This window comes from Molossus molossus, unplaced genomic scaffold (genome assembly GCF_014108415.1).
Source record: "Molossus molossus isolate mMolMol1 unplaced genomic scaffold, mMolMol1.p scaffold_m16_p_12, whole genome shotgun sequence".
Lineage (NCBI taxonomy): Eukaryota > Metazoa > Chordata > Mammalia > Chiroptera > Molossidae > Molossus > Molossus molossus.
The window spans coordinates 11847310-11919398 of NW_023425347.1; the positions used below are offsets into that span (position 1 = coordinate 11847310).

Below are 72089 nucleotides of genomic sequence, written 5' to 3' on the forward strand. Positions count from 1 at the left end.
ACTCTTAAAATTCAGTAATAGGATAGCAACCCGAGTTAAAAATGGGACAACGAGCTAAACAAACATCTCATCAAAGAAGATATACAAATGGAAAATAGGCAAATGAAAAGGTACTCAACATCTTGTGTCATTAAGAAAATTCAAATTAAAACCATGAGATACCACTACATACCTATTTAAAGAGTTAAAGTTCAAAATACTGATAACATAAATGCTGATGAAGATCATTGGCAATAAGAACTCTCATTCACTGATGGTGGGAATGAAAAATGCTACAGCCACTTTGGGAGACGGGCTGTTTCTCACAAGACTAAATATACTCTTTCCATATGGTCCAGCTATTGCACTCCTTGGTATTTACTCAAATTAGTCAAAATGTATGTCCACACAAAACCCTGCATGTGAATGTTTATAGCAGTATTATTCATAATTACCAAAACTTGGAAAGCAAACAAGACGTCCTTCCCTAGGCGAATGGATAAACAAACTGTGGTAAATCCAGACAATATCAAACTATTCCTTATTAAAAACTAATGAGCTAAACTATTCTACTTCTGGGAAAATATCTGAAGAAACCCAAAACACTAATTCAAAACAGTATATGCACTCCTATGTTCATTGCAACATTATTTACAGTAGCCAAGATCTAGAAGCAGCCCAAGTGCCCATCAGTAGATGAGTGGATAAGAAAGCTGTGGTACATCTACAATGGAATACTACTCAGCCATAAAAAAGAAGGAAATCATACCTTTTGCAACAGCATGGATGGACCTAGAGAGAATTATGCTAAGTGAAATAATCCAGTTAGAGAAAGACAAGTACAATATGATTTCACTTATATGTAGAATCTAATAAATAAAATAAATGAACAAATTAAATGGAGAAAGACTCATGGATACAGAGAACAGACTGACAGCTGTCAAAGGGGAGAGGAGTTGGGGTAGTGGCTGAAAAAGGTGAAGGGATTAAGCAAAAGGAAAAAACCTCATAGACACAGACAATAGTATGATGACTACCCAGGAAAAGGGGGGTGGGGGAGGTAGAAGAGGGTAAAGGGGGGATAGACAGTAATGGAAGGAGACTTGACTTGGAATGGTGAACACAATACAATATACAGATGCGGCATTATAGAACTATACATCTGAAACCTATATACTTTTATTAACTAATGTCATCCCAATAAATTCAATAAAAAAAGAACTCTCAAGCTACCAAATGCTTATTACTAAATAAAAGAAGCCAATCTGAAAAGGTTACATACTGTGGGATTCCAATTATGAAACATACTGGAAAAGGCAAACTATGGAGACAGTAAAAAGGCCAGTGGTGCCCTGGCTGGTTTTGCTCAGTGGTTAAAGCGTCGGCCTGCGGACCAGAGCATCCTGGGTTCAGTTCCTGCTAAGGGCACGTACCTTGGTTGCAGTTTGTCCCCCGCCCTGGTTGGGGTCGTGCAGGTGGCAACCAGTTGATGTGTCTCTCTCACATTGATGTTTCTCTCTCTCTCTCTTCCTCTCTCTCTCTCTCTCTCTCTCTCTCTCTCTCTCTCTTCCTCCCTCTCTCCTTCCTGCTCTAAGGATGAATGCAAAAAAAAAAAATGTCCTTGGGTGAGGATAAAAAAAAAAAAGGTCAGTGGTTGGAGGAAGGGAGGTGTGAATTGGCAGAGCAGAGGATTTTAGGGCAGGGAAATTACTCCATATGATGGTTGATACATATCATTTGTCCGAACCCACAGAATATACAACACCAGTAATGAACTCTAATGTAAACTATGGACTTTGGTGATTAGGTAGGTTCATCAACTACGACAAGTGTGTGTGAGACCTCGGTGGGGGATGTCGCTGGTGAGGGAGGTGGGGAGGGGCATACCCAGTACAGAGCAACTCTGTGCTTTCTGCTCAGTTTGGCTGTGAACCTAAGACTGCTCACCTGCCCGACTATTCTCACAGCGCCTCCGCTGTGCCAGCAACATCCTGCACAGAACGGTACACGTGTTACCATCGGTGGACCTACATTGATATGTCGGAATCACCCAAAGTCCATTTTTCCAGCGTGTAGGTTCCAGGAGTAAAGATGTCCCAAAAGGCCTCTCTCTAGATGAAACACAAGGGGTGTTTGGTGTGTGAGGAGGCCGGGGGCAGGTGGAAAGGGAGAGGACAAGGACCCAGTGGCTCATGCCAGACCCTCAGCTCCCTCGCCCCCGGCCCTTTACCTCCCCGCCTCACAGTCTTGATCCCCCCTCGCCTTCCACACTCTGCCTTCCCACATCCTGAGGGCACTGATGGGGAAGCTCTGGACCGCCGGTGCGGTGCCACGAACACCGTGAATACACCACTAACCTTGGCCAGGCAAGCCAAGGGAGGAAACCTCCCGTCCCTGCTCAGCTCCCTCTTGGTCCCCACAACAACTAACCCTCAGATTTTCTCATCAAGCGCCCTCACACCCTTGTCTGTCCCCATAATAGGTGGCCTTGCTGCCTACGGAACGAGGAAGTAGGGCTGCCAGTCACACAAGCTCCCTGGACTTCCTGCTCCAGGCTCAGAGAGGAGCCTGGTCCCCTCCAGCTCTCCCCGTTCACGTGCACTGACCTCACTCTGCCCTCCCTCCCTCAGGATCCCCTCTGTTTTCCCATCCTTCCCCTCTCCCCCGTCCTGCATCTCGACATCAAGACTCTCTCCACTCTCCCACCCAAGATGTTCTCCTGGGCCTTTTGTGGGCTCCTAACCTTCCTCCAGACACACCTCTATGGAAAAAGATTAGTTCCTAAAACAAACCACTTGGTTGCCTACCAATAGGGCTTGTCTTTTTCTTCCTTGTAATAGGAAGCAAAAGCAAAGTAAATCCATCACCCCACCCCACCCCCACCCAAAGCCAAATAAAACAGAAACCAGTGGCCGCGCCCTCTCTCACCCATGCACTCCCTCTGCTCCTGTCTCTGTCTTTCTTCTTTGCCAAACTGTCCTCACTCGATGCCTCGGCTATCTGGCTTTGCCACCTCCTGCAGGTTGGCCTCTGGCCCACCACTCCCTCATTGACCAGCTTGATTCAAGCCACCTTTTAGCTCTGAGCGTCCAAATTCAGTGGGCACTTTCCTTCTCATCTTGGTAACTGTGTGCAGGGTGTTGACGAATCACTCTTCCTTCGCTACCTTTGCTTCTCCCGGGGCGTCCAGACCCGCTCTTCTCCAGTTCTCCCCGCCCCCCGACAGCCACCTCGGCTCGGCACCTGCTTCGCCGTCTCCGATCCTGCGGAGGCTGCTGCCGGTCGGTTCTCCCGAGCTCCGAGCCGGTCTCTTGGCGTCTCAGCCTAGCACTCCCGTGAGCAATCTGACCTTCTACATGCTTCCACATAGCCCACGTACCTTCGTGCCTCCCGAATTCACACTTTATTTCAGCCATCTGCAGTAAGGCTCCCCAAAGGGGTGAGATCTGAAGCTCCAGTCCTGGAAGTGATCCAGGTGCCAGCAGTGGCCAAGTGCTCAGGGACAGTGGGAAGGGCCCTGTGGCCCGCAGATGTGGGCTTCCTGTGTTTCTTTCCAGGAGCCTTCTGTGAGCTTCGTGGCTTCACGGTTGGGGGCGCGGAGGGGGGGTGAATGCAGAGGGAGGACTCACAGAGAGAGAGAGTCCCAAACAGAGAAGGGCTGGTCTCAGGCTCTCCTGGATAAAAAATCAAATCTCCCCGGGCCTCCCTCTCCTGGCCAGGGGCTCCACACTTGACCACAGCAAACACCCCCAGCTGTTCTGTGCATGTGTTCGGGCTTCAGCCACACATGCACTGTTTTTAGCTCTACAGTACAAGCGGGCATCTGCTTTAAGCCTTATGGGGGGGGGGGTGGTTGAGTCCTTTTATATGAAGAATATACAGAACTGAACATTTTTACTATTTAATGGGAACAAATATAAACCACAGTTGCTGTGAAGATCAGAAACTGCAGGGAGCAAAGCATGAGCAGAGGCTCTGCAGCCTGCGTCCCTGTGGCCCGCCGGCTGGCATCCTGGCCGTCAGCTGCTTAGACACACACCCAGAAGCTATCAGAACTTGGCCATTTGAAAGGTACTAGAAACTATGGTAGCGCTTCGAACAAATGGATTGAATGAAAAGCAAATCATTTCTGTTTAGTGACTAATAATAAAGTAATAAGGGTATGCCCACTGTAAAAATGTCAGCAAGCTGGGAGAATGTTAGGAGAGTAGAAAATGCGAGCCAGATGAAGCACAAAGACAGAAATGGAGAATCTGGGAAGAACGCTGCTGCTCCAGGAGCAGGGCGGTGGGAGTTGGTGCCACGTTGGCACTCGGTCCGCGGCAGGCAGCGACCAGGGCAGCCCACGGAGAGACTGTGGAGCCGCTCGTGGGCTCAGCAGGAGAGATGAAGGACGCCAGCCCCAGGCGGCTGCAGGAGGACCGGGCTGGTGCGTTTGCATCCACCACCTAAGGCCCCCTGCCTAGCAGACACCTATGCAGAGTTCAGACGGCGACGGCAACGATGGTGTTGATAGCACCGGCCACGCGGCCTGAGAGCTGCGTCTGCACTTTCAGTTGTCATCTCTAATACGAATCTCAAGTTTGTATTCCAGCCTTGACCTCTCTTCATGTCTCCAGACCATATATCCAGCTGTCTCTGAAACATCCATAATGGAGTGCGAGGCGCCGCCACCGCCGGAGTGGCAGGAGCCGCGGTACCCAAAGGAGGGAGGACAGGAGGCCACAAAGGCCGGGCACAGCAGTACACGAGCCCCCAGGAGATCAGTGCGCAGCTCCAGGCTGAAAAGCAGGCCAGGGAAGAAGAGGAACAGGAAGAAGGTGAAGATGGGGCTGCAGGTGACCCCAAAAAGGAGAGGAAATCACTAGACTCAGATGAATGAGGATGAAGAAGACAATTACCAGCAAAAGCGCAAAGGTGTGGAAGGCCTTATCGACATTGAGAACCCCAGCTGGGTGGCACAGACAACCAAAAAAGCCACACAGGTGGACTTGGACGGGCCCAAGGAGCTTTCAAGGAGAGAAGGAGAGGAAATCGAGAAGCAGAAAGCAAACGAGCGTTACATGAAAATGCATTTAGCTGGGAAGACAGAGCAAGCCAAGGCTGGCCTCGCCCGCCTGGCCATCGTCCGAGAGCAGCGGAGGAGGCCTCCAGGAAGAAAGAAGAAGAGAGGAAAGCGAAAGATGACGGGACTTTGTCAGGAGAACGAATGCAGGCGCACTCCCCGAATAAGCAGCTAGGCCTGTGGGAAGAGATACCGGGGAACTGGGCCATGTGGCCAGGACCCCTGCTGTGTCTCGCCCACCCTGTGCCCTGTCACCGCTGCGGCAGCCCCTCAAGACAAGGAGTCCCCCATGGCCTGGGGCCTCCTTTTCATCTTGGCCAGGAAATTGTTTGGGGGATGGTGGATGGGGGCTCGGGGGAGGGGGCAGCTGCTATCTTTGAGACAGAAAGATGCAGAACAGCACGTCATTTGTAACCATTCACATGTTTTTGCTGTTTTTAGAATTCAGAACCTTTATTGTGGGTGCCTGGGAGGTGGGGTAAGAAGAGCATCCATTTGTCCAGAAGCTTGCACAGCAGGGGGCAGTTGTGCTGGGCGGGGGCTGCTGTTGGTGAGTCTGCGACACCCAGCCCATCTGTGTTGCCTGGGTGCTCACTCAGGGCCTGTCATCTGGGAGCCTGTACCCCTGGGTCCCTGAGGGTCATGCTTCTTCCATGACCTTCCCTGTGCCCTTCTCTGCCCCATTCCCACCCTTCTGGCCAAGAAACCCCTGTTTACTGTGCAGCACCCAGGCAAAACATGCTCCACAAATCCAACTTGTGTATTTGGCAGATTAAACTTGACATTATCATAAAAATAAATAAAACATCCATTATGTCTATACGTATTTCCAGTCCAACGTGTCCAAAACCTAAGTCTTAATCTCCTCGACACATGATCCTCCGCCAGGCCTCCCTGTTAAAATGGCACCGTTGTCCACTCAGCTGCTCACACCAGAAGTCTGAGAGGCTCGTTGATTCTTCCCCCTGTCCCACCATCATGGAGTCTGTTCGTCATTGTCCATGCTCATGTCTTCCACCCTGTCCAAGCTGCCACCGCTGCCTGGACTTCTGTGACCCTGAGTTGTCTCCTCGCTTTCATTGTTGCCCCACCGCCGTCGTTCTGTCTTCACACCGCGGACAGATGCTTCCTAAAGCCTGTCGGACGGCTCCCGTGGCTCTCAGAATAAATCCCAGCTGCCAGAGGACGGACCACCCTTCTCCTGTGGCCACTGACACCTCTGCTTATGTGAGTTCCGCCCCCTCAGAGTTCTTGTGCATCTGCCAATACTTTCCAAAGAGAAATCGAGTTCCCTTTTAGGCTAAAATGCAAAATAGAATTGATGTATCTCCTAAAAACACCAAACTCCAAGCCAGTCTTGTAAAATCTTTTGCCCTCTTTAAAGTTCTTGAAAAGCAATCGCTGGTTCCCCGCCAGGCTCTCTGCCCCTGTGTTCCCCACCCCTGCCTCTCCAGCACCATCCACCGCCTCTGGTCAGCGGTACAGCTGGGGTCTGCCTCTCCAGGAGCTGAGGGTTGGGGTGGTGGATTCATGGTGCAAGGTTACGTGGTGCGTAAATCTGGGCCTTGGGAATCAAGGACTGTGACATTTTTACAGCCTCTTCTTCCAAGCCCCTGCATGGATATGAGGCAACTGGCGGGTGAACATCTGGTTTCACTTTTTATATTCACTACTACAGCTCCCATCTGACAAAACCCTCGATCTTGCCAGGGTTCTGGTCACTGGTTGAATGAATGGGCAGTGAGGCAGCTCTCTGCTAGAGATCTTGCTTCTCCTGTCTCATCATGGTGTAAAGAAACCTCCAGAAATGAGGTCACCACTATGGCATCAAAACAAAGCAATTGCCTGAGTCAAGGCCTGGGAGGCAACCTGCCAGCTGGCTGGAAGGTAAGGAGGGGGCATTTCTGGAGAGGGCCAGGGGCCTCTTTATTAACAGGGGTGGTGGCCAGGACTGAAGTGCAATGAATGCTGGGACTTGTAGTCTCTGTGGGCAAGAAGGCCATGGTGCAGGGCATGTAAGCTCCTTCTCTCCACAACCTGTAATCTTGGACAGGACTTACCAGAGTTATAATGACCATTGCAGCTAAAGGTCACATTGGAAGAATGCATTGCAAAGATAAGAGGCCGCTCTGATCAGGTGTGTCTTTCTAGGCATGAGTTATCTCTTGTGCTACATGGTTTCAACAGAGCTCCACCTCATGACAAGGGACCTTCCTTTCATCTGGTGGAGAGCACAGTACTGGAGCTAGGTTATAAAAATGTGCCCTCCTTGCCGATCAGGGTAGTATACCAACAGGAATGATCAGAACAAACAGAAGCAGGCCCCTGAAGAATGTCCCCTTCACTGAGCAGAGTGTTGGACCTCCCTGTCCCTGACTGTTCTGCACAGCTCATCAGACCCAGTGACAGGGGCTCTAATGCTTCATCATCTGCTCTTCAAACTAGGCATGGCCCCACTGTGCCAGGAAAGAGACAGCAAAACGAAGTCTGAGCGAACAGCACACCGCAGCCCCACGAGGACAGCCAGAGCAGCTGGATCTGCCTGCAGCTCTCCAGTCACCTCTCTCCAGGACCCCAAAAGCAGGCACTATGTCACCCCAGCTTGGAATCCCTCCAAAGTTCTCATGCCTATTAAACAAGCTTCTCTCCACAAATAGGCTTGTACAGCTCTGTCCCACCACTCTCCCACCCACAACCTCCATGCTAGTCAAGAGATGGTATTTACTGATACTACCAGTAACCATTTATTGAGCACTTATTATGTGCTATGAGCTGTGCTAGGTGTTTATACCCATTATCTCCCTTATTCCTACATCAGTCCTATAAAGACTATTATGTCCATTTTTCAGATGTTGAAAGAAAAGCACAAAAATTAAGATCTTCTACCACCTACTGTCATCAAACCTGAAGCCAGGCGGGTAGCTGCTGGAGGAAACCACACAGCCAGGCAGTCACCGCACGAGATGCACAGTCGCCTGCCTCTAACAGGCCTCGTGTCGTCTGGCAGCCCTGCCAGGCGGCTCACGCTGTACTCCCACGGTTGGAGCGGTGGCCACGCCACCCCTGTCCCCTCCCAGGTCCCCTCCAGCGATGACCCTCCTCGTTCCTGGCTGCACTCGGCCTTGTGTGGAGAACTTCAAACTGTACTGATGCCTGGGTTCCAACCCAGAGATTCTGTACAGTGAGTCTGAGAGGCGACCCTGGGCAGACAGGGGGTTTAAAAGCTCCCCCACGGGATTCTAACATGGAACCACAGATGAGTACTGCTAACCTAGACTTACAATTCATGAGAAAACAGAAGGCACCTGAGGGAAATCCCAAATCTACAGACCCCCATCATGAGCACCCAACCCCACCTCCTCCCTTCTGTTAGGGGAGAAAGCACCCAACTAAGAGCAAAGGCAGGTGACTCCCTCGCTGAACTGGCTGACTCTTGTCTCCCCACCACTGCACCCTCCCCTGGGTGTGACAACGACCTTTACAAGGTCTGTTTGTGGCCATCCTCTGACAACCTTCTTAAAGGGCTGTCAACCAGTCTGTGTCTACTTTCTTTCCTTCCAAATATTCCCTCCTTAGCCCAATTCACCCTGCTCCCCTCACTCCACCGAAGCGCTTGGCCTCCGGACCACCACGCGCCATCTCGCCAGACCGTCCAGCTGCGTCATTTTAGGACCCCTCTCCGCCTGGCTCTCCCGAGGCCAGTCTCTGGAGTTCTCCCTCCCTCTCCCCATGCTTAGTCTCCTTCTCCAGATCACCTCCTCTACACGAATCCAAGTGACGGGGGTTCCCAGCGCTCTGCCCTGAGCCCTGTGCTCCCCTTATTTCATGTCCCTCGCCCAGGTGATCTCATCTACACCCACAGTTTTCATCCTCGGGACCCCAGATGAAGGCCACAGACCACGTGTGGCATCTGCCTGAAGCACCCGCTCGCGTCACAGAGCCGTCTCACCGTCAGATGTCCTGACTCACTCTTCCTCCTCCACATCACTTCCCTTTCGCTGTCCCAGCTCAGCCTGCAGTCAGCCTCCCAGTCCTGTCCCTCCACCACTTTGCTGTCTCAGCTCGGTGCCCCCTTCTGCCTGCGTTAGGGCTGGATGACAGCCCCCTTCCTTTCTCACCCCGGTGGGGTAACTCTTCTTCCAAAAACATCAAAGGGATATTTCAATTATGTCCACAGGTCCTTCGACATGCCTTCCTTCTAAAGGTGGGGTCTCATTCCCTTTCCTTCGAATGTGGGCTCGACTCAGTGACCTTTTCTTAGAAAATAGAATGTGATGAAGTGACGGTAGTGGGTCAGGTCGCAAAAGGCATCGCCACTGCTCGGTGGGCTCAGCTGCTGTCACAGGACGCCGCAGACTGGTGGCCTGAACAGCAAACCTCTGATTCTCGTGGTTCTGAAGGCTGAGAGCCCAAGGTCAAAGTGCCAGAAAACTGGGTGTTTAGTGAGAGCTGCCCCTGCCCCGGCTTGTCGACAGCTACCCTCCCTCCCACTGTGCGCTCCCAGGGCAGAGAGAGAAAGCGCCCCGGTCCCTTCCTCTTCTGATAAGGGCTCCAGCCTGAAAAAATCAGGGCCTCACCCCATAATCTCATTTAACCTTAAGTACCTTCCAGAGTCCTCAGCTCCAAATAACATACATTTGGGGTTAGGGTTTCAACTTATGAATTTGGGGGGAGGGGCAAAAATATTCATTTCATAACAGCCGCTTTGCCTGGCTCCCCTAGGTCCCCCGCCCTGGGGTCACCCGCAACCATGTCACAGGGACACTCACGCAGGCCGCGGCACGGTTGGCAGGAAGAGGAACGTATGATCCACCGACGACAGCACGGACTTGGCAGCCATGGAGGCGGCCCCTTAGCCCTCTAACGCCTGTGGCTTCAGCGTCCTCGTGGCCACCGCATGGAGACTCCGGGCTAGAACCTCCCGCCCGCAGCTCCGGGGATGCCGGCCCAGGGGGCAGGCGCAGTGGTCACGGCCATTGTGCTTTGATGTCATTTATTGTTCGGCAATGATAACTAAACCCTTCAGCCCTCTTCCCCCGATCACAGCCAGAGTCCCGTTTTCAACACGTGTGCTCCTTACAGTTATTTAATGGCTCTCAAAGCCTGCAGACCGACAGTCGAACTGTGACAGTTCATCTAACGTTCTTCAGGGCCCAGCCCAGGCCTTAACCTCAAGAGCTCACATCAGGTTGGGGGAGGGGCAAGCGTTCCTCTCTCCTCAAGGTGTTCGGGGCTGATTTGATAATCACATAGATGTGAGACAGATGAACAAGAGTTAATCCACACGCATGTACGGGAACCCTGCGTACATGACAGAGACCCCAGCCGCAGGAGAGGCCCAGAGACAGACAGGGGACGTGGGTGTGTAAGACACTCTGAGCTAGGGGCCCGCTGCGTGCCCTGGGGCCTCAAAGGGTCAGTGCAGGATGACAAGGGCAGGCCTTTAGCAAGCAGACGTTTGCCCTGCCCTGTAGAGGTTTTCTCTGATCACCGTTTATTATGGGTAAGGCCCCTAATTCAAGTTCTTGTATTAAGGGAGAGCAGTTAAGGGAGGGCAGAAGTTTCTCTTGAGTCTGTGCCTAAGTTGACTTTAGCTCCGAACAATCTACACACCACAGAGTGCACATGTTGGGATGGCTCATTCAGAACCCCCACAACCCCTTCCTGGGTCAGGCCAGATGAGGGCACATCTGATGCCCCTGCGCCAGAGTCCTCCTTGCAGCACGCTGCAGAGCTGTGCCTGCCTTTTTCGTCATGTTACCAGCTGGGGTCTGGGCCGGGACAGGTGTGCCTGCGGCCTGCCGGTAGCATGTGGGCTCTTGACTTTGTGTGGGAAAGATTTCACAGGACAGCCCAGGTGGTTCTGAGAGTATGTTTATTAAAGCTGGGGACAGGGAGACAAAGGAAGGGCTTAAGGCAGAAGACGCAACAGGCGAGAAAACCAGAGAAAAGGGGGGCCTTGGGGAGAGTTTCAGGGGTTAACCCGGGACAAGCCGCTGCTGCCCGCTGCTCCCCTGGTTGCAAGTCTCGTGGGATCCCTTAGAATTTAGGAGAAAAACAGCAAAAATACAAGACGTGAATGTGCTCTAGCAAGAGTGTCCTGTGGCCCCTGTGTCCTCCGGCTTTTCCTCTCTTTGGCCTGCTGATATCCTAGGGGAGGTCTCAGGGCGGGGTCTTACCAGAATATTCATTAGCTTTTCAGGTGTGTACTTCAGTACATTGATTCAACATGTGTGTATAGAAGATTCAGGGTTTATTTTCTGGTTGGTTTCATTTTTATTTTTATTTTTTATTTTTTTATCCTCACCCAAGGACTTTTTTCCGTTTTTTATTCAGATAAAGTGGGAGGGAGGGAGAGAGAGAGAGAGAAACATCGATGTGAAAGGGACACATCGAGTGGCTGCCACCCGCACGACCAACCAGGGTCGGAGACAAACTGCAACCGAGGTACGTGCCCTTAGTGGGAACTGAACCCGGGTCTCTCTGGACCGCAGGCCAACGCTCTAACTGCTGAGCCAAACCGGCCAGGGCTGGTTGGTTTCATTTTTAAAGAACACCATCACGAACATCATTGGAGAGCGACAGGGATGAAGTCAGTCTGCCCCAGGACAGCCTGGAATGTGTAAACCGTTTGCTCCTAAGTGTCCTTGGTTAGGAAAGATAAAACCTTGTGATTCATAAGGTGGCCGCAAATCGCTCAGATTGTTTGATTTCATTTAATTCTACCGTCTCAGTCTCCCTTAGTCTACCTGTCAGGGAATGTCCCAGCTTCTTACTGTCCTGCCTCAGGCACACTCACCTCTAGCAGTGCACCACCGGCCTCGGCCCAGGACAAGAAGGAACGGAGTGCCCGGGGCATTCAGGAAGGAATTCTCATGGAAGAGAGGCTAACATGGACAGAAAAATACCACCTAAAACTGTTTACTCCAGTAGCAAGCACTGACTGAATCGGAGTACAATCGGTCAGTCTCTGTCAACTCATCTACATAAAAGCAGCCACTTTGGGAGACTCTCGGTCCATTTCTGGAGGCTGGGAGCCTTGGGAGCAAACTCTGTTTGGCATTTCCCTCCAGCCCAGGGAGAACAGCGGCGTGATGGAGCTGTGCTCCTGGCCCACCCCCGCCCCGCGCCCCACCCCCGTCCTTCCCCTCGGGGAGACCTGGCAGCTGGGTGACGTTCAGAGCACCGAGACTGCTAGGTCAGTGTTGGTTTCGGGGGTTGCCGCGCAAGGCAAGGACGACGGGCCTGAAGGAAGGCCATCCTTGTGTGTACTTCAGCCACACGATGCACTGGGACAGGACAACCAGCACAGACCCTGACACTGTTTAGCTGTAGAAGCGATTTACAGAGGAGGAACAGTGAGTGGTACCTGGTACTACTCATCTGAATGATCCATTTTTCATTTATATTAGGAAATACCAGTTTCAGCCACCCTTGTGAAGAAAATCATCGCGTCTCAGGATGCCCGGAGGGCGTCCCGTACGTCAGACTGGTGGTTGCCTCACCAAGATGAAAGACCTGAGGGGTTCACCCTTAGAAGACATCTGAACTCCTCTCTCGGGCCTACAAGGACCCACGTGGCAACTCCAGTGGCTCCAGCCCCTCCCCTGCTCACCCACCTGCTCCCACCCATCGTTTGGGGTGGTCACCTGGGCTTCCAGCCAGTCCTCCAGTGCTGGGGACCCTTAGGTCTCCTCCTCCTCTAAGGTTTTGCGCATCTGCTTCCTCCCAGCTCCTCACTGCACAGTGTCCCCTCCTCAGGGGCTTACCCGCTGCATCATCCCTGCCAGGGGCCCCTTCCTCTGCCTCAGGCTGGAGCAGGGACCTGCCTGCAAACAGGACTGCTGATAACGAGAGGTGTGCAGGCGTGAGGGGCTCCCCACGGAAGCTGTGTCCACCGGGCACTGGCAGTGGGGGGGGGGTCCTCCCTTTTGCTTTCAGCTCTTTCTCTGAAATGAGTGTTTTCAGAGTCTGCTCCACAAAGGAAACAGAAGGAGAAAAATCTAACATGTCTGGTTTCACTATAAAGTTAATGGTTTATGTTACCCTCAAGTATGTGCCTGATGGCCTTTCGTTAGGAGAAACTGAAAGAAGCAAATGGCTTGGACGCGAGCAGCCTGTAACTCTCACCCAGCGTCTCACCTGGAGGCGGGGTGGCTTTTGTACCCCACGGGGAAAGGGAGGAGGGCTAACTGAGCGGGCCTCCTTCAGTCAAGGGCGACCTCCAGACAAGGTTGTAGGAGAAAGTTCTCTGCTGACTAGTCGAGGCAGCAGGGGACAGGTGCCCTTGTTGGAAGGAGGTGCGGGGCCAGGTGCACCACGCTCGCCTCCCACACCGCGGCGGCTGTAGTCTTACCGCGTGAGTCTCTGCTGTATTGTGGACTAGTTCAAACTCTCACCGTAGGCCTCTCTTCTTGTCCCGTTATGAACACTGATTTCTTGATAAAATGTATAGCTAAAAAGGAAAAGAAGAAAAAGGTGAAGTAATCAGCTATCGCACCTCCCACGCTGCGGCATTGACTCGGAGCTGGCTCAGGGGCATGCTGGTTACCTGGCTCCACCAGGGAAGGGGGAAGGCTCTGCCGTTGCATCTGCCGAGTCCTCTGGTGAAAACGTACCTGCCGTGGCTGACCAGTCAGCAGAATGTCTGGTTATTTAGAAATCAGCTCTCAGGAGTCCACACAGCACACCACTGCCAGCGCCTCACCGCTGAGCCACCTGTGGGCGCCATGATCACAGCTCCCACCACGGCCCTAATGGAAGAAAGTGAAGACCAGCGCCGCCTCAGAGGCTGCCGGGAGATCCGTTTCCTGGGGGAAGTCTGAGCTAGTACACCAGAATCTGGAAAAGAGCGAATGTGAAGGAAACAATTCAGAAGCCCTGAGAACAAACCAGTCCACTACATGGGAGGTATCTTACGGGGCTGGTCCTCCTTCTCAGCATGCTGCTGCGTGGAAGGCTTGCTCCTGATGGCAGGGGCCTTGTCCCCGAATGGCTCTGTGCCCTCCAGTGCAGCAAGCAAGGGCTCGCTTCACAGGGGAACTCAATCCCCTGCCGGCGGAGGAGGTGAGCCGGTGAAGAGCCAAACCTTTACAAAAGGGTGAGGTCAAAGCCAAAGGTGAACCTGACCCAGACAAGGCACCAGGACAGAAGCCCAGGCATTTGACAGGCGCAAACAGCCTTCACGTAGACTGAGCTGGAAGGCAAACACCTGTGGACCTTTACCTGGCCCAGCTCAGGCTGCAGCCACAAACTTGAACCTGTCCCAGGTAAACTGGAAATTTCAAGGCCAGGCCAGGTATGACATTATGCAGAAAGAGAGAGATGAGACATGTATGCCCCACCTCACCCACCCCAACAAAGCTAATGACATCTCATCCCAGCCAAAGGGGCAGAACAAAACACAAAACCAGCGCATCCAAATGGAAAGGCCAGCGGCCGGCCCTACAGACCCGAAGCCGCAGCCCAGCCAGGGAACTCCTCCTGGTCATGGAAACAAGGAGAACCGCGCAGGAAGTAGATGTCTGCACCTACATGTCACGTGTAGGTAAAATCTATGAATCTGTTGGCTTGTGGATTTTTTTTTTTTTGCATAAACATTTATTTATATGTCCCAATAAATGTGCAAAGTGCCGAGGATACAAAAGTAAAAAGCACAGTCTGGTTCTCCTGCTGAGCTCCTCTCCCTGGAACGCAGGCCGCTCGGTCCCTGCTTGACTGGGGTTTGGGAGACTCGGTGGGTACCCGTGGGCATGACAGTGTCCACAGATTGCAGAGCAGGGAGCCAAGAGATAGCAGAGGGTGGAGCCTAGAGGGAAGCCAGGACTCAGCTGGACAGACAGCCCAGTTAAACAGAAACGCAGGCAGGAAACAGAGACCAGGCAGGAGGCAAGGAAGAAGCTCCAGCCGACCACGGTACCTGGGAGACTGCTGAAGCGATGGAAGAGGAGCCTTTTCTTCCAGGACGCCCGCGTCCTCCCCTCTTTGGGAAGGGAGTTACGAAAACAGCTGTCACCTGTTCAGGACTTCCCAAGGCCTCCGCATGCAATACTCCCACAAATCTCGAGCAGTCAGAGGAGCACCGTTCACAGTGCCACTAAGAAAGAAATGAACCGTAACAAGTTATGACACACCACTGATTTTAAATGATTGCAACCTCAGCAATGTGACAATAACGTGTATCCCAGAAATGATGACATCTAGTCGTGGGGCATAGATATCTGGATAAAATAGATGAGAGAAAAACGGACACTCACAGGGACGTCTCAGAACGGATTGATAATGGCATCCTGTTTGGACACACGTCGGTAACGGAAATCCTACAGAGCCATGGGGCAGGCAGGGCTCAGCAAACAGAAAGCGATGCCATGGTGGCCAGTGGCTTAGCTCCCTCCAAATTTAGACGATAAAATCTATCAGGAGTCCCAATAAGCTAGTAGTTAGGGACTTTTATAAACTTGGTCTGTATCACTCCATTCTTCTAGGCAGTATTTTTTCTCAAATCATATCCGTCTATAGGGGGGAAACGTCCTTATGAGCACCTAGACATTGCTGAGCACTGCATTAGTTACATGAAGGCTTATGATCTCTGATCCCTCTTTCACATGCATAGAAATGCGTAGAAATTATATATATATATGTACTTGTATACATATAGTAGTCCCCTCCTTATCCGTGGGGTATGCATCCCAAGATCCCCAATGGATGCCTGAAACCACACATAGTACTGAACTATATATGAACTATATATGTTAATTTTTTCCTATATGTACATTCCCATGATACAGTTTACAGCTTCTCTTTGGCATATCTGAACAGCCAGCATCACTACTCTTGCGCTGGGTGCTATCACTAAGCAAAATAGGGGCGTCTTGAACACAATCACTGTGGTAACACGACAGGTGATCTGATAACCGAGGTGGCGACTACATGGAGACTGGATGGAGAGATGATTCACATCCTGTGTGAGGTGGAGCTGGACACGCAAGATGTCAACATGCTACTCAGAACGGTGCAAGACTTAAAACTTATAAATTGTTTATTTCTAGAATTTTCCATTTAATATTGACCACAACTAACTGAAACTGTGGATAAGGGGGCATTATTTTGTGTGTACATATATACATACACATATATATGCATGCACATATATGTATGCCCTGATGAAAATGAGTATCAGTATTGCTCAACACCCATAAACCTGGACGTGGTGATGCATGATCACAGCTGGGAGGAAGGCAGCACAATGCTCGGTCTTGTTAAAGGGACCAGTGTGGGCAGAGCTGTAATGCGAGTTGAGAACAAAAGGACTGAGTGAGAGCACTTTGATGATGAGGACATGAGTCAAGGACTGCGAGGCAGGGAAGGAAGGCTGTCTTCCACATGGCCCCGTGAACGTGGCAGTGCAGGGCACAGGCAGTCTGTCCCAGAGAGGCTAAGGGCTGGAAAGCCGAGAGCCCTCGTCTGCTCCCACACTTTCCCTGGTACCAACAGCACCCGCATGGACGGGCACCTGCAGACCTGCTCCCTCAGGCTGAGCGAGGGCCGTAGGAAGACAAGGAGCTGCCTGATCAGGCTGTGGGCCCCTGGAGGACAGGCCCCACCCCATGTTTCTCCGTGTCCCCTCCTCCATAGGGTGTGTGTCCTGCACACAGCAGGGGATCAGGGAGTATTTCTGATTTCTCAATGATGGACACGTCTTCATTACAATCCTCCCCAGCAGTGATAGTGGCCCTTGGAGCCAAGGATACTCCTGCACAGATGATCTGGGCAGACAAGCCCTTTGTCCAGGTTGGGCTATGCCAGGACCTGCACTGTGTTTACCTGGGGGCTACAGGAAGGCCTCACCTTCCCCAAGTACAAGGAAGGCCACTATGCGCCATTTAACCTAAGAATCAGAACTAGGTGGCCCCAGAGCCGTTCTATTTCAAACCCCTCGTGTCAGGGAGACATTGAGACCCAGAGAGAAGACATGATCAGGGGCAGGACCCAGGGCGCTGGCTCCTGGCTGCTGCTCTACCCGACGTGTCCCGTGGCTCCCTGATCACTGCATGCCACGCGAGCAGAGGGTCTGCGCTTTGGCTGGGCATGGTGACAGGAGCAACCCTCTGACACAGCCCTGAGCGTGCAGAAGGGCCGGCCTCAGGCACAGCCACTGCTGGCACAGGCTGGCACACTCCCCTGGAAGCAGCCGGAAGGAGCCGCAAGAGCGGACGAGACTACCTCCGTCAGGAAAACTGGGGGGATGCTGTGTCCTGAGCAGCTTCTGGGTCCCACGTCACTGGTCTCCTCACCATGTGTCACCTCCCTGGGAGAGACCCCTCCAAGAGGTCCTGCAAAAGGTAAGGGCCACAGGTCTGTGTCCGGCCTCCTCAGGGTCACTGGGCACCAGAAACGGACACACAAAGGGCAGCTGCTGCAGGGAAAGCAGGAGGCTGGCTCTGACCTGGGGGTAGACGGTTTGAGGAATTATCTCTGTGGCCCAAGAACTGCAGAGATGAAACAAGCACTCAGATGGACCGTGTGCCTGTCTGTGTCAGCCCGTGAACCCGAGTGTCACACACACACACACACACACACACACACTCCTGCAGTGCCACAGGGCTTTCTAGAGAGTGGGCAATCGCCAAACGCTTGCTGAATTGTGATTTAATTCATTTAGTGAAGGAGGAAATGACTGAATGGATGGGTCAGGAACACAGCTTTGGAGCACCGGGTCTAAGATGTGCCAAGTGAGGGAGAGCTTCACTGCCGGGCTCGGGACGTGATGGCTGCACACGCCGGGCGTCCAGTGCTGATGGAAATTTCCTTTCCAGGAAGAAGCGAGAAGGTACAGGAGAATGGTCCAGCCCTCTCCATCTGTGAATGATTGATGCAGACAGCAATTAAACATTAGGTAATTTAGAAAAGAAAACACCTGTGCACTTCTTTTTAAATGCCCTGGAAGTGTGTGTGTGCTTGTGGGTGTGTGTATGCACACCCATACATATAAATGTACATATTTATACATATGCACGTATACACACACACACCATATATACCATTATACCATGTACTATATATACATTATGGGTTATATACACCACACACACATATATCTTTATATATGCCATATACATATATATGTCATTATATATCATTACAATGCACATACTGGCTATTTTCAGACTGTTCCCAGTATCCTGCTACTAGGAGATTTAAAATCCTGATGCTGTAAATCAGTATCCTGATTTATAAGCATTTGAATTCTGGGAGAACTTCCCAAGAATATGATTTAAAAAAAAAAAAAACAACCCTGAAAACCCCCACGTCTGATAGTTCCCGTGCCAGCTTAACCCTAATTGTCTACAGTAAGTCCAATTAGGGGCCAATCCGATTTCCCCTTCGCTCCATCTGATGCAGTAAGCTCTGGCAGGAGTGTTTGCCAACACAAACCAGGGTGAGGAGGGGGACAAGGACAGGCTGGGCGAAAGGACAGCGAGCCTGGGACCAAAGTGCAGGCCTCCTGCTCCCGGCCTCCCCAAGCGGCTGCTGGATTCCCGCTTCACCCTCACCCGTGGCTCCTTCTCCCAGCTGCCCTCCCCCTCTCTGACCTGCGAGGGACTTTCTTCTGCTTCCCACTATTCCTCTCACAGCATCTAAGTCTTCAATTAAGAATCCAGTGTACAGTTTTTACAACTGATTTTTATAAGAATCAAGTCAGGTGTAGTCCTACAAAAAAATAACTTGAAATCTATGTTGGAAGTAGATTCTCTTTTATCTCTATCTTAGCTCTATTACTCTCTCTCTGTCCCTTGCTCACTGTGTCTTTCTCTAAAGCACACACACACATATTCACACACTCACACACACACTGACACGCACACGCACCCCTTCTCCCACGCTCCCTTCTCTGCTGAGCCAGCCTCCCAGGCGCAGGCCCTTCTCCGGGAGCCTGGCAGGAGTCCTTGTGGCCTGCAGCTGCGGCGGCCGGGACTCGGGTGTCAGGACGCAGGGTGCCGGCTCAGGCATGTCCTCCAGGGACAGGGGCCACCGCAGCCACGGGCATGTGGCACCAGGGCACAGGCGCCGGCAGAGCTGGCTCCACGCGCAGTGCGCCCTGCCAGAGCCTCTCTCCACATGTCAAGGTCACGGTGCGAGGTTATGAAAGAGTGGAAAAGCACTGCGTGGTCTGCACTGCAAGGAAGGCCACGGGGACTTTCCTCCGGAGCGGAGGGAGGCCAGCGGCGCCTGCGTGCGGCGGCCCGTTGACTCAGACAGAGGACCTGGACTGTGGGATCCTCCGCTGCCCGCGTCTGCGGCTTCTCCCCTCCGTGGGAACATGAGAGATGGGACAACTGGAAAATTCTTTCTAAGGTGTTTTTATGTAGAAGAAATCCAATCACAAACATACATGTGTTTCACAAGAACCAAATACTTTTCGATCATGTTTCATGGTGGCTACCTTGTTTTAATCCCTTGCAAATTAAGGTGGGACAAATGTTCTCATAAAATAAACATTTACTTGTTTCAAAACCACTAATAAATAGTCCAGGCTAATGAAACTTTCTTTGCCTCTCCTCTAAAATACGGTGGGCCTGGTACTCTGGCGCTGCAAATGGCCCAACTCTGCCAGAGGCCGGACAGAGCAGGGGACGCGCCGGCTTGGAGTTGTGACACCTTAAATTATGACATTGGTCTCCAAGGGCTGAAACAGTTGCACTCAAAGAAAACATTTTATATATGATGCTGTAGTAACTATACCTCAAGTCTTGATTTCAAAAATAAGTAACTCAGAACAAAAATAAAATTCCTGTATAAAAGAAACACTTCAAAATATTTTTTTTTTCTTTATTGATTTTCAAGAGAGAGGGAGGGAAAGGGAAAGAGACATAGAAACATCGAAGAGAGAGAACACTGATTGGCCGCCTCCTGCATGTCCTCCACTGGGGATTTGGCCCACAACCTGGGCATGTGCCCTGACCAGGAATCGAACCGGTGACCTCTTGGTGCATGGGTCGACGCTCAACCACTGAACCACACTGCCAGGCAAGGAACACTAAAAAAAAAAAAAAATCCAAGCCACACTCACTGGCTTGAAAATGTTTTGAGGTCTTAACTTTTCCAACTGTTTTAGAGCAAAATCAGACCCATGAAAATTCTCTGAGGGGACCCCAGCACTTGGATTTTATTTGACACAATTATTTCCACAGTTCAGCAAAAAGGTCACCACATTCCAGAATCATGTCCTGAATATCAAATGTCCAGGGGAGATGACCGGAAACAGAGTGGGAGAGTCCAGAAGTTTTCTGGTCCCCTATAAATTGGTAGCAGCAGCTCTGCCTTCCGCCCACCTCAAATACTCCCCTAACTGCTTTTCCAGGCAAGCCTGTGGCTGCCAGCATTGGAAACCAGAGTCACCAGTTCCTCAGCCCCCAGCCACCCTCCCCGAGTGCCTGAACTAGGGGCCCTCGCCCAGGGCTGGCCCGCGGGGAATCCGCAAGGCTGTGTGCAGGAGCGCAACTCTGCAGGCCTGGCCAGAGGTGGGCCTCCCACCAGGAGACGCCGCTGAGTGGCCAGGGCTCCAGGAGTCCCCTACAGTCCCACAGGCCACTGGCTGGGAGAGCCGAGCACATCCCAGAACAGCTCAAGAACCAGGCCCTGCATCTCAGCTGGAGTTTTTCAGCTCTGGTTTTGCCTCACAGTTATTTATCTTCCCTCAGCTTCAGGCAGAGCAACCTGCAGTGCTGCTGCTCCCAACTTTTTCAAAAGGGGAGGTGACCGACTGCCCGGTGACTCATCGTGGGTGCCGGGCCAGCAGGCCGGCGCACAGCACACGGGGGCTGCGCCATGCCTGCCTCCGCAGCTCTTGCTGGAATCAGTGACTGTGAGGATGTGGGGACACCAGGACCAGCATATGCTCAGCACGTTAGAGAGAGGGGAAGGGAGAGAGAGAAACATTGATGTGAGAGGGAACATTGATCGGTTGTCTTCTATATGTGCCTCGACTGGGGATCAAACCCACAACCCAGGTATGTGCCCTGACTAGGAATTGAACCCACAGCCTTTTGGTGTATGGGACGATGCTCCAACCAACTGATCCACACTGGCCAGGGCAGTTTTTTGTTTCATTGTTTTCATTTTAAATATATTTTTTCTTAATTATAAAATAATTATGTAGAAAAGTAAAGAAATAATATAGTCAAGGCCCCAGGCACGTACCAGTTAGCTTTAACATTTTGCCATATTTACTTCAAATCTTTTTCTTAAAAAAAATTTATATACATATATATTATATAGATACATAATATAATATATGTATATAAAATCACTCAACCTAGCACAGGGCAGCTCTCTGAAGGGTTCTTAAAGGCCACAAGTACTTGAGCAAATGTAATATCAAATGAACCCAGCTCGGTCCCCGAAGGACAGCTCAGTTAATGAGTGTTGTTTATTTTTCCTAGTCCCTTGTGCGTGGTTCATAATCTAGTTCAGGCTCAGCTGTTGCAACTGACATTGTCACGTGAACTCCCTGCTGCATCTCACATCCTTGCCACTAAGGCTGACGGGCCACTTTGCGGATGCGGCCACTTCCAAGTCCTTGAGCAGGCAGCCTCCCTTCCTGAGCCCCACCCACCCCTTCATGTCCGTCCCGGGCTGTCCACGGGCACCACCTGGCTCCAATTCCACCTCCTAAGCTCTCTGTGAATATAGGCTTTGTGGACTGTTTATTCATGTGACATTAACTCCAGAAGGGACTTGAAGCAGCGTGAATGCCATTACCCTTGTTTGCCTTGGACTGTCTGCTATAAATGCTCACAGCAGGCTGGGAGTTGAGAACCTGCTTGAAAGAGGCCTGGGATGGGAAGTCAGAGCATCTCCCCGAGATCCTTGGCCACCAGAGGAGGAGAAAGGCCTGGCCATGTGCGATGTCTGACAGCACATCTCAGCAGCGGAGCACCTGGACGCTGTGTACAGCCTGCTCCCCAGCTCTGGGCCCGGGAAGGTACACTTCACTGTGCACAGGGTGGGAGCCACGAGGCTCCTTCGGCCACTTTCCTGGAGCATCAAGTCACTGACTGTCCCCAGTTCTGGTGTCGAAACGCTCCAGGGTTCTCTCTGAAGCCCTGTAGCTGAATAAGCCTATGTTGTTGACATGAGAACAACCGTTAGCACTTCTCCTCCTGCAGGGGATGAGTAGGAAGGGGAATCTCAGAACCCAAGGCCTCACCAGCACCACGCAGGCTGCATTTCCAAGGAGGTCCCAGAGCTGGGCGCTAGATGATGGCACTGTTTCAGGAGGGGCGGATCCATGGGCGGGCAGTTGCACCCCCACCCCACCCCATCCCCAAATTTGTTCTTTCTTAGGCTTGAGAAACATGAGCCGCACCTGTGCTTACGGAGCAGCCTTCTCCAGCCACACCTCAGAGGCAACAGGGCTGTGCCCGCTGCTCCCCGGACTTTCGGGGGGGGGGTGAACTCTGAGGTGGTGAGACTGGATCGGAACTGAAACTGGACCCTTTGGACCATTTCTCTCTCTACCTCCCACCCTGCTGACTTACAGGCATGCCCACTCACACCGCTGCCGCACACCTCCACAGCGAGAGTCGCCCTGAGAAAGGCATCGTGGGCATCCACGGTGCCCCTCTGCAGTCTGGCTGGCTGGTGAGCAGGGTGGTGTTTGTGAAAACCTGCTTTTAATCAAATCCAGTCTTGCCATCCTAAGAGTTGACAGCCACTCATTACAGGAGTCACCCTACCAGGTCTTCCCTGGGCCACTGGCAAGAGGAAGACCCTGGCAGGTGAGCGAGTGGTTTTCTGGAAGACAGGAACCGGCGGTGGACCAGGCAGCAGCACAGACCCTCCGCCCCCGCAGAGAGCCAGAGGTCCGGGAGAAGGCTCAGCATTCTCAGTAAGAACCTTCCAGAAACCTGACAGCTTCCCCACGCGGCAGGGTGATGGTGGGGAGCGGGGCCGGGAGGACTGCCCTGGGTCTCTGCCCACCCAGAGGGGAGAGGAGGGGCTGGGAGGCACTTCAGGAGAGACAGAGACTTACAGAGATGCCCCGGAGAAGGCCTCCTGAAAGGGAGGAAGGACAGAAGGAGAGTGACTCCCTCGTAACTAAGCTATCCCAGAAGGGTCACACTAAGATGTCTTTTTTAAAAAACAGCAATAAGAATGCCGGATTACCTTCCCATCCAGCCCTACTCATCCCCAAATCAAATCCCTTGCCTTTCCTTTGCCAATTCTTAAAAACTTTGTTTATTTTATTTTTTTTGCTCGGACACCAGTAAATCTTACAAGGTGTATTTTTAATCTTACCTTAGTCCTTAAACCATGCTTAAGGGTGACTACTCAGGAGCCGGCTCTGTCCAGACTGAGCACCTGACTGTCACCAGCTTGGAGTTGGGATCTGTTTCTCTAAGCCTGTGGAGGGGAAAGATGCTGGTATGTGAAGGTTGTCAAGTTCCCAGCCCATGGCCTAAGGGTCCCTGGGGGTCCTGGAGCAACTGTAAACGGTGTCTGAAGCCAAATATTGTCTAAAGCAACACATCCAATATGACAGCCATGAGCTACATGTGACCATTCAACACTTGACATGAGGCCATTGTAATATGACAAAAGTGTAAAATACACAGTAGATTTTGAAGACTTAGAATGAAAAAAGAATGTAAGCTATCTTATTAATAGGTTTTCAGTAATCATCACACATGAACTGACAATATTCTGGTACTTTTGGGTTAAATGTGATATATTATTAAAATTATTCCCACTTGTTCTTTTTTGTTGTGGTAAAGTACACATAACATAAAATATATCATCTTAGTCATTTTTAAGTGCACAGTTCAGTACATTCACATGGTTGTGCGACCATCATCACCATCCATCTCCAGGACTTTTTCATCTTGCCAAACTGAGACTCTTCCCATTAAACACCAACCCCCCATCCTCACTGCAACCCCCATCCCCGGCCACCACAATCTACTTCCTGCCTGTGAACTTGACTACTCCAGGTACCCCGTCTAAGTGAAGTCATGCAGTATTTGTGACTGGCTGATTTTACTTAGCATGGTGTCCTTTAGATTCATCCATGTGTCAGAATGTCCTTCCTTCGTAAGGTTGAATCACATTCCCTGTATGTATATACCACATTCTGTTTGTCCATTTATCTGTCGTTGCTCCCAACTTTTGACTATTGTGTATGATGCTGCTGTGAATATGAGTGTACAAATATATCTTCAAGACCCTGCTTTCAGAATCCCAGAAGTGGAATTTCTGGGTCATATGGTGAATCTATTTTTAACTTTTCAAAGAACTGCCATACTGTTTTCCATAGCGGCTGGCTACTTTACATCTCCAGCAATACCGAGGATTCCAGCGTCTTCCCATCCTTGCCAACACTTGTTAGTTTCTGGGTCGTTTATTTTTTGATAGTTGCCATCCTGATGGCTGTGAGTGGCACCTCACTGAGTTTTTAATTTGCATTTTTTATAATGATTGGTGATGTTAAGCATCTCTTCATGTGCTTCTTGGCTATTTTTACACCTTCTATAAAGAATCGTGCTTTATTATTTTTTTAAAACTGCTAGAACATTTAGTTACCTATATGGCTCACATTTCAATTCTACTAGGAAGCTCTAGTCTAGAATGAATCAGGTCACAACTACTGTCACACAGGGATGTTTTGACAATGAAAGGAACCCTGAAATTTAAAATGTGAAGAACCTAGTTCCAGTTTATAATCTCTGTTTCCTTCCAGTGATAACATTTTATGATCTCTTTCTCTCTCTGCTCCAAGAACTCAAACTAGAGTTTTTATGTCAAAAGAGAAGATGCCAGGAGCCATTCTCCCTCACAATGAGGTCCCCCCACATACAAGCTGGAAGACCCTGCAGAGTGTGCCGGCTCCCACGATCAGAGCTCACTGATGTCTTGAACAGAGGGTAGGAGGCGTCCATGTCAGCAAATTCTGCTGGTAAAATTCTGCACCATCTGAGAGAAGAAGGGGTAGGACTGGGGAGAGAAAATGTGGTCTCTGTGGAAACCACAGCACTACTGATATCTCCCTATAACAAAGGCACTAGCCCTGTTCCAAGGGAGGGGCGGGCACTACCGGAAGCTGGGCCCTGGGTCTCAGGGCCGGAGACCGCACGCGCGTCCCACTGGAGTGCGCGCGTTGCTCCAGTCCTCAGCCCGCACAGGGCCTGTGAGAGCAGGTCCCTGGGAGTCACAGATTGTAATGTGGTAGCAGGTGCTCATCTCTCCACCACTGACAGTGGTAGAAAAGGGTGGGCTCTGAAAGACTGCTGCTTTTCATGAACTTCCCCGTTTTCCCTGAGGAGACAGTATTGCTGCCTCAGATTTCCTTCCCTTCTCTCACCACAAATATCACAGAGGCGTGGCCCACCCGCTAGGAAGGGGTTGAGCCCCCACATGCTACAGCCTATGGCTTAATTTAAAAGGGAAAAAAAAGAAGAAGAAATTTGTGAACAAAGCAGAAACTATGGTGAGGCCCGTTATTTTTGTCTTTCTAACTAAAAAGAATAGTTTAAAGCATGTCCACCTTGGGCAATAGTGATTAACATGGTTTTAAAAGAAAATAATGGCAATATTTTAATGCCAGATAACAAGATGGAGACCAGGCAAGAGTTAAGAATTAAGTTAAAATAATAGCACTTGGTCATCTATTATGAAAAGATGATGTAAAGAATAATACCACAGCCTGGCCTGTGTGGTCAGTGGATGGAGCATCGCTCCATGGACTGAGAGGTCCCAGTTTGATTACCCGTCAGGGCACATGTCCTGGCTGGGGGCTGCATCCCCAGTAGGGGGCGTGCAGGAGGCAGCTGATAGATGTTTCTATCTCCAAGAAAGAAGGAGGGAAGGAAGGAAGGAAGGAAGGAAGGAAGGAAGGAAGGAAGGAAGGAAGGAAGGAAGGAAGGAAGGAAGGAAGGAAAATACTACAGAAAATATTTTAGTGTACTAGAGGAAAATGCTGTGTAAACATAAGGTTTTATAGTTTATGTATAAAATGTAGCTTATATAAATTATCTTTACAATCTAGATTTATATAAATACAGAGAGATTTGATAACTTGGTAATAATGGCAACTCAGACCTAGACAACCCCTTTTATACCCAAAGTTTTAAACCCTAATATCCCCGTAGTCTAGTCATCTCATCTCTCTCCTGTTTCCTCATCTGAATAATTAATTAGAGATACAATTTTTCTTATATCATTTGGGGGTTGTTGTAAGGATCTGATGAAATAATAGAGATGTGAACACTTTTAGAAGTTGAGAACCATAAAAATGATTATTATAAAAGTACGTATAGTTCATTACACTAGACTTTCTAAGAGGGAGAAAAGAAAACAGTGATTCTCCTGGAACGAAACAAAAACCGATACCGGTCCTGCGGAAGACATAAAATTCAGGATTCCCCACCCAACCCGCCAGTGGGGGTCATCTTTCCAGAAGGCTTGCCGGGAAAGTGTGGTGTAATATGCATCATAAAGTTCATATTTAATGTACAAAATCTTTTCTGTACAATAAGTCGCACGACGGTGTGAGAGAATTCACCAAAAAATCCTGAAAATAACACTTAACTTCTGCGATTATTATTTGCAGAAAGTCCCCGCTGCAGCAGCTAGTTCCTGGAGCGGAACAAAGGCGTGCGTGTACCTGTGTGCTTAGCTTCAGAATCATAAACTCTAAGGTACTGTGTGCCTCTGTCCATCCTCCTTCTTTCCAAAACCTGGAAACGCATCGATGCAAGCACGCGGTCTCGGAACTCTCTGGGCTCTGTCTCCGTTCTGCGGAGTTACTGAGCCGGCCGGCTGAGGCTGTAAAAACCATTCCCCCACCATCAGAGGCACCTGGGGCCTGAAGCAGGTGTGGCAGCGACACAGGTGGTTTGTTTTGCTGGGTCAGGTTGGCACATTTGTAGCCTAGGGCTCTGGATAAATGTTTAGATTTTATGTTCAGTCGCATGGTGTTCAGCTCCTCGCGTCACAGGCAGGCCCCTGCATGCTGCGGTCCTGCACCTTTGTCTCCTCTCCTGGCCGGGTGCGAAGTCAAGAGGTGAGAGGAGAGAAGGGCGGTGGGAGAGGACGGGGCGGGGCAGGATATTTCGCAGTTTCCAGCAGTCCCCAAGAACTACTTTTCAAGCTCATCAAATTCCTCCCCCTTCTCTCTTTCCTGGGCTTGCCCTGCCCCAGCAGTGGGAATCGGCTTGTTTACACAGCTCATTATGCTCGCTTTGCAGTTGCTATGGCAACCACCAGGGGTCAGTTTATAGAAGGAGAGGAAGTTCACTTTTGGGGAGTTAGCTTTCCAGCTCCTGTGCAAAGCACAGCTGAAAACAAAAGACCCAGACACCACGGAGGAAACACATTGAAAAGTTTCCTACGAGCAGAAACATCGCTCAGAGCATAAAACTTCACTCAGCAATGCCACATTTTTCCTTGCTCAAAGAGCTGCTCTAGAACAGCTGAGAGGAGAGGAAAGGTCTGAACATCGCCTCCTCCAGACTTTCCTCTCCCATCCTCCTCTGCCCCTTTACCTTGCCTTGACCTGTGGGCAGTCGCTGGTACTTAAGATAATAAGGGCAGCTACCAGGGTTCGTGTACAGTGATAACTTCATACATAGAATGTATTAGCTGAGGATCTCAAAGATCTTAGCGAACTGTCACTACTGCCATCTTTTTCACTGGGAGGGAGGGAGCAGCCACTGGAACAGAATGCCCTTCTCAAGGTCCAAGCCAAACAAAACGGGGCGCTGCACCTCCAGGCGGACTCTGGGACTACTCCCAGGATGCCTCTGGAGTAGAGTGTCCAGCTCGAACCTGACTAGCTAACCTGAGTTAGCAAATAAAAATATAGGAAGCCCAATTAAATTTGATGTTCAGGTAAACAATGAATGGATTTTTGTGTAAGTCTATCCCATACAATCTTTGGGACATACATATGGTAGGTCTAACTTAACCCAACCCTACCCTAACCCACCTCCTCACAACCACCACCTCCAAAATAGGTACAACAGGTGGATTCTCTCTCAAAAACAAAGTGAGAGATCACAGTTGAGGACCATCTAACCCTTGGAATATCCTGCTGATCATGAAAAAAATAAAGGGTTGTGTGGTGGTTTTTTGTTTTTGTTTTTGTTTGCATATAGGCAAATAGTAAACCAGAGGCAAGTCAACTTATCAACAGGCAGGTCAGCTTCCTGATCTTACTCAGATCCAAATGCCAGCATAAGAGACATGAGGGCTAAAGAGGAAAGAATTCAGTACTGGGCTTTGTGAGGTATCCACTTCTACTTTTCCACTGATAGCAAAAGTCAGCTTTCTAAAGAGTAATGATGGCCAATATCTAAAATATCTGAAGAACTCATATAACTCAATGGCAAAACAAACAATTCAATTTAAAAATGAGTAAAAGATCTGAATACACATTTTCCAAAGAAGACATACAAATGGCCAACAGGTACATGAAAAAGTGTTCAACATTCCTAGTTATAAGGAAAATGCAACTCGAAACCACAACGAGCTATCATTTCACACTTGTCAAAATGGCTTTGGTCGAAAAGACAGGAAATAAGCGTCAGGAAGGATATGGTGAAAAAGGAACCCTTGTTTACTCTTGGTGGGATTATAAATCAGTGCAGCCACTATGGAGACCAGTATGGAGGGTCCCCAAAGAATTAAAAATAGAGCTGCCATGTGACCCAACAATTATATTATGCAATATAGAGAGATATATTATTCAGCCATGAAAAAGAATAAAATCTTGCCATTTGCAACCACATGATGGGCCTTGAGGGAATTATGCTAAGGTAAATAAATTAGACATAGAAGGACAAATAGCATATGATCTCTCTTATAAGTGAAATAAAAAAAAAAATTTTAAGCTCATAGATACAGAGAACAGACAGGTGGCTGCCAGAGACAGGGATGGGAGGGTGCGGAAAATGAGTAAAGAGGTCAAAAGGTAAAAATTAAGTAAGTAAACTTTTAACATAAATAAGCTTAAAAAAATAATAATTTGTTAACCTGGCCCATTCCCAAATTGTCTTCTCACAGTAAATTACTCTTCCTTAGTTCACCCCCATTTGCTGAATCTCCCCTATTAACTGTCCCTTAAAGACTCAGAGTTTATGTTTTAAGAGAGATATAATTTACATACAAGAAAAATCACAGATATTGACTTTAAAAATAGTAATGTTTTACTTCTTTGACAGGAAAACCATTTTTAATGAACTTTTTTTCTTTTTTAGAAATAACTAGCATTTGTTTTTGAGTGCCCCGTTGGGTACGTGTGGTAACAGAAAAGCCAGCACGGACGAGCCCAGAGAAGCCGGTACACTTTCTCCACCATTGGTTGTCTGTGGTTTCGGTGCCTGTGTACACATGTATGTGGAGGGAAATGACATTTGCACTTCTAAAGTCACACTCTAACGGCATGCTGTTGTGTCAACAAGGGGAGGCTGGCTCAATTTTCCTGCATTCTGTGGAGCTCACAGGGAACACAGGCCACGAGTTGTGCAGTGTGCTGTGGTAGCTTTACATCTGTTTCGAGCCTGAATCCGTGTACCCCAAACTTAAAGCAAATAAGTGAAGAAACATAAATGTATATGAAAACAAAACAAATACTTTCAATAATATGGTCCGTAAGGCCCCTGCCAACTCAGACTGCAAGGGTTCCCACAGCTCTAATCCAAAACAGGCAATCAAAGGAAAACTGTCAAGATAAACATCATGTGCAATAAAAATGTTCTCACCTGTTACTAACTCTAAAAATCTCAGTGCAGTTTTCACCAAGCCAAAAAAAAAGGTGGGGGGGGGGGGGCTGTTATTTAAGAAGCTGATATTTCAAGTCTGGAGCTGGAAGTTCGAATTTTGTCTCTTCTACTTCTAAAGGGGACCCCGTGAAAGTCTGTGGCAGTTTACCCACGGGCAAAGTGCAGATGCTGGGTCTGTATTAAGTGCTCCTTGCACAACTGAAGGGTATTGCGAGAATATCTATACATTACTCTGAGCTAGTCAGACAAAAGGCAGGAAGTATGAGATGTAATTATTTGTGCTACAGTATTCACTTTTTATACAAGCAATTTCATTTAGAAGTTGGAATCTAGTTTTGTTTAAAGCACTTAATTTTTGAAATCTTACTTTCATTTATTTAAAAAATCAGTTGTTCTCACCCTGACCTGTTTGGCTCAGCGGATAGAGCATCGGCCCACAGACTGGAGAGTCCCAGGTTCGGTTCCCACTAAGGGCACGTACCTCTGTTGCAGTTTATCCCCGGCTCTGATTGAGGTCATGTGGGTGCTGACCACTCGACGTGTCTCTCTCACATTGATGTTTCTCTCTCGCACTCTCTCTCTCCCTCCCGCTCTATCTGAAGATAAATGCAAAAATTTCTTCGGGTGAGGATAAAAAAGTAATAATAAAAAATAGTAGTTCTTTACTTTTTTCTTAATCATTTGTTAATAAACCCTACGTTTGAAGCTCAAGCTGTGGGACAGTGTCTTTTAAACACCACTCAACAGCTGTTACATGGGATAATCACTTGTTTATCCTCATGTCATTAATTCAAATGCTAATTGCACTCTAGGTTCAGCTTATTCTCCCACTCAAGCCGACCAGGTGTGCAGCCCTGTGAAAGGATGCTGCGGCAAGCAAGGGCCTCGGTCTAGCATTCCCAGAGGCACAGGTGAACCAGGGCAACACACACGCACACACACAGACACACACAGACACACACACACACACACACACACACACACACACAAGAATGAATGGGCATGTTGCTTATAACTGGAAAATTTGAAATGACCAAATGTCAACTTTTGATGAACTAATGAAAAAAACAAAATAAACAGCCACGGACTGTAGTATTTAACAATCTAAAAGGATGCTTATAAGTATGGTTAAATTACAGGTAAAATATATTTATGTTGAGTGAAAAATGTAATATGCAAAACTAGTGTATAATTGCAATATAGAGAAAATATTTGCATAGAAAAGGACAAAGAATACATGATATTCTTGGAACTACAATCAATCACTATTTAGAGAACTAAGCAAGGACAATCCTAGGGGCTGAACATCCGTAAGTTTCTGTTTTCACAGAGCTTGCATTTGGAGGAGAAAGACACTATACAAGTAAAGAAATTAGTAAACGAGATATATTCACAGAGTGGTGTCCTACAAAAGTTTACCAAGAGTTATGAAACAGAAGGATCAGAGGGTCTGCTTTAACTTGTGAAGGAAGAGACCTCAGAAAAAAACTGAACAATAAGAAGCCCCAGTGAAAGTCCCAAGACTGGCGTGGACTTGGCGTGATCAAAGAACAGTGCGCAGGTCACAACGTAATAAGCAAGGAAGAGTCAGGTAGCAGATGAGTTTGGAGAGGTGGGCAGGAGCCAGGTCCTGCTCAAGGGAAGGTGCTGAGGTGGAAAGAGAGAGACCAGTTAGTAGTTACTGCAGGGGCCCAGGTGGAAGAAATGGGCACATAGACTGAAGTCGTGTCCATGGAGGTGGGAAGGAGTAGATGGATTCAGACAATATTTTGAAGGGAGAGCTGACATGAACTGCTGATGAACCAAATTGGGGGGTGAGGGGATAGAGGTACTGAATAGAGTAAAAAAAAGAATTTCATATGACTCCTAGATTGTTGGCCTCAACAACTAAATCATCTATAGGCTGAGAAAGAAAATGGGTGTGGTGGAAAATTGAGAGGTGCACTTTGGTCATTTTATGGTTGAAATGTGTATTTGATATCCCAACAAAGATGTCAAGAAAGCAGTCGAGTAGCTCTCATGAAAGAATGGGCACAAATATCCATTGGGAATTATCTGAATGTTGTTGAAAGCAATGGGACTGGATGGAGAATTCTCAAACGACCACCCGGAAAGGAAAGACGTCTCAAGACTGCAAGCTAGAGATCGGGCTCCAGAGGAGGAGACAGACCAGAGATGACCAGAGAGTGAGGAGGAAAGCCAGGGGACTATGGTGTGCCAAAACCAAGAGGAGAAAAGAATGGTTTAAGAAAGGGAATTATCAGCTGTCTCCAATGTTACTGAAAGTTTGAGACTTAGTAAAGTGAAGTCACCCCTGTTTTGACAGCAAGGAGACCATTGCCAGAGCAGGTTCAGTGGAGAGGGAAGACTGGGAGAATGGAGGTGAGGTTGTGGTGACTGCGGGACCACAGACAGCACTATTGGGTTTCCCCAGAAGCGGAGCAGAGAAATGGGCAGGGCTGGGGATCAAGGGAAGGCAGTTTTAGGGACTGATTTTAAATATTAGATATCTTCAGGTTGTGAAGTCTATTCCAGTCATTACATTGCAATTTCAAGGCTATTTTGGATTAAACAACATTATGAGTATATATATATTATTAATTAAATTGAAAACACTAAAGTGGTAAAAATTTTTGAATATTCTAATTTACCCTCAAGGTTTTTTTGTTTTTTGTTTTTTTGGTACATGCCCCCAGTGGGAACCGAACCCTAGACTCTCTGGTCCGCAGGCCAGTGCTCCAACCGCTGAGCCAAACTGGCCAGGGCTACCTTTTTTTTTTTTTTCAAAGTACTTAAATTATTTCTAAGTCCTATGTGAGAGAGAATATGAAAATAGATTTAAATAAATGGATGGAACTTAGAGCAAGAAAATAATTTAGAGAAGAGAAAATCATGACGTATGTAATTTCCTCTAAGAATAAGAGTTGATAACAATAATATACTTAATTATAAAGCCAAAATGGATTTAACATTCATTAAATTAATGTCATCTATGACCAGTTTGAAAAAATGCAAATGAATGTTTAAAATAAATTATTTGATTTTTCTACATTGCAAACTCGAGTTTGTTTTTTTAATAAAATGTTGATTGCATTTCTCAGGCACGTGGCCATGTTTTACTGTCTTTGTAGCCACTAATTGTTTAGAAGTGAAATTAAATATTTCAAAGATGCCTTAATTATTGTATTGGTACAATATTTTTTAATCACCTTAAAATGACCATATCTGAGCTACACTCCTTCTCGAGAGTCAGAGACCCTGCCTACTTGTATTCATCCTTTGCCAAGGACTGTAGAGTCCTTACTGGTATCGGAATTAAGAGCAAGAAAAATGTATGCTTCTGTATGAGGCAGTTTGAAGCATTTCTAAAAGCACAGTATTTGCCAAAGATTGTCTAGAATGTCATTTCTGCTCGCTTCAATTACTAGTTGTGTGATTGGGCCAGCTACTTGCCTTTCTGAGCCTTTGTTTAATTCCAACAACAGGGAAATTATAATACCTAACACTTCAAAGTTGCATGGGGATTAATATATGAGATAATATATTAATATATGAGATAATATATTAAAAGTTTCTAGATAGTGTCTGGGAGGTTGGAACATTCTCATTAATTGTGGGGACTCTTGCCTTATCCCTAAGCTAAGTGTAGTCCAGGGTTTAATACCCTCTGCGCATTGAGGAGAAAGACAGAGTGCTTGGCACGGAGACAGCATTCAGTACACGTGTAGAGGTGATGAGTTAATTAACTGGCTCATTAATTAATATAACCTAGGACTCTGAGTAAAAGAACAGCAAAATCACAATGTTTTATTTCTGCAAAAGTTTTACAGTCACGTCTAGAGGGCCACATAGTGCACACGGAGGAATGGAAGCTTGACAAGGCCAGGGTTATGAGCTGAGCGCAAGGATGTTTCCCTCTTCATTTTCAACCTGTTGTTCTTTCATCCGACTGTTCTCAGCCAGTGCTCTCGGCTGGTTTTATTGACTGCCCACTGCAGTATCTGCAAAGAGCAGCCCTGCATGCGGTAGGACTCCTACACCATCCGCCCATCTTGCCTACCTTACCCTTGCATTGGACAATGAGTTGAAAAGTGGGCTAATCAGAGTCTACCTCAAAAGTCTGAACTGAAGGATGCAGACACAACTAGCTGGTGATGATGAACACTGGCTGATAGAGGCAACACTGGAAAGTCAAGGTTGTGACATTGTCGAGCCACAGTCACAATGAGTAAACAAAAGGTGGAAAGAAAACTGAGAGCGGACGTGTAAGGAAAAGCAAAGACAAAGGGCCATGTGGCTCCTAAGAGACAGATGGAAGGATAGTTGGGCCAGGTCAAAGTTGATCCTGAGTTCCGGAGTTCTAGAGACCCTAAGCATTAAGACCTGTTGAATGTCCTCTCCTTTAGACAGTGACATTAATCTGTAACATCACCGGCTGGGTCAACAGGGCAGTCTATGCTGTGATTTGGAAATTTTTCTGCAACATCGTCTGGCCCATAGGAAACCTTGTCAGAAACCAACTGATGTGTTATGCAACGAGATGAGAGAGCACAGCTAAGGTCGACCCTTCAGATGCTGATTCCCACCTCATTCATGTCGTTTCATCGTGAGTCAAGAAGTCTGAGCCCCAACTGCACAAGAAAGTGCAGCTGGAATTATGGGCTCTCATAACTTCTAAACTGTTCCTTACATGGGTGTGTTTTTGCAGTCACAGATGATAGTAGCTTATCCTTACTGGGGTTTTGGTGTCTCTACAACAGCCCAAACCTGGATCACGGTGGCCATGCTATTGTTCTCTCCATGTGTATTCATTTATCACATCCATTAAAGTCTTAAAAACATATCAGTTATTTACTTAGAGAATTAATGCACCATGTGTCAGAAACAAAATTCTTTCCTATGATACTGAGACAAAGAAAAGGCCAGTTGTCTTTGTTGTTCTCACTTAATATGAATGCAAATCTCTTTAGTCTAAAGAAAGTAAGCCCGGTACAAACTTTATTAAGTTCTAAGTTTGCCTGGGAAAAAAAGCAAAATCGCACTAGGGATTTGCACACTCATAACAGCATTATTCATAACAGTGCAAAGGTGGAAATAACCCAGCTGTCTATCAACATAGGAATGGATAAGCAAAAGGTGGCGCATGCATACAGTGGAGTATCATTCCGCCTGAAAAAGGAGGGGAAGAGTCTGACACAAAAGGACGAACACTCTATGATTCCAAGACATAAGATATTGAGAGCACTCAGTTCACAGAGGCAGAATGAAGAATGGTGAGTGCCAGGGGCTGGGCATGGCTGGGACATGGGGGGTTAGTGTTGAGTGGGGGCAGAGTTTCAGTTGGGGAAGATTAAAATGTTCTGGAGATGGATGTGGTGATGGCTGCACAACCATGTGAACGTACTTAATGCCACCAAACCGAACACTTAAAATGGTTAAAATAGTAAGTTTTATGTCTTTTACATTTTAACACAGTTTTTTTAAAAACCTGCACTCGGGGTGGGGACATTAGGGAGGGTGTCCTGAAAAAAACCCTTTCCATGATTGTGTATGCTTTTATGATAAAGGATTTTTTTTGGAGTTTAATTTAAAGAATGGAACTCTTTAAGGAGAGGCCATCTAAGGAAGGTACAGGACCTCTTCTTTTCTTCCCTGAGCACAGAACACCAGCCAAGTGAAACCATGCTTGAGTTAGAAGCCTAACAGGATCAGCTCATTCTGTTCCTTAAACGCAATAGTCCTCTTCCTCACACTTTGCTGCATTTCAGTGTGGGCGCAGGGTGATCAGATCTCTGCCTCGGGCTGTGCTGATGTCTTTGGCAGGACTCGGGATGGAGCTTCCTCCTCCTCCATGGGGGACAGGGCACAGCTGGCAGGTGTAATGAAAGGAGTCTTGTTTGAGACACACAAAGGTAAAGTCTGGCTCACACGCACCGAGTTCTCAGTAAGAAGGAGCTTTCTCCGGAAGGAGTCCAGTGCCGAAGTGCTTAGAAGGCTTACAGTCTTTCTCAATGTGCAATTTAAAATTCGACTTAAAAGATCTTTTCATTGTCATTACCACTACTTAAAAGTATTTTTATTTTACTCATTGCTATTTCTAGAAATATCTCTAAATATATAACATGCTTTTTGAACAGCCCAAATGTGCCGAGGTTTTACAGGCTTTGGGTGTTTCTTTTTCTTTAACAGTCAGATGAATATAATGCAGACACCATGCCTCGGAATTGCACAAAGACCAGCCCCCTCCCAAGATTTAAAATCCTGGGAAGGATCGTGTGACCCATGCACGAGACTGCGGGAAGGAACCCGATATTGGCTATCAGACCTCTTGTTCCTACAAGTCATTGCCAACTTCCTGTCACCAGATCGCGGCCTCTTCCCAGGTTGCCAGGGTCCTCACCTCTCCCAGGTTCCGTTCTTCCACTTCTCTCCATGGTGGCCCCAAGTCCTTATCCCTAGGGCTGCCGGGGCGGAGACACAGAATTCTTATTTTATTGTTGCATTTTCCTTAGTTGAAAAATCCTCTCATGACTTCAAGCATTCCTGCAATGGCACCTTCCCAGTGAGGTTTGCAATGGCCGTGCTATTTAATTGCAACCCATTGGCTCCCGCTCCTGATCTTCCCCTGCTACTCCAGACTGCGTTTCCCGCAGCAAGACTGAAACCGAGTGCCATGCAGGGGGTTGTTGGACAGCGTCCATGGGACACACCTACAAGGGGGTGGGAAGGCAGGACTGGGCAGAGGGAGAAGCTGGCACACACATGGCTGCCCCCAAGGCCTCAGCCAGCCCTTCAGGGAGCTCTGAAGCTGGGGTGACTTTCAAAGTGTCCCAAATAGAGACAGGGGCTGGGCCTTCGTGTCCTCAAGTCAACTACACATTTGTCATTAGCTGCACTCTGGGACAGACATAACCCTGGAAGAGGCAGTTCTCAGAGGCTGGGGCAATTCTGGGTGAAGGAGGCACCTCTGAGCTATTAGCAGCTGATAAGCCCAGCAGCTGCGGCTCCACGCGCCTCGGCTCTGACGAGGGTCTGGGAAGAGCACCCACCGTGCCTGCTCCACACTGTCTTTTCACCACGGCGCCCATCACCTCCTACCAACCACCGAGCAGTGACCTTCAACCCGTCAAACATGCAATACCTGACCATTTAATCAGGGGCCCTGACCTCTTTTCCCTTAGATTGTTAAATAAAAAACAATGACAGTCAACACAGCAATAGCTATCTAGTGTGACTGAATCAAAATTATACTTTTTTTCTTGTCAGCTCCAGGATGCACTGTGATATACTTATCGGCTGCATTTATCGTCTATTGACTGTCCCTGCTGCCTCTGCCACCGCCTCTGCTGGCCGAAGCTGCATGAGCGCGGGGCTCTGTCACCACTTGGCTGTAAACCGCACGAACCTCAAGGACCGGGCCTGGCACGGAGCGGCACTCCATGAGGCTCTGTTAACGAAGGGAAGGATTCGCGGGTCTCAGCTTCCATACTAGACTCCGCGTGTCTCCCCTCCAGCCACCACTATAGGAAAAAGAACGAAGGTCTCTTTTCTCCTCTTTCCAAGGGAAATTAGAAGGGTTTTTCATCTCCATCCTATTGCACGCCAGTGGTTTCTGTCCACTCCTGGCACGACCTTGGACCGATCACCTGGTCTCTCAGGGGCTTCCCCTCCTTCTTTGGAAATAAAATGAATTCCAAGTCTTCTTCCTGTTTGCTTATTCCGAGAATTCGTTGAGCACCTGCTGTTCGCCTGGCACTTCCCCGCTGTGGTTTTAAATGCCCCAACTCTACGCGCCTGTGGAGGACGCAGAGGACCGCATGGGCGCTGCTCTAACCCTGTCGACAGAGACCCGCGGCCCCGATTCCGAGGGGAAATCGCAGGGAACCAGTTCCGACCTTTTCCAGGAGCACAGTCTACAGTTTATAGAAATGCACTGCTGAAAAGTCTTCCTCTTTTTCAAAATTCCTCCTGCCACAATATTAGTCTGTGTGTCTCTTTATAAAACATCATTTTTTTTTTTTTTAATAAACTCTAAGTTCCTCTTTTTCTTTTTTTAAATCCTCGCCCGAGGATACTTTTCCATTTATCTTCAGAAAGAGTAGGAGGGAGGTAGGGGGAGAGAGAGAGACATCAACGAGAGAGAGACACATTGACCGGTTGCCTCCCGCATGACCCCCACCAGGGCCGGGGAATAAACTGCAACCAAGGTACGTGCCCTTGACCAGAACTGAACCCGAGACCCTTTGGTCCACAGGCCGACACTCTAACTACTGAGCCAAACCAGCCAGGGCTGAGTTCCTCTTAAGGAAAAAAAAAAAGTGTATATTATTGGAGCTTATCTAAGTGTCTGGAATACAGAAGGCCCTCAGTAAATGTTTATGAAAATTAATTAAAGAGCCCATGCACGTCTAGATTTGAAATCTTATCCTTAAACTTAAACGTAATTAAAACAATTAGACTACACCCAATCACAGCACTGAACAGCAGTATGCCAAGACAGATGATTACAATCTTACTTTGTCTCATAAAGATGAAAAAAAATATTCAAAATATCTACATCTGCGTGCAATTATTCCATCATATCTGTAACTACTTTGCTTACATGTTATTTCTTTTAATGATGTGATAGGCTCTCCGTTTCATGTAAATTATCATGTTTAATCCTGGCAACAACAATTATATAAGCCATTGTACTAACAAGGAAACTGAGGCACAGAGAAGGTAAGTAGCTAGCTCATGCAAGGCTGCAGAACGTGGTAGGAAACTGGTCTTTCTCAGCCCAGCGATCGAACTCTGCTACACCGTCTCTCATAAATTGCATAACATCCATCTAGAAAGGAATAGACCCTGATGGAGGGGTGGGGAAGAGAGAGAGAAGAATTACTTAGTGTGCTTTGAAAAGTGGAAGGAGGAAAGGAGATCGTGTGATACCTCTGAGGCAATGCCTTCCGGGGCCAAGAAGGTGATCAAAACGCCAGTGGCAGGGCCGGGGGTGGAGTGGCCAGGGGCTGGGGGGCCAGGAGGAGGTCAGGGCTCCTTGCACATTCCTTTCGCAGCGAGCCTCGCAGTGTCCTACGATGGCTTCTCCTTCCTACGCAATTAGGGTTTTTCTGAAGTTAATAATGGTCCTCTTTCTTTTACTTAGCTTTGTATGTATTTACCTCTAATCCAGTCCCACACTCTGGACCACCTAGATGAAGTTCTCAGTGCTTTCAGACTGTCAGGTATTATATCAACCTCAACCTTGAACTCTTCTGGAGGCTTCTGACAGCAAATCGAGACTGCTGTCCTCCGAGCCCGTGTGCAGCTGTCTCCCCACAATCCCCTCACGTTGTCATGAGTGCCTTGATGCAGTTCCCCTTCCAGCGTCTGTGTCTCCTTTCTGGTTTTGCTTCCTTGTTTCGCAGACACTGATCCTCCAGCAGCTTCTTGAGTAGCCTGAGTGGAAAATGTTTTGGGCCTTAGAAAATGTCTTTAGTATTCTCCCACACATTCACATTCAATTGAGTGTGAGCACAGAATTTTAGGATGCAATTCGTTTTCCTTCAGATATTTAAAGGTGTTGCTTCATTGTCCTCTAGCCTCCAATAGTACTCTTTCTTTTATGTGGCCATTTTAAAATTTCTCTCTCTCGACGTGAAAGTAGGGTACAGACTGACAACCCTCAGAAGAGGGGGTGGGGGGGAGGGAAGAGATAAACCACAGAACTTATATGCATGTACACATAACCAATGGACATAGACAACAAAGCTGGGGACGGGGTGGGGGGGATGGAGAGGAAGGTGTCACTGGGGAAAAAAGGAGAAACATCTGTACAAAATAAAACAATAAAATAAAATAAAATTTCTCTCTCTCTCTCTCTCTCCTTTCTAGTAGGTCAATGTTTTGTTTTCATTCAGTGAACGTGGGAAGATTATTGGGAATGTGTGGGTTCACTCTGCCGTCTGAATCCTGACGATCCAATAGTGTAGTTCTAAGTCCCTGAAACAGAGCAAATTAGAATCTGCACCTGTTGAACATGACAAAGGCTCCTGGATCAAGAGCCAGAGTCCTTCACCACAGAGAATGAGAAGTAAAATGAGCTGGACATCAAACTCTGACAACGTAACGCTCTGGACGGGCCGCCTGGCTCCGTGCTCCCGCGCCCTCCCTCTTCACAGCAGACGGCAGCCCCCCGACCCATTTCACAAGCTCCCCCAACTGCCTGAAGGTCAGCCTCATGCTGTGCTGGGCGACAAGTACGTTGGCAGGGTCTGTCTCTTCTCCATCGGAGTTACCTGTTTTGTGTTGGTTATTTATTCTTGGAACCTAAAAAAAATAAAATAAAAAATATATATATATATTCTTGGAACCAAACAATAATTCTGCAACCCTAAAAGACATGAAATGAACTACTGGGTCAGACTAGACGACCTGGATCCCAGGGTCCAGACAAACGTGGTCCTAAGTTCAAATCACAGCCCTGCTGGATGGTGCGGGGCACCCGGGACTGCAGACAGGGATGGTCCGTGCACCCTACTGCGAGGAGGGGCAGCCAATACCCAACACTCACCAGAGTCCAGGCCCTCCAGAAACACTGGCTTTAGAGACGAGACCCTTTGATACAAAGAAGTACACAAGGTGATAAATGGATCCCCTCCGTCGCAATCACCATCGTCACCAAATACATGTACACCCATATTTGTTCACGGCCACGCGGGGCCTCTTCTCCTGGAGACAGAAAACCCCCAGGTGGGTGTCAGAGAAGGCAAAGGCCTCTGAACGTACTCTCAGAATGAGTGGGAAGTGACTGAGAAGAAGAACTGGATAAAAGACTGTGGCTCCCACAAGTCAGGTGAAGAAAATGGTTTTGCGCTGAGCCGAGAATAAAAAGAATCCTGGGAGCCCTGGCCTGTTTGGCTCAGCGGTTGGAGCGATGGCCTGCGGACCAGAGAGTCCCGGGTTCGGTTCCCGCTAGGGGCACGTACCAAAAAAAAAAAAAAAAGAATCCTGGGAATGTGTGACGTGAAAAGTGAAAAGGGACCAAGGTAATTGGGCTGGGAAGAGAAGGGCGAGAGAAGCCAGGTCGCTCCAGTTCCCGCTGGCCGTTCAGGAAGACTGTTCTGAGTGAGGAGAGGGGATAGAAAGGGCCAGTAAACAGGCAGGAGGAGAACAATTAGCTCAGGAAGCAGAAAGTAGACACTGAGGGAAATCTTTCTCCCCTCCCCCCTCCCCCCCCAGATTCTAAAGGTAATTAATCCAAACCTTTTTTCAGGGCTAGCTGTAACTTACACAGATTAGAAAAACATCTTCCTCCTCTGCCCCACCAAGCAGTCCATCAGTTTATTTTTATTTTTTCATAACTTTTTTTGTTTCGTTAACCACCATACACATTAGAAGAATCGCTAGACTCAACAACTGTCAACATTCCGCCAAGCACGCAGGCTTTCTGGGAACCATTTGCATGTAGGGTGCAGGCATCATGACCTTTCACCCAAACGCTTTGGTGTGCATCTCCTAAGAATGAAGACATTCTGCCAAAAAAGCCACAATGCAAGCACTGCATCTCAGAGAAGGAACACCAATGTTCTACTGTCACCTATACCCAGGCCACATTCAGATTTCCCCAATTGTTCCTAAAATGCTTCTTAGAATAGAATAGCTGGGTATTTTTCTGTTTTCTATTTCTGTTGGTGTTTGGAACCAGGACCTGATCAAAGTAAACACATCGTATTTGATTATGTCTCTTTAAGACTCTTTAATCCATTAATCTAGAACAATGCCTTCACTTTTTATTCATGATATTAATTTTTTTAAGAGTCCAGGGCAGTTCTGTAAAATTCCCCATAATCTGGTTTGGCTGATGCTTCTGTCATGCTGCTATGTAACTTGTCCCTAGTCTATCCCTGTGTTTCCTGTCGGTGAAGGATAGTCTAGAGCAGCGGTTCTCAACCTGTGGGGCGCCACCCCTTTGGGGGTCAAACGACCCTTTCATAGGGGTCACCTAAGACATAACAGTAGCAAAATTACAGTTATGAAGTAGCAGCGAAAATAATTTTATGGTTGGGGGTCAGCACAACATGAGGAACTGTATTAAAGGGTCGCGGCATTAGGAAGGTTGAGAACCGCTGCACTAGAGGCTTGATTGGATTCGGGTGAGACATTTTAGCAAGAACACTTCATAGGTGGCCATGTGCAGTTCGTGGTGCATCCTGTCAGGAGGCTGCCTCACTGTGTGCGCCCAGTCAGGTTTGACCACTTGAGTAGAGTGGTGAGCAGCCAATCTCTCCTTTGTGAAGGTACCTTTCCTCCGTCCAGCGGCAGGTAACTCTGGAGTGCTGTATTTGGCATGTGTGAACATCCTGTCCCCCAACAACCTTCCACCCAAGGGTTTAGCATCGAGTGATGATCCTTGTTGATAACAATTATTACATTAACAGCCCAGCCCATCAATTATAAAATGCCTGAAGAATGACTGGGAAGAAGAAAAAGGAGTGTGGAGGGAAAAAATAGAAAACAAAGTAAATAGAGACTAGAAAGCTGGAAATGTAGCAAACGATTTCAAAAGCTTTGCAAGGCCCTTCCCAGTTTGCATTCAACGGCTCCCAGAGTCATGAGCCCTGCAGCAGTGAGCTCAGGGAGCCCTGGGAACATTCTGGCCCTTCGGTAAGAAGCGAGTGCATTTCAGTGAGTCTAGGCATCTGCTCTGTTCTGAACTTCATCCCCAACAGGGGCCAAGAAAGAGCTAACAAATCAGGAGGATATATGCAACCATGGCCCAAATCTGGTATTTGCACCACGAACTCCCAACCACCAGGGAGAGGCAGTGCCAGCTCAGGCCCTCTGGACCTCTTCACAGGCTGGGTTACAGCACACAGGCAACAATGGCCATTGATCTAGCTCTCCTAGCTCTGAATCTTGACTTCTTTTCACAGAGTACTTGCTGCACTGTCCGAAGACAGGTTTCTTTGTTTCTTTGAAAGAAACAAGCAGGCACTGTGCTGACCCGTGGAGTATATGCATTGTCTTAAGTACACTGCTCACTTTCCTATGTTAGGATGTGAAGTCCGTCTCTACGGAATGTTTTGGTGACTGCCTGCACCAAAGACCATTTCACGTCTACTCATCCAATCGCCTCTGGTTATCTCAAGCACGTAACTTTTTTTAAGACATCCTATACTAAAAATTTTGTTCCGAATCTTTATTCTGATTCTAGTTATGACAAGTAAGAACCCTAACTACAAAAATAGGAATTGAAATGTACTTCAATAAATATAAGGAGCAAGCACAGACCCACCCTTTGGCACAGAGTTTAAGACCAAAGGGGAGAGGTCCACCCAACAGAGACTCCCCAGCCCACAGCGGGCACGAGGTGCAGTAGGAAGTGGGCAAAGGGCTGTGAAGGAGGTGGTGCAGGTCACTCCTCTGCCTTGAGAAACAGAGAAGTGTCTCCCGGGGGACTCCCCCAGGAATGGAAAATTATCCCCCGTGGTGGGAACCGGCTCCTGGGAAGCCAGCCAGTGCTGACTCACCAGGTAATTATGAAAGTCTGAATGCACACTGCTCTAGACAAGCTCGTTTCATGACTCCCCAGAGAGGACTGTAATTATTTCAAGGGGATTTTTTTTTTAATTTTATAGTTTTTTTAAAAATGTGTTTTAGAACTATGCAAATTTAAATTCACTTTAACTTTATTTTCATGTATGCATAATTTTTAAGTAGAAAAAAAAAAAGAAAGAAAGAAAAGGAAAGGAAGTATATTATCAAGCCAACAGCAGCACGGGGCTCCGCTCCCGGCAGGTCGGGAGTTTGGCCTGGCTGCTCCAGAGAGCAGATACCAGAGAAGTGACGGGCGGACACATTCCTCAGATGCTCTTTAATAAAGGGCTGCAGTGTCTCTTGTCAGCGATTTTCTCTGCCTCCACCTTCGAGTGTCCTGGGTCCCTACCATGTCTTGCACGCTGCCCATCACCAACAAGCTACGTTCCCACAAGCCTCACATTTTCCTCCTTCAGAAATGACTGCACCTCTGCCAGACTTGACTCCACGGTGGCTCGAAAAGACCATCCTAACTATGCAAACGGGAGGCCGGGAGCCCGGCTGTAGGAAACGCACTGCCAGTCACAGTCTCCTCGTCCACTCAGCCGCCGAGCGCAAGTGCCGGAAGCCAACTCCGACCCTAAAAATAAGATTCAGGGGGGAAATGTCGGCTCGATGATTCTGATGCATGTTAAAACTGTGTGATTTTTTTTTACTAACAGACATAACTAATAATCTTATTTTTTAAATGGAAGAATGTTGCATTGTTCTGTCAAAATTAAGGTCTAGAGAAACTTCCTTATGTTATCGTTGGAGGGTTCAGTTCTGGTCCCTTCACCCATCTTCTCTGTGATTCTTCCCTTTTATCATCAAACAAAAACCAACCTGCATCATTTCCTGTCTTACATGACATGGGACGGAAAACAATGAGCTGTGGCTGTCCTACGCCGGCTGCTGAGTCAGAACAGCTGGGACACCAGTGCCCCTTCACTCTGGTGAAGTTTAAGGTCCACGACACCGGGCACAGCTTTCCAGGGGGTTCCTTCCCGCTCGCCTTGAAAGACCTGCATCAGGAAGGTCATTTCCCTTCTTCTCTGCCTTGAAGCACACTAGGGGCTGTCTAAGGAACAGTCACATTAGTGCCTCGGACCACCAAACCCAGGAGCATGAAATAAAGTTACTGCTTGTTAAAGATACACTAGAAAGAACTAAGAAGAGAACAGCCCGAGACAGGCTGAGAGCACCCACCAAGGCAGCCGTGGGCCGCGTGTGATGGCTTCGGCTGGTTCAATCCCTAGAGCATCCTCGTCATCAGAAGCGTGGGTACACGTGAGGTCATGCAAGTCAGTCTAACAAGATATTCAGAATACAGGGAACAGAAAGGTGCACCACACAACCTCAAGAATCATTCATGTAAATGATGTAAATGCTCAAAGTCTATTAGAGGAGAGAAATTACAAGTCATTTAAGGAAAGATTTAAAGGAATACAAAAACTCACATACAAACCAATAATAACTTTATAAACTTGAGCTATTGAGCTATTACTGCTTCATCTAAATCTTTTTTCCCTTCTTTTTCTGCTTACTTTGAAGGTTAAAAAAAAAAAAAAAAAAAAGACTATGTGCCCTGGCCGGTTTGGCTCAGCAGTTAGAGCATCTGCCCTCAGACCAAAGGGTCTCGGGTTCGATTCCCGGTCAAGGGCACGTACCTGTGTTGCAGGTTCAATCCCAAGCCCTGGTTGCGGTTGTGTACAAAGCAACCAACGTATCTCTCCCACGTGAATGTTTCTCTCTCTCTCCCCGTCTCCCTCTATCCCTCCCTCCCTCTCTAAAAATCAATAGAAAAATGTCCTCAGGTGAGGATTAACCAAAAAATAGACTATCTGTGCCTTCATTTGTTTATATTTTTAGCATAAAGACACTCCTGAGTACCAGCTTACACTTGATTAATAGGAACTTCCAGGAGGTGGCAACCCAGCAAGGTGGGTGGGAGCCAGGACACCGTCAGGCGCCGGGATAGAATGCTGTTTCTGACTTAAGCACGTGGTTTCGCTCACTCTACTTCTCTTTCCTCATCTGTGAAATGGGCACAGTTAAAACACCTCTCTCACGTGGTTGTTGTGTGGATTAAATTAAGCAATCCAGGAAAAGTGTTTGACATTGTGACTGAGAAAAAATCACAACTGTGTTGTCAAGATTGCTGTTGTGACCATCGCCACAGGCCTCCTGTGTGAGGCCGGTAATCTCAGAGCAGTCAGATCTTCCTCTGCTTCTCCCAGGCTGCTCTGCAGGAAAGGAATTTCCTCCTCCAGGAAGCTTTGGCTGCAAAACAAATACCCAAGAATAAATAATTAAATAAATAAGAGGAATGTAGACATTTACACCACAGAGCAAGACTGCCTTCTTCTAATCAACAAAAGTTTCCCCTGGAAGTTAGCTTTTTAAAGTCACTTTCTAGCCCTGGCTGGTTTGGTTCAGCGGTTAGAGCATCGGCCTGCGATCCAGAGAGACCCGGGTTCGGTTCCCGCTAAGGGCATGTACCTTGGTTGCACTTTGTCCCTGGCCCTGGTTGGTTGTGCGGGTGGCAGCCACTCTATGTGTCCCTTTCACATCGATGTTTCTCTCTCTCTCTCTCTCTCTCTCTCTCTCTCTCTCTCTCTTCCTCTCTCTCCCTCCCACTTTATCTGTACAAAAAATGTCCTCTGGTGAGGATAAAAAAATAATAATAATAAAGTTACTTTCCAATCATTTGAACCAAACAAACTAATTCAAAATAAAGTTATCATATGGTTTGCCTTAGAATCCAAATTTAATTCATCTGAAGGAAAGGAAAGACAGAGCAGGCATTTGATGGCTAATTAGGAAGCAGGGAGCATTCTTATATTAGAAATAAGTCCACTGCTCATTCAAATTTGTCTTTTGCATGTACTGGATTATTTTATTGGTTTGCTTGTTCAGGTTTTTGTTTTTGTTTTTTAAGTAAAGTATTTTTAGGTAATAGTTTCAGGGTTAATATGCTTTATTTCATAGATGAAGCAAGTCTGCTTGAAGATATGATTCTTTTTTATATATTTACACTGATTTTTAGACAGAGAGGAAGGGAGAGGGAAAGAGAATAAACCATCCTTGTGAGAGGGAGACATTGATCAGCCGCCTCCTGCACGCCCCTCCCCAGGGATCCAGCCCACAGCCCGGGCGCTGCCCTGACCAGGACTCTACCTTGCCACCCTTCAGTGCACAGGATCATGTCCAACCAACTGAGCCGCACTGGCCAGCCAGCATCTGATTCTTTACCTATGTACATTCACCAAACAATGAGTTACCATGAAACAAAAGGATGAAGTTAAAACAAATCCTAAGAAAATAAGCTCTCCTATTCGGTAGCAAAATCAACTACTGCCAAGCTGATCACGGGTCCGCGCTCCCTCCCCGATCATAGAGCCCTATGTCAGAGATCCCTGTTTGTCCTCGATACTACGCTTCCCCGTCATCTACTCGTCAGCTTCAGAAAGAACGTTCTTTTTATGTACCCTGGCTTTCTTAATCAAGACAAAGTTAAGAAAATGCTCTACCCAAAGGAGAATGTTGAAAAGGTAACAGTAAGATAGCGACTGAGAAATCGATGTACCCAGTGGCTGAGAGTTTATCCAACCAAAATCCACTCCGTCTAAAACAGCAATGAGATTGCCACTGCTACTAAGAGAACTGTTCTTAGAAAAAACAAAGCAGAAGGTCCAAATCCAATACCTAGACCACTGGCTTTCAGATTTTACCAGTTTCCGCAGTAAGAAATATATTTACACTTTGACCAGGTACTCAGCCACATAAACTGAAAAAAAGACTTCAAGAGTCAACACTTCTCTCAACTATAGACAATGCATAATGGTGTTTTCTAACTGGACTTGATTTCTTTCTTTTCGGTGTTGGTTGTGACTTAGTGAAGGATTACAGTGGTTTGCAGCTCATGGTTTAGGAAAGCATGTCCTAAAAAATCCACCTCCTATACCACACTGGTCAAGCAAAATGTTCATGAGGCAGAGACCAGCTGTCCAATTCCCATTCCAGTCTCTGACTGAACACTGTTTCCCAACCATCAGTGTTAGAGAAAAAAATTTATCTTGGCACTTGTTAAAATGGTAAGGGAGACTTTATTCAAGAGGATTGCAATAAGGGGATTGTATTAGGTAAGAAAAACGGATCTCAACTCTGAATACAACATAGATGAGTAGTGATTTACAGCCAAGAAGCAGAGTATGCAGGTCAGTGAATGGAAATCACTGAAGGAACACCAAGCGTGGGGGTTTCTTGCTAACCTGACCTAACATGACTCTTGCTGAAGGCAGGCCAAGGCCGTACACATCAAGGATGGGGGATGAAGAACCTGACCAGACATCCAGGTGAGGGGATTCTCACTAAACCGCCTTACCAGGATTATTGCAAAGCCTGGGCTAGGCAGGCTGGGATCAAGGCCTAGTTGAGAAGAGGGCTCAAAGGAGCCTGGCTAAACTTTGGTCAAGGAGAGAGTCCTTGTCACCTGCTGTGGTCAACTGAAAGATGGGGATCATTTTGTTATTGCTGTTGGAGGAAAAACCCCTCAAAGCTGATCCTGAGCAAAGCTGTCTTAATGCTTCAAACCATGGCCTATGGGACATCTCAATACACCTCTGACCTCCAGAGGCTTAAAATAACTGGGAAGGAATTAAAAGGGATCAAGAGAGGAGACGTCAGTAAGTGAAAGATTTTATTTTATTTTTTGTTAATCCTCACCCAAGGATATTTTTTCCATTGAGTCTTAGAGAGAGTAGAAGAGAATGAGGGAGAGGGAGGGAATAGGAGAGGGAGAGAGAGAGAAAGAGAGGGAAACACTGATGTGAGAGATACATTGATTGATTGCCTCCTGCACATGCCCCAACCGAAGCCAGAGATTGAACATGCAACCTAAGTACATGCCCTTGACCAGGAAACAAACCCAAGAAAGACCCTTCAGTCCACAGGCTGATGCTCTAACCACTTAACAACACTGCCCAAGGCAATAAATGAAAGATTTTACCAGTTTTTCATAAGATGGAAAGCGGATCAAAACAGGTCAAAGTTTAGCAGTAAGCGGCAAGCTAGGGTACCTGCTGCAGGGCAGGGGGTGAGGGGGTAAAAGGATACGAGAAGTGGTCAGTCTTCCTCCAAAATCCCAAAAGCTTTCAACTTTTAAGATATCAGACACCCAGAAAGATAGCATGAATCTAGGATCTGAAACGGGAGCAGACTGAAAGTCTGACTATGGGCTGGTTGGATCACCATGTGTCCTTTCTTTCCTCTGTTGCTAGCAACTCCCCTACCCCATACATGGCAGTGCACTCGCCCGTACCCGTCAGGGACTGGGGACTTGCTGTGGGGAAAAGTGACCTGAGATCCTCCAGACTTAGGGACATTAGACACAGTGGGAGGTAGGGGTCAGTGAAAACGTGGGGTTGGCGTAAGTACGTACGGAGATTGAGACATGCAAGACAGCCTCTGTCACCCTCTCATGGCAATCATTTACCCCTAGGTAAAAATATGGACATTTGTTTTCTCAAAAAATGAGTTGGCCCTAGAAAAAAGAAGCCTTTAGATACTGAAATACAGAGGTCCCCAACAAAAACGTCCAGCTCACCACTCACCCTACTTCGATGCCCACCAGTCTGAAAGCTTAAACTTGAAAACACAGGGTTCCAATCCCCTAGGAGTCTCCAGGCATTTTAAGTAAGCCTCCAAGGTTTGAGAAACTAATACAGACAAATCAAAAACAGAAGCCTAGAAGGAACAAAAATAAAAGAAAGCTTTTTAAATAAAAATGTTTAATTTTTTGGAAGCACCGAGGCTGTAGATGGAAGTCAATCCTGGGATTCGGACCCCGCTGGGTTCCAGCCAGTTCACCCAGCTGACTCAGGGCCCTTCTCCTCTGCACCCAAGTGTCCCCCTTTCTCATTATCGGAACAAAAGGGTCATTTCTGTCCTGCGTCTGTGCAGGGAGGCAGGGAATCAGCAGGCGTGAATGAGCTGGTGTAGGGCTGTGTGGAGCTGGAGAGACAGATGGCGAAGAGGGGGTATGAAAAGCTGCAATACCCAGGGGAGAAACTCACAGACTTGTTACTCCCAGCACAGGAAGAGGAGGTGTGGGAGGGTTGGCACTGTGCCCATGGGTACTGGGTACTGGTTGTGGCCCAAAACTGCAGAGGTGCATGGTTGGGAGTCTGTAGACACTCGCTCTCTGGGTCCAGGTGTCTTGAGGCAAAATAAAGATGGACAAGAAAAAAACTTTTAATATTTTAATAAAAAATTGACATCGTCCTTAGTTAAAGAGAGATGCTGAATATGTATAATCAGAACAAAATACTTTTAAAATAAAACAATCAGCCCTGGCCGCTTTGGCTCAGCGGTTAGAGCGTCAGCCTGTGATCCAGAGAGACCCAGGTTCGGTTCCCACTAAGGGCATGTTCTTTGGTTGCAGTTTGTCCCCAGCCCTGGTTGGGTCGTGCAGGTGGCAACCACTCAATGTGTCCCTTTCACGTGGATGTTTCTCTCTCTCTCTCCCACTCTATCTGAACAAAAAACGAGAAAATGTCCTCAGGTAAGGATTAAAAAAGAACAACAACTATCAGTCCTGGCAAACGTGGCTCAGTTGGTTGGGGGTCGTCCCACGCACTGGAAGGTGGCCTGTTCTATTCCCAGTCAGGGCACGGCAGACTCAGTCCTGCAGGGGGCGCACAGGAGGCAGCCGATGAAAAGTGATGTTTCTTTGTGTCTCTCTCCCTTTCTCTCTCTCTCTAAAAATCTATTTTAAAAAATGAAACAATTGGGGGAAAAAATGTTATTAAAACCTTAGTAAATAACTAGAATATAAAGCCAGAGAAATCTCCCAGAAAACAGAGAAACAAGAGAAGAACAATAAAAGACAAGACAGAGAAACTCAATCTATAAGTTTCCAATCAAATTGCAGGAATTCTTCAGGCTGTATATAGATTAGAAGAAAAGAATATGTATATATACATATATATATATATATAGAGAGAGAGAGAGAATATATTGTCTATATTGCATAAAGTTATATAACTTTATAAGACAATAACTATATATGAAAAATTCCCATACTGAGTGCTGATTCTCCAAATTGAAAATGATCACTGATTGCCCAACATAATAAATTTTAAAAGTCCTACCAAAGTCATGTGTCATAAAATTTCAGAATACCAAGGTTAAAAGGAAAATTCTGAAGGGAACTATATCACAAACAAAAGAATGGGGGATTAAATGCCTTCAGATTTCTCTCTAGCAACATTGGATATTAGAAGACTATGGAGAAATGCTTTCACATTTTTGAAGGAAAATAATTTGTAACCTAAAATTGTGTACTTGTCCAACTACAAATCAAGTAAAAAGTAGGACAAATACATCTTCAGACATGTAAGAACACAAGAAAATTTACCTTTTATTTATTCTTTCTTATTAAGCTGCTAAAGGATATGCTCCAGCAAAGCAAGGGAATAAATCAAGAAATAGGTATCAGATTCAAGAAACAGGCTGTCCAGCACACAGGGCAGAGGAAAGTCCCAAAAGCTGGGAAGGGAAGCCCAGCATGACAGCCAGCTAACAGAGGGCTCCTGAGAGTGAGCTCTAGGCAAAGGCTGTAAGGAATAAAACCAGTTTCAGAATTTTAAAATAGAGATCTTATGTTTATAAGAACGACATTGCAAGAAGGATGTGTTAACCAGCCAAAGGTTACACACCTGTTACTGAACAAATAAAATCTGCTGCCTTCTTTTATGGACAAGCACGTCTAAAAACTGCCCTGGGGTTAGCTAGGCCTCAAGATGTTTGGGCAGCGAGGGTAAAACCCGGTGATCCTCAGCAGGCGAGGAGAAGGCAGAGCCTACAACTAACAGAGAAGTTAAAACATGCTGCAGCGAAGCCTCAACATCATGAACTAATTCAGGTGAGGGGGTGTCCGTTAAAGCCAAAAGTCCGTCATATAACAAAGTAGATTTTCCACATACATATATTAAAAAATTGACAAATCAGTTCATTTAGCTGTTTTTACTTATGTAGATACGTTTGTGTAATTAAAATTATGTATAAAAAGTTTAATTTCACAGAGAAGTTGTCTATATGTGTTACTGTAATTTTAAATTTATACTTAATAGTTCTAGTAAACGCATGTATTCACCGGTCACTGAGAGTAAACGTGGCTCAGCGCACGTGGGAACATGTGTTCTCAGAGTTAGAACTGCTGCAGAAAGTCACACCATGCAACAGCAGAACCAATTACCACCCGGGCTGTGGTGTGATCACACGCTCATCCTTCCCAGAACATTGTTTCCAAGCAGCGACACTGGGATTAAATATGCAGACTGTAGCTGTAGACATGTAATGCTTATTTATGTCAGCGAAATTACTACAGTGTTTTTTTCAACATGTGGCCTATTCGCTAAAATTTGTTAAAAATAATAGTGCATTAATAACAAAAAACAACATGTTAATTTAATTATAAGTAAATCTTGATTTAAAACATTTTAAAACTAACAGGGTATTGATTTTCACATATGACATATCGACTGGAAATTTTATCCGTTAAATTTGAAGTCTGTTCAATTGAGGTCTGCAAAGTCGAGGGTTTACTGTATTTGAAAGGGGTGATGATAAGATACTTCAAAAAGAGGTCATAGTATTTATACAGTAAACTATTTAGGATCTATAACTAGGCACACTGTTTGCCAAGTAAAACCTTTATGATCAATGAAGGGAGGGATCCCGGGGAATTAAACTCCCATGTTGATCACTTTGTTAGTTTGTTAGTTACAGCTTTAATTTCAGAATGCATGGGATCAAGTTCTATTTTATGGATGCTGATTTACTCAATACTCCCCACCCCCAAGAAAAAGATATAGAGAACTGACAACGTTTGAGACCTTGTAAAACAACATTTAAAGGCACTCAACAGATCTGATGAAGCACGTGGAAAGAATTAAAGGTAGGTAACTAGATTATTGTGCCCTTATGGTATAGTTTGATATCAGGTAGCATGATTCCTCCCACTTTGTTCTTCTTCCTTAAGACTTCTGTGGCTCCATATAAACTTTTGAAACATTTGTTCTAGTTCTATGAAATATGCCATTGGTATCTTGATAGGAATTGTGTTGAATCTATAGATTGCTTTGGGTAGTGTGAATATTTTAATGATGTTAATTCTTCCTATCCACTTATTTGTTTCTTCTTCAATTTCTTTCTTTAGTGTCTGATAATTTTCTGAGTACAGGTCTTTTACGTTCTTGGTTAAATGTATTCCTAGGTGGTTGTTTTTTAAGCATTTGTGAATGGGAGTATTTTCTTAGTTTCCATTTTTGTATAAAAATGCCACTGATTTCTGATATTTGTTTTGTTTCCTGCTACTTTACTAAATTCAGTTCTAGTCATTTTTTTAGGGAATCTTTAGGGTTCTCTATATACATTACCATGTCATCTGCAAATAATAACAAATTTACTTTTTTTTTTTTCAATTTGGATGCCTATTTCTTTTTCTTGTCTGATTGCTATGGCTAGGACTTTCAGTACTACATTGAATAAGAGTGATGAAAGTGGCCCGGCTGATATGGCCTAGTGGATTGAGTGTGGTCCCATGGACCAAGAGGTCCTAGGAGGCAGCCGATTGATTATCTCTTTCTCCCTTCCTCTCTCTCTGAAATAATCTATAAAAAAAATATTTTTAAAAAATTGTTTTAAAGAGTGGTGAATAAGACATCCCTGTCTTGTTCCCTATCTTAAGGAAAATGCTTATAGTTTTTGCCCACTGAGTATGATGTTGGTTGTGGGTTAACCCTAACTCTGACCCTAATCCCAACCCTAACCCTACAGCCTGGTACTGGCATAAAAACAGACACATAGATTAATGGAACAGAAAAGAGAGTCCAGAAACAAACCCATAATTTTATGGTCAATTAATATTTGACAAAGGAGGCAAGAACATTGTATGTACAATGGGGTAAACACAGTCTATTCAATAAATGGTGTTGGGAAATTGGGCAGATACATGCCAAAAAAAAAAAAAAATGAAACTAGACCACCTTCTTACACCATACACAAGAATAAACTCAAATGGAATAAAGACTTAAATGTTAGACCCAAAACCATAAAAATCCCAGAAGAAAACATAGGCTGTAAAATCCCAGACATTTCTGATATATCACCTCGGGCAAGGGAAACAACAACAAAAAATAAACAAATGGGACTACATCAAACTAAAAAGTTTTTGCACAGCAAAGAAAACCATCAACAAGATGAAAAAAAACATTGAATGGGAGAACATATTCGCCAATGATACATCTGATAAAGGATTCATATCCAAAATGTATGAAGAACTTATAGAACTCAACACCAAAAAAATCAAACAATCCAATTAAAAATGGACAAAGGACCTGAATAGAAATTTTTTCAAAGAGAATCTACAGATGGCCAGTAGACATATGAAAAGATGCTCAACAGTCACCAATCATCAGAGAAATGTAAATTAAAAGCACAATGGACATCACCTCACACCTGTCAGCATGGCTATCATCAATAAATCACCAAACAATAAGTGTTAGTGAGGATGTAGAGGAAAGGGAACCCTTGTGTTCTGTTGGTGGGAGTACAGATTGACGCAGACACTGTGGAAAGCAGTATGGAGCTTCCTCAAAAAATTTAAAATGGAATTACTTTATGACCCAGAGATTCCACTTCTGAGAATTTATCCAAAGAAACCTGAAACAGCCCTGCCAGTGTGACTCAGTGGTTGAGCATCGACCCAATCACCAAGAGGTCACCAGTTCGATTCCTGGTCAGGGCACATGCCCAGGATGTAGGCCCAATCCCCAGTGGGGGGCATGTAGGAGGCGGCCAATCGATGTTCTTGCTAATCGATGTTTCTATCTCTCTCTCCCTCTCCCTTCCTCTCTCTCTAAAATCAATATAAAAAAATTATTAAAAACAAAACAAAACAAAGAAACCTGAAACATTAATTCAAAAGAATATATGTAGCCCTATGTTTATTGCAGCATTATTTACAACAGTCAAGATTTGGAAGCAGCCGAGTGTCTATCAGTAGATGAGTGGGGGAAAGCTGCGGTACATGTACACCAGGGGTCGGGAACGTCTGGCCTGTGAGCCACTACGACCCTCCAAATCAAGACCAGCTAACATCATACACCTCAGCAAATCAGCCTGACCAAACAGAGCAGGCTAATTTTTAAGCTGATAATTTTGGATGGCCTGTGAATGATGTTATAAATATCCAAATGGTCCTTGGCAGAAAAAGGGTTCCCCACCCCTGATTTACACAATGGAATGCTACTTGGCCATAAAAAGAAATAAATCTTACCTTTTGCCGTAGCATGGATGGACCCAGAAAACATCATGATAAGTGAAATAAGCCAGTTAGAGAAAGACAAGTACAATATGATTTCATTTATATGTGTAATATAATGAACAAAATGGACAGACAAGCAAAACAGAGACATAGAGAGTAGTCTGCTAGCTGTGGGGGGTGGGGTGGGGGCTGGGGTGGGGAGGGGAGGGACTGATCAGAAAAGAAAAACTGATGCCCTGGCCGGTTTGGCTCAGCGGTTAGAGCGTCGGCCTGCGGTCTGGAGAGACCCGGGTTCGGTTCCCGCTAAGGGCGCGTACCTCGGTTGCAGTTTGTCCCTGGCCCTGGTTGGTCGTGCGGGTGGCAGCCACTCGATGTGTCCCTTTCACATCGATGTTTCTCTCTCTCTCTCTTCCTCTCTCTCCCTCCCGCTCTGTCTGTACAAAAAATGGAAAAATGTCCTCGAATGAGGATAAAAAAAAAAGAAAAGAAAAACTGATGAACATGGGCAACAGTGTGGTGGTTGCCAGGAGGAGGGGTGGGGGTCATGGAGGAGGGTAAAGGGGGGATAAATGGTGATGGAAGGAGACTTGACTTGGGGTGGTAAACACGCAATATAGTCTACAGATGATGTGTTGTGAATTGTACACCTGAAACTGCATAATTTTGTTAACCCATGTTATTCCAATAAATTCAATGAAAAGGAAAAAAATTAAGCTTATTTTGATTTTTTGAATTTTTAAACTGATATTTGACAGTTAAATTCAGTAAAAACAAACTTGTTCAGTAAGGAAAACATAATCATAATTCATAACTCCCTACTTGGGGGAATTTTTTTTTTTTTTTTTTTTTTGGTATGTGCTCCTAGCGGAAACCGAACCCGGGTCTCTCTGGTCCACAGGTCACACTCCAACTGCTTAGCCAAACCGGCCAGGGCTGGGGAATTTTTATATAACAATATTTATGTTGTATAATAATATGGGCATCACACTAACTAATAATATAAACAATATATTGTATGGGGATGGGGTAGAAGTAAATGGTATCAAACTGTAACACAAGAACTGTTTACAAAAGTTGGACAGAGTTGAGGAAAACAAAGATAGGGAGACACCAGCACTAATAATAGCAGGGAGTCACCGCCCCCGCCAGGCCTGGGGGCTCAGGCTGAGGGGAGATCATCAGAACTCAGACAGCAGCTGTCAAGACAAGGCTGTGGGTCAGAAGAGGAGGAGGGTCTTATCCAGGAGGATAAACACCCCTCCCCCTGGTCCCCGTTCCCATCCAGCCTCCTGCCAATGCCTCCATTAACTAGACCCAACTGCATCGCAAAGGTCGGCTCCCAGGGACTGTCCAGGGCAAGAAGAGTACTCTAGAAGGGACAGACCGGTAGTGTCCAGCATAGAGAGCTAAACTTTCATGACTAAAAATAAAAAAGGATCTCTAAAATTAACACATCAAAAATAGCACCATTAGCCTATTACTTGGAGCTGAACTGGCCAACATTTGAAGGCGGTTGCCTCTGGAAAGCAGAAAGAATTTAGAGAATGTACACACTGTTTTTCATGAAGTTGAAAACTACCAGAATTTCAAAATACTTGTTTTTATTACTTGATTAGGAATAAATATTAATAAAATATTGTAAAATGTTGAAAATCAACACAAAAACAGGCATAAGGGGGAGGAAGCCCAACGTGCCAGCTTTGTCATTCGCGTCCAGCTGTGGGACCATAGGTAAGTCCGGTCAACGATCTGGGCCTCAATTTTCTCAGCTGTGAAGCAAAAGTAACACTCCTACTTCAGAGGGAGGTTAAAAGACTCGAATGAGATGATGTATATGAAGCATCAGTCAGAATGAGCCCTCAGCCGGTGAGAAAGGGGTACACAGAGATAAAAAGAGAGGCAGAGAGAATCTTAGTCACCAAAAGACAGTGAGCATCTTTAGAATTGCGTTCTCTTTTTCACAGCTTCTCTCGAAGCCTCCGCCGGCTCATGGCAAATGCTCTGTGAGCCGTCATCGGGTGGAAGAGAAGTACTCCAACACCACACTGCGAGCGTGCTGCTGCCTCTGCCTGGATGTGAGGGAACAGGACAAATTCAAGGGCCTTGTGGTTTGCTTCTTAAGGTTTTATCTTGACCTTGACCTTGCAGTCAGCCTCACTCTCCTGGTCTTTCTAGCTTACCTGCCTGCAGCCCACCTGCCTGCCTGCAGCCTTCACTTACCTCCCTGCACCCAGGCTCCATCACAATCCTAATTTGTACATGGAGCATCTTGGACCCATACTCCCTCCCTGAGGTCTTCTCCCCCCACCTAAATACCAGGTTCTCTGCCCTCGTCCCCTCAGAGCCTCTTCTGTGATCATTGTGAACCAAGTAGAACTAGACCTTGCCCGCAAGAAGGTCCACGAGAAAGGCTCTGTTGATGATGCTCTGGCTACAGCTTCACAGCAGGAAACGTAAGCCGGCGATGCTTTTCCAGCACAGCGACGGCAGGATTGAAGAACCACAGGTCACAAGGAATAAAAGAATCATTCTATATGGCAGTGGCTTCTCCTTGTTAATGGCCATCTCCCGTTTGCAGCCATGGGTCCAGGGGCATCCATGCAGTCTGACTAAGGCCTGCCTCTCGGAAGGATCTCTTTCCCTGGTGAGATGTTGCCGGAGGAGGAGGCCCTCTGCCAAGAGATTCCACGGTATGCAAGTCAACTGACCCTCGAGCTGGAAAGCCGTCTTTGACTAGAAGGTGTGAAGTTGCTGACACACTGAAGATGGCAGAGGAGCAAAACAGAAAGAGCCAGAGCCTCGGTGATATCACTAAGCCGCAGAACCAACCCTGGGCCCAGCCTGATGGTCTAAGCTGAGAGTGACTGAATTTTTCTGTTGCTTGCAGCAAAACCAGTCATAAATGATGCAGTGTGTAAGCCGTTACCACAGCTATGAGAGTCCGTGTCTGTCTGTCTGATATTGTCTTGAGAGGGCATGGATGTTCTTTGTTCAAAACTCACCTCTAAACTGGTACTTGGGATGTAACTGCAATGACAGCCATAATGTCTGTGGATGGAACCAAACAACTTTTATCCCCACCCCCACCCCAAAAAAAACAACTGAGGCTGTCATGCCTCACATCCACAGTCCAGGACTGCGTGTCTTGATAGACCACAGGGGCGATACAGCTTGCCTTCCCCCCAGGACTGATAGACCTGGTGCCACACTAAATTCTGCAACTGTGAGTCACTTTGCTTTTTATGACACTTCGAAAGAGACTTTCTCTGCTGTCTGGAAAGAAAGGAACAGGTCTCTTACCTGCCACAATGCCAACAGACACTACAGAGGTGGGAACCACCAATGATCTCTTTTGGGGGGAAGCAGAAACCTTCCCAGGTATCATCCTTGGCCTCTGTCTTTGAAGGAGATGCTGCCTGCATTCCATCTTTATAAGAATGGTGGTGCCCTAGGGGGCTCTAAAAGGTTTGCAGCATGCTTTGGAATTATTGATTTTCTTCATAATGGATGGATGAGGGAATTCCTCTTGAGTGCTCTCTCTGTTTTCCAGAGGAAGAGAAAGTGTGAAATAATACAGTCAACTCTCCAAGGATAAAGGAGGCAGGTTCTCAAATGCTAGGAGGCTCAGAGTCACCCAGAGAGTGTTTAAAATGCAGATTTCCGGGCCTGAGCCCAAGAATTTCCTTCAGAAATAAATCCCATATATCATTCAACAGAAGGTCATCAGACCCTTTGAAAAATGGTTATAATAATTGAAATCCATAGATTATCCAAAAAGTTTTACTTCGGGCAATGATCTTAACCTCATCCCCTTTCTCCTTCCTTCTGTGTTGTAATTCCATCCCTCAACCCTCTCCTTCGCCCTCCCAGATCCTTCGCCCTCCCGCTCCCTCAAGCCCCTGCACCACTTCCATCTCTAAATCTCGTACCAGAATGACTAGAATGTAGTGATGTGACCCTAGTGATGAGAACTGTTTCAACATGTCAGACTGCATGCCTCCAAAGGTCTCTATGAAGTATGTTTTCTTCCTTAGACAAGCTAAACAGACATCTGCTGAGCATCTGCCAGGGGCTAGGAAACCAGTGGTACCTTGATCGTCTCTACTCTCCCAGCCCCACTTCTGGTTCTGTTGCTTTCATTTACTTTCACCATTTTAATGCCAGTCCTTGGGAGCACTGTACATCCCTTCCCCTCCCAGTCATTATCCAAACCCAAGCCAACATACACGTCTTTCTCCACTCCTTCTACACTGTTGCCTCTGTCATTAGTCCAGTCCCAAAGATCCAGATATCTCTCTCTCTCTCTCTCTCTCTCTCTCTCTCTCTCTCTCTCTGTCGTCCAAAGTCTCTACGCCAAGCATCTGCCCCACAGGCATCTCAAACTCAACACACCAAACACAACTCACCTGTCACCAGCGGCTCCCCGCACGTTCCTGTTTCTGACGTACCTATTTCCCCAGCTCAAGACCTTGGTGTGATCCTTCATATTCTTCTTTGCCCCCATATTCAGTCCTTCACCAAATTTTACTCACATCTTTTGTTTCTTTCTGTCTGTCCTTTTCATTCATAACACAGTCTTTTTGTTTTTGTCTTGACTTCAGTCCTATTCAAGGCTCTTTGGTTGGCAGAAAGAGATGACCAGTCAACCTGAGGGGATTATTGAAAGGCCCAAGGGCCTCTCACTGTAACAAAAACGGAAGAGCAGCCGGCCTGGGAATGAGGCCAGACCTGGGAAGGCCTCGGGGCAGGTCCCTGCTGCCGCCAGCTTCTTCCCCCTCCGGGGCCATCTGCTCTTCCACCTGAATTTCTTTCTGTAGATTTGTCCCATTCTCCTGCTTTTGTCCACTGGGTTGTTTCTGTCCTGCAGTGATAATCCCACCCCTCACATGCTTTTGAGTCTAAACAGTCTCTGTCACTCAGTTCACACTCTGGAGAGAGAGGGTTGATGGAGCACTGGCCAGCCCCCGATTGGACCAGCCTCCCCAGGAGCCCAGTCTGGGGGCCAGCATCTGGATCAGGTCAGGAAAACCGTGGGTGTTGACATAGATCCCTTGGGGTGCTCCTGCAGCAGCATCTACTGACGGACCACTCCTCGCCAAAGGTGCTGTCTAGGATGTACCTCACAAAAAAGGGAGGCCTATTTGGGGTCCAATACGGGCTTTCACTGTAAAATTATTAATATTTGTATGTGATTCATGATTTACTTCTGGGGCAGATTCCAACAGAAGAGTCTGAAACATTTGAGCGACACAGCACATTGGAAGAAGAGCCCTGCTTTTCAAGTGACCACTTCAGAGGACGATGCCCAGGTGGAAACATACGTCCTGGCATGTTTCTTTTCTACATATTGTGGTTCTCTGATGTGGTCACACCTCATAAATGGGCGTGTTTGGTGGTAACCATCTCTATGTTCTCTGCTCAACCGTGGTGGACTGGCTAACGACCACCTAAGGGGCTCAAAATCAGGCGGAAAGATTGGGAGATATAGAAACATCTGATGGCCCTGGCCAGTTTGGTTCAGCAGTTGGAGCATCGGCCCGCGGACCTCAGAGACCTCGGTTCGGTTCCTGCTAAGGACACGTACCTTGGTTGCAGTTTGTGTGGGTGGCGGCCAGTCGGTGTGTCTCTTTCACATCGATGTTTCTCTCTCTTTCTCCCTCTCTCCCTCCCGCTCTGTCTGAAGATGAATGCAAAAATGTCCTCGGGTGAGGATAAGAAAAAAAAAGAAATATCTGATGAACCACTAAACTTCCTGTTAAATTAAAATAAATATTCTTCTGAGAGAAGCCACTTGTCATCACGTGCAGCTAAAAAGCATGCTAAATGCCACAAACACAGAAGCAACCTTAGTCCTTTTATAACCAGAGATCAGGGTGAGGCCACGGGATACGTTCCGGGATGTCCAGGGGGAAATGAGAGTAAGCAGAAATGGGAAGGACATCAGGGACCCTCACTGTTATGTGCTGAGCCCCACAGTGCTGCACCAGGCACGATTCTGAGCTCTGGATGTGTCCATATTCCCTTCAGACCTCCTGTCTCACAGGGACGCTGATATAGGGGGTCTTACTGAGCCTTTTATGAGTAAGGAAAGCATTGAGAGTTTAATCAATTACACAGCATCACGTGGACCGGCAGGATCTGCTCCAGGGCCCACCGGCCCCATCACTACCCCACTGGGCTTCCCTCGTAACAAAAGGCACCCCCCCACCAAGATCCTGGGGCCGATCTGGCCTGGAAAAATCCACAATCTGCTGTTTTGATCTCACTTCCAGGAGGGGAAAAATACAGATTAAGCATGAAATGCAAAGGGTGCCTCTTGCATGCCTTGAGCCCACATTTTTTCTCTGGGAGTTTGCACCCCTTCCGCTCAGTCTCCAGGCCCCAGCCCCAGCAGGCCCACTGCCTCCCAGCGTAAGCTCCCTTCTCACTCCCCCCACCTCCCCCCTTTCCCTTCCACATGTGCAGACCCGGAGCCTCCTCTCTCTCCAGCCCACACTGCTCCTCTGTGCTTCCTTCACGCCAGTGTGCCACCTCCTCACCCCCCCACCCCCGACAACCTCCAAACACCACCCAGGGAAGCGGGGAAGAAAAATCAAAGTAACGGAATAGTTAGAAAAAATAGTATGCAAAATTATTTCTCCCTCTCAATAAACAGCCACTAAAGTCATAATAACTATTCCTAATTATTATTATTTTTTTAATGCTCACCCGAGGATGTTTTTGCATTTATCTTCAGATAGAGCTGGAGCGGGGCGGGAGGGAGAGATATAAAGAAATATCCATGTGGGAGAGACTCATCAACTGGTTTCCACCCACACGACCCCAACCTGGGCAGGGGACAAACTGCAACTGAGGTAAGTGCCCTTAGTGGGAACCAAATCCAGGTCTCTCTGGTCCCTAGGCCGACTCTCCAACCGCTGAGCCAAACCGGCAAGGACACTATTCCTAATTCTTAAAATGTATTCATTTCTACATATTCAGTGCTTCTGAACACTGCCAGGCATTACAGTTAAGATGCACTTAGCACCTCTTCTTTTATGAGAACAACACCCTCTCAGAAGCACAGTAGGACTAGACTTAGAATGCTCCCTTCTAGCACAGTCAGGTAGCAGCAGGTGCTCTTCTTCCTCCTGGAAAAATAGCTGTTGGACCTTCATCACAGGATGGCAGTGCTTTGCTTTGATGACAGCAAACACTGATTAGGTTTCCACGTGTGCCAGAGCCTGTGCTTAGGCTGCAGGGGAAGGAGCGGATGCGGCCTTCTGGGAGGGGCTGAGCGGTTTCCCTTGAAGAACACCTCATCTGGAAAGGCTGCACAGTACTTCGGGAACAATGAGCTGTGTGGAGGTCCAGGGAGGTCCAGGGAGAACCATGGCACTTAGTGCACTCGGGCTTCTGCTGCTTCATTTTGGTGAGCATCCTTCCCGCCCGTCTTTGTGGGTAAACACTTCTCCGCACCAAGAACGGAGAATACCCCCTCAGCTCTCAAGACGCAGCGACTCCCCTCTGTATCCTGTGGGCACCTTCTTTGTTGGCTGTGTAATCATTTGTTTGCAGCTTTAAAAGGAAGAGAATTCACTTTATTCATCCTTGGAATCTTCACCCTCTCCCCACTCCTTCAACATTCCTAAGATTGCAGGTGGTTGAAGAAGATACTGACACTGCATGAACGGCTGTGGGATGGGCGGATCGTAGAGAGTTCAACGTTGGTGAAAACGTTCTTCATTGCAGAACATTGCTTTTCACACAGACGTCCTGTGGTCCTGTCTTCACCCTTTCCCTCCCCATTACAACCGTAAAGGGACATAGAAATAGAGTTTCGTCAGTGATGAAAGGGCATCCCTTTTCTGTTGTGTAAAGCTTTTTAAAAACTGACTTCTTGCCTTTTATGTGACCAGAAAATTTTGCAAGAACCAGAATTAACTGTGGTTCTAAGATGTTGCTAATCGAGTGAAAGCCTCCCCCACTCCCTCCCATTGCTGCCTGCAGACCTCCAACAGCTCCCCTGTGCCACCTCCAGAGGGGAGGAGGAGCCCCTGCAGCACCAGGGCACCGACCCCCTGCTCATCCTGCCCCCCTGGAGAGAAATGGGCATGAAGAAGACCTGGGCCAGGTGCTGTTTGCTCTGCCCAGATGCCTTCCCCTGTCTCTTCACCCACAGATATCCAGCTCACCCTTCAGGAAAAAGTCACCTCCTCCAGTAAGTCTTCTGTGGTTCCTTCCAGCCAGAATTAACCACCCTTGCACCATTGCTCCCAGGACCCTTTGTTTAGGGCCCCGTTCTACACTCTAAATTGTTTTACTTGTTAGCATGTTAGGCCCTCCCATTGGGCAGCAAATCCTTGATGTCAGTGACTGTATCTGAGTCTTTTGGTTTCATTCATCCCATCCACACATCTTCTCTCTCTCCTCTCTCTCTGTCTCTCTCTATCTCTCTTTGTCTCTCTATTTTTGTCTCACCATCTCCCTGTCTCTGTCTCTCTCTGTCTCTGTCTCTCTATCTGTCACTCTCACTCTCTCTATTTTTATTTCTCAATCTCCCTGTCTCTATCTCTCTCTATTTTTATCTCTCCATCTCTGTCTCTGTCTCTCTCCATCTCCCTGTCTCTGTCTCTTTCACACACAGCAGAGCTCGTCCCCAGAACCTTTTCAAAGAGCCTTCTGAATAGTGCGGAATCTTCTCCACAAGCGGGTGCGATGATTCCCTGCCAGCTAATCGGGCGAAGTGAGTTCCCAGTGCTGGCGGAAATGTAACACTGAGCTGAAGCGGCCGACCTGGCTCCTTTATGGCACAGAAAAGTATTCTTCCCCTGTGGGGTGGGGGTGACGGCCCCTGTATTTTCCAAGTCACCTTTAAAACACTTGCATTTTTAAAATTCAGAGTAGTTGTAACTTATTATTTTGGTAACTTGCTTTCTGACCATATTACTTGCTCACAATAATGTTTCTGGACTTGGCATTTTAATCCTGAAAACCAGAGAAGCCTTGGAGAGAGATCATCCACCCCTATCAGTTTACACGCGAGGAAACCGAGGCCATGAGTGATGATGGCCCAGGTCACTCAGCCTGCGGGTGGCTGGCCAGGCTCCTGGCTCCACCAAGCACCCAGCCCTGGGGCCGGGAGTTCAGTGGACAGCGGTTTCTGCTTGTGTTTCCATTCTGAAAGCAGAGTGAACATTTCTAATTTTAAGGTAGCATGAAGCCTCAAGATTCAACTAATAAAATAGGAAAAAGCCTGGAATGCGGAGGCTCTGCCGTCCTTCATACCCCTGTGGGCCCGTGCGCCCCGAGCCCCTCCTGCTGGCTGCGAGTGGGGCCTGCTGCCCCCCACCGCGGCCCATCCTGCTGCCATCAGCCAGGACGTGTGGGGACTCCCTGCCGTCTGGGGGCAAAGGGGACGGGGCAGTTGGACGCCTCTAACCTGGCTCCTGGGCCAGCTGCCCCTGCCTCCCCAGCACTGGGGGCGAGGAGGGCAGAGAAACGCTGGACAGACCGCTGGACAGAGGCCAGTGTGTGGTGGCTCCTCCGGCAGGGCGACCCTTCAGGAAGACGTGGTGGGGAGAGGAGGGGCCAGAGGCCAAAGCAGGTGGAGGAAACAGGAAGGACCAGGGAAGGGACTAGGAAGAAGCGTTACCTCGGGGCTGCCACCACAAGTCACAACGGGCTCCTGAGAGCTGACCTGGGCGCAAGGAGTGACTAACGGGGTTACAACACCCGCTTCCCTCCGCACAGGGCCTGGGCGGCGCCTGCCTCAGTCTGTCCATCTGACAACATGTGGCGAGGCGTGTCCTCGGCCCAGAGGTGGGAAGGGTGCACACAGGCCAGCCACGCGTGCACACAGGCCCCTGTGACGGTGGGTCTGGCCCAAAGCCCCGCCCTGCACCTCAAAGCCCCACCCCCACCCCGCCCGCTGCGCTCTGCCGGAGGCCGTGACTCAGCCCAGCGAATCATCCGCATCCGGCTCCCACTGACACACCGCCCACCTGGCTCCCTCCTTGACCTCTGTGCTCAGCCAGCCTCCTCGAATCCCACGCTCCTGCGCCCGTGCGCACCGTCCGCCCGTGTCCGTGCTCCGTCCGCGGGGCGCCCGCCTCCTCGCCGCAGCACGCAGCTCCTCTGGGAATAAAGAGGGTCACGGCATGCGGGTGACAGAGCGGTCATCTTACATGCACACTCAACATGCCCTTTTAAAACCTGGCCATGAACTTGTGTTTGTTGTAACGAGGGGAAAGGTTGAGGGATATTATTCATTAATAAAAGTTTAAAGACTTTTTAATAAAAAGAAAAAGACGAGGGATGTCAAAGACTGGGAGGGTACGTGGAGACTGAGCTGGGGGGGAGTTTTAATTAAGGCTTGGTTCAGACGGGCCTGCTCAGAGGGGACCTTCAGGCTGTGGAGGGCCCGGAACCGGAACCGAGGCCAGCCTTGGGCGGTGGGCTGCCTCCCAGGCCCCACCATGGGGCTCCCTGGGGCTCTGAGAGCAAGGAGTGGCTTCTGCAAGGTGGGGGCGGCGGGTGATGGTGGAGACAGGGTGTGACCAGCCTGGCATTCAGATCCAGCCTTTCTCATTTCTCCACAGCACCCGCCAGCTGGCCACTCGGGCCTGTGGCAAACATCCACACACACAAAGGAAACTGAAAACCGCACGGTCCCCACTGAGCCCTGGAACTGCGCTGCGACCCTGCAGAGGAAGTGAGTGCTGGCGCTGCTGGCGTTCCGTGTAGAAGGAGGCTGCCTCCCGGTGCTGACCCTCCTACAGCGAGGAGGCCCAGGCAGGCCGCCTGGCCCCCGAGTTGGTGTTACCCAGGACATGCTGGAGCCTTTCACTGCGACCCAATCAGGTGTACGTCCTATCTTCATTTTATAGAGGTGGACGCTCAGGCCCAGGGAGGCTGTCAGTCACCAAGGTCGCACAGCACCTGGAGAGGGCGTGATTTGAACCCCTCCCTTTTGCATGTCCCACACTGCCTCTGGAGCAGGCAGCGTCAAAAACGGTGCCAGGAAGGACAGGCCAAAGCCGCTCCCTACTCAGGTGAGCAAGCCCCTTACCAGTTCCCACCCTGCCTCAGGCCAGGGAAACTCCACGCAGAATCCTTTCCCGGGCCGGCACACCCCATGACGTGTCTGAGGGTGAGATGCTTCTGCTGTGAGAGCATCGGGCCATTGCAGCAGCCTGCATCTTGCGCCGCTGAGACACGCGGTGGAGCCAGCTCCTCGGGGTGGGAGGAAGATGCAGCAGGAAGAGGGGCCGCCCAAGGAGACAGGGTGCTTTCAGTTCACACGTGGGGAAGCATCAGGCTAGTTTCAGTTCTGGACGCTCCAGGTGGGGAGGGAGCTTTTCGTCACAGGCTCCCTTGGTCGTGATGCACATGGGCGGTGCCAAAGCCAGCCACCCGGACCCAACACTGTCTCTACAGAGTCTGATCCCCTAGGCGACCTGAGTGCTCCAAGGCGTGGGGGAGCATCCTTGTTTAGCCTTCATGTCCTGCAGACTGGATTGCATTTTTAAAAGGGCCATTTCATAGTTCAGGGGTACCACAAAAGATTCAAGGTCAATGCCAAGCTGATGGGGTAATTCTGGGCCATGTGACCCTAGAAGAAATTCATCTGACTTCTCACTCTGAGTGTTGGAGGGGAAGCAGAAGATAGGTAAGGGTGGGGTGTCACCTGGCCAGATTTTGAGGCGATGGGTAGGAATGATGAACTGTGGGTGAAGGATAGCATGAGGTCTGTGCAGCCCCGGCTGGACACAAGCACTGCTGTGGAGAACCCACCTCACACTCATCTTTATCTGTTGCCATTAAAGAGTGAGTGGTTTCCATGGAAACCAAAAGAGCCCTGTCTGGGTGTTGAGGATCCTCTGGCCCCCCTTTATTGTCCTGCATTCACCCTCTTCTCACTTTTTTGCTCTTCCTTCTCTATCCTCCACATGTCTGTTTTCCCCTACCCCTCCACCCCCTTCACCTATTTCTACTTCTCTTCCCTCCTTCCTCTCCACAACCCTGCTCACGTCCATCTGCAATAAGGACACACACTGGGGATACTGCTGTGCTAACTCAGCGCCTCTCGAACGTGGCTGCTGTGGCAGATTGCCAGTTGGCCCCAATATTAGTGCTACTTTTCTGCCAGTTTACCACCCAGAATAAAGACTACACCTTATATCTAAGTGTGGTGCTAGGGCCAAATTCTGGCCAAAGGGACGTCAGCAAGTATGTCGTGTGGAAACCTTCCTTTCCACCTTCCTTATTAGTGGGTGTGTGGACATGATGGCTGGAGCGCATGCAGCCATCTGGTCCTGTGAGATATTCCAAAGGCAGTTCATGCATCTCCCAGATTTGCTCAACCATGATTTCCTGCTCAAGGCCACAAATCATCTTCTCAGAGGATCACCTGACACCAACCACTTTTTTGTAGGCCCCAAAAGGATGTTAATTTTTTAAAGGGCGTCTCATTGAGTGCCATGGCAGAGGTTATGGTGCCATGGCACCTCACCTGCTTGGCTGGGCTGGGCCCATTGTGGCCGCCATTCCTGGCTCCTCATGTTGCTTGCAGGCACAACCCGACTGCATATTTCATCACACCTCACATCACATGTCTCTTCGGTCCACCCACTCACCCCCAGGGCTTCTCTGTTCCTGCTGAAGAGCAAGACACCATGGGACCTGCTCACCCAAGTGCCCTGACCAAGCCAGGTTTGACAGGCTGAGCCTGAGACGGGCAGGTAGAAGCTCTGTGGCTCATGCTCCCTCCCCGGCTGGCTCCACGTGCTGTGGTTCTAGCTGCGGGTGCTTCTCCTACCATTTGAGACGTGTCTTTCCCTTGTAAGAGATTCCAGACTTGCTCCCTGACAGTGTGGGGGTCCTGGCACCTCCTAAAGCCAACATCTTTTTTAAAGAAAGGCAGACTAGCCCTGGCTGGTTTGGTTCAGCGGTTAGCACGTCAGCCCCCGGACCAGAGAGTCCCGGGTTCAGTTCCCACTAAGGGCATGTACCTTAGTTGCAGTTTGTCCCCGGCCCCAGTTGGGGTCATGTGGTTTGCAACCACTTGATGTGTCTCTCTCGCATCTATGTTTCTCTCTCTTTCCCTCCCACTCTATCTGAAGATAAATGCAAAAACTTTCTTGGGTGAGGATTAAAAAATAATTTTTTTTTTAAAGAAAGGCAGGCTGCCATATATAGCGCTTCATTTGGGTGTGTCTGGACTCTTGGAAGCTTAACTCCCCTGTGTTCTTCTACAGGTGGACCTTGAAAGCTTGTTTGAAGATTCTAACAGGGGATCGTAGCTACTCATATACCTTTGACTAAAGAACGGTCCTCCTCTATGAAGAAGGTTGTCTTCTTCTACCAAGCACCTAACATCAGGAGAAACACACATGGAGAGGTGAGGGAGAACGGGGATGCCCACCTAACCAGCCAGAGCCACCAGATCAACCCTGGCAGTTAGTGACGTGTCACAGCCAGAACCCCATCACATCCAAGCCAACTCTGGCCAATGGAGACATGACAAGGAAGACAAATTATTCTCCCTTTGTGCTCCCACAGTTATTGTTCCAAGAGGCCTGGAAACATCTCACAAGACTAAACTATGGGCTGCATTTGTTAAAAGCTGCAGCCAGCTTAATAGCACAGCACTTTGATTGATTTGACCCCTCCTTCTCGGGCCACCTCCGTCCCCCCCGCCCTCTTGCTTCCCCGGGCTGCACTCTCTGGTAAAGTGTTGGTGCATTGACTTTTGTCTCAAGCTCAGGTTTTTCAGGAACCTGGGTTAAAACAGGAAGACACCTGGGAGATGGCAAAGAAGCGTGTGGAAGGAACCGGAACCCTGGGCCTGTGGAGCTGGCACAGCTGCCCTGGACTGCGCACCTCCAGCTTTTTATCTGAGAAAGAAAGAAATGTCGACCGTATTTAAGCTACCGCTATTTTTTATTTTCTGTTGCAATAAAGACAACTGCACATGAGAACCATTTTTGGGGTGCAGTTCTCTGGAGCAGTCAGCAGCCCATCATTAAACACTTTTATCCCCTCCGATTCCTGTTTCTCTCTCACTGGCGTTGCCCGTGTATGAGCCATACGGTATTCCTATGAGGCGGGTGGAACAGGTATAATTATTCCTACCCCTTTGCCGACCCTGCCTACTCAACTCTTTACTTAGAGGCCTGGGAATCATGTCTTAGAGGTTATATGATCTGCCCGAGGGCAAGAGCTAACAAGGGGCAACCCCTGGCCTTCGGGCCCCCAGTCCATTGAACCAGACTGCATGTCCCCACCCTTCAGAGCTCGCACAGTTTGGCAGTCACCAAGTTTCCAGTTCCCTTTCCTGGCACCCCACCTCGAGGTGACATGTGCCGAGACAGAGTGCTGGCTTCCAGGCACTCCTCTACATCTGGCCCGGAACCAGCGGACCCGGGGTGGGGCTGCTGTCTGCGCGGCGGGCCCACCCATAGCAGACATGTAGCAAGAAAGAGGTAAGTAAGCCTCTGGGCTCTTAAGCCACTGAGATTTGGCTGGGGGCGGGGGGACTGTTTACTGCATTAAATGGGCAGGCTGTGTCCAGAGATTTAGGCTCATTTTGATTCACTTCTAAAGGGGACAAATCAAAACCAGTTTTATTAAACGATCGAAGATCTTCACGAACTCCAGCAGCCCGGAGAGCCTCGGGAAGGGGTGTCTGTGTCAGTGGGACGTGCACAGAGGGCTCTGAAAGCCACCAGGGGTGAAGCTGCAGATGTGCCCCCTTCGGTGCTCCCAGGCCCGCGCCTGAGAGTGGTCCAGCGGGACCCTTCCACAGAGGGCCAGGTTAGCCACTCTGACCAGCCAAAGCAGGTTCAAAAGTGATTTTTAACATGCAAGGAGTGTGCAGTTTTATACAAAGGAAGAGACAAGCGACCCAACAAAGGCAAAAAATGCATCTCGGTGCTCTCCTCCACCTCCACAAAGACCCCACTCTGCTGAGTCCGTCAGCTCCTGGCCGTCTGCCTCTGGGTGGGGAGAGCTGGTCCTGGGGAAATGAATCCACTCCTCCCTCGAGTCCCTCAGGCTGTCTGGAAGCCGTGCAGTTCCTGAGAAAAGGGTCCACCAATTCCCTTCACAGTGACGATGGACCCATCTCAGGATGGGAAGCGACACTGGCTCCATGGGAGGCAGGATCACCCTATCACAAGCCTGCCCTTCCTTTATGAGCCTTGCCAGTTTCAGGGCTGCATCCCCTGTCCACGCCCTTGGCCCAGGAGAATTAAACTCTTCCAGAAAGGACACAGAATCCTTGCTCAAAACAGCAAGCTATTTGCTTTAGAAAAGGGACTTACGGATCTTCGGGGCGTGCAATCTTCGTGCACTGCAGCTCCTTTGGAAATGACCCTGGTCTTGCGCTGAGCCCAGCCGGCCCAGTGCACCACCTTCCCGTCCGAGGTCCGAGCCCAGTCCAGCGCACCACCTTCCCATCTGAGCCCGGCCCAGCGCCCACCTTCCCCTCTGAGCCCGGCCCAGCACACCACCTTCCCGTCTGAGCCCGGCCCAGCGCCCACCTTCCCATCTGAGCCCGGCCCAGCGCCCACCTTCCCATCTGAGCCCGGCCCAGCGCACCACCTTCCTGTCCGAGGTCCGAGCCGGGCCCAGTGCACTGCCTTCCCATCTGAGCCCGGCCCAGCGCACCACCTTCCCATCTGAGCCCGGCCCAGTGCACCGCCTTCCCATCTGAGCCCGGCCCAGTGCACCACCTTCCCATCTGAGCCTGGCCCAGTGCACCACCTTCCCATCTGAGCCCGGCCCAGTGCACCACCTTCCCGTCCGAGGTCCGAGCCCGGCCCAGTGCACCGCCTTCCCGTCTGAGCCTGGCCCAGCGCACCACCTTCCCTTTGGCCTTCTCCCTTCTTCTCCGTCTTGCAGCCTTCCAGGCCACTCCAAGGCCACTCCTAAGTGCCACTTTGAGCCACTCGGCTCCCTCCTGGCCATAAAGTACTACTTTATTTCAAGCCAGTAACAGTATCCTGACACCGGATCACATCGCGGGGAGTCCCGCGTGCGTCTTTGCACTTCCAGCTCCTCTGCAAATCTCAGTGCAGGATCAAGCTTCATTTCCTTTCTTTCCACGCTCTCTTCCGGACGGGATTCTGCTGGGGCACCAGAGCCCTTCAGTAACTACTCTGTCCGCTTCGTTACACGGAGGCTGAGCCCATGACTGTTCTCCATCAATGTTTTAGAATAGGTTTTGAGGGTCAGAGCGCCAACAACTGACTCTTCACAGGTATTTTATCTGAGTGCTGCCTGCTGCCCCGGCACCCGCTCTCCAGAAACTTCTGAACCTGTCTGTTTCATCTTATTTTTTTTATTTTATGTTATTTTACTTGGTGGATTGGGGATGTTTTTACTGAAAATGTTGTTTTGAAGTTCATCTGAGTGTCCAAGGAAAATGAAAAGAACTTTCCAAGACCAAAAGCACCAAAATTTGTAAACTGTCTGGAAGGAAACCCTACGCACAGTCCTCCTGCTTGTATCCTGAGCCACGACCATCCGCCACCTCGGAGCTGCTGTGAGAGATGTCCGCCTGCCCTGCGGGGTGAGTCCCCCCTACCTGCTTGGGATAGCTGGCCCGTGGGGTGTCTTTTCTCTAAAATACCAATCCAGTTGGGAAAAGTCCCTCCTTAAGATGTTTTCATGCTACTCAAATTCCTCAGCTTATCCTTTAAGACCCTGCTTACCTCCTCCAACCCACCACCACCCTCCTCCCCCAGGGCCAGGACTCAGGGGCTTTAGCAGAGGCCCTGGGCCCTCTCCTCGGGAGTCTGCCAAGGCCCTCGGCCTGGAATGACTTTCTCCTGGGCGTCTTCCTTACCTCGGCCCACTCCTACATGCTTTGTCTCAGTGTAGAAATCAGCTGCCTCCCGTGAGCCTCTGCAAGGTGAGCGCACGGGGCGAGGGCACCTGCTTCCTCAGTGACCCTCCTTAGACAGGAGGACGGACACGCAGAGGCACAGCTCTCGGCCCACGTCACCCAGGACTCCACGCCGAGGCACTGCCCCTCCACCACGGGCATCTGGGCTTCTCTCTCTGGGACCAGAGGGGCAGAGGGGAGCAGTGGGCTCACAAGGAAAGGAATCTCAAGTAAGTTTAACGTGTGTGGCGAGACCCACAATGGAAGAAATGGTAAGAAAGGCAAGACAACATCAACAAATATGTTCAGATGCCACAGGGCTTGGCCAAAAAAGAATACCCTTGAAAATAACAATTTAATTTAAATCACGCCAACAACCCTAGGCACGAAGGGGAAAGGGGCATGGGACTCGTGGTCCCTTCAGCTGGGGCAGGAGGTGGGCGCTCCCGCCCCGGGACCACCAAGAACTCCCGCTCTCGGGCTGCCTGTGAGCCCAGACTCGCATTC

At 48.1% G+C, this 72089-nt stretch overlaps 1 pseudogene; it reads left to right on the forward strand.

The window, feature by feature from the left end:
- Positions 1-4365: 4365 nt before the first annotated feature.
- On the forward strand, positions 4366-57169 carry LOC118626200 (annotated as a pseudogene).
- The last annotated feature ends 14920 nt before the right edge of the window (positions 57170-72089 follow it).